At 37.3% G+C, this 72,089-nt stretch overlaps 4 protein-coding genes across 13 annotated transcripts; 2 read left to right on the forward strand and 2 right to left on the reverse strand.

Annotated features, from left to right (window-relative positions):
- Positions 1-2,411: 2,411 nt before the first annotated feature.
- On the reverse strand, positions 2,412-10,276 carry LOC131928102 (uncharacterized). 5 transcript variants are annotated; one of them, XM_059284024.1, is made up of 3 exons: positions 10,077-10,213; positions 8,344-8,413; positions 2,412-3,616 (listed from the first exon to the last, which is right to left on the reverse strand). In XM_059284024.1, the coding sequence occupies exons 2-3, from the start codon at positions 8,359-8,361 to the stop codon at positions 3,029-3,031; spliced, it is 606 nt and encodes a 201-aa protein (XP_059140007.1). In that variant the 5' UTR covers positions 8,362-8,413; positions 10,077-10,213; the 3' UTR covers positions 2,412-3,028. The 5 variants fall into 5 exon arrangements, with proteins under 5 accessions (XP_059140007.1, XP_059140004.1, XP_059140003.1 ...); XM_059284021.1 differs by lacking the exon at positions 2,412-3,616 and adding an exon at positions 4,370-5,128 and having other exon boundaries at positions 10,198-10,276; XM_059284020.1 differs by lacking the exon at positions 2,412-3,616 and adding an exon at positions 4,370-5,128.
- Positions 10,277-14,141: 3,865 nt separating this feature from the next.
- On the reverse strand, positions 14,142-23,087 carry LOC131928104 (uncharacterized). 6 transcript variants are annotated; one of them, XM_059284026.1, is made up of 4 exons: positions 23,031-23,087; positions 18,187-18,243; positions 16,872-16,949; positions 15,111-16,326 (listed from the first exon to the last, which is right to left on the reverse strand). In XM_059284026.1, the coding sequence occupies exons 2-4, from the start codon at positions 18,202-18,204 to the stop codon at positions 15,742-15,744; spliced, it is 681 nt and encodes a 226-aa protein (XP_059140009.1). In that variant the 5' UTR covers positions 18,205-18,243; positions 23,031-23,087; the 3' UTR covers positions 15,111-15,741. The 6 variants fall into 6 exon arrangements, with proteins under 6 accessions (XP_059140013.1, XP_059140014.1, XP_059140012.1 ...); XM_059284025.1 differs by lacking the exon at positions 23,031-23,087 and adding an exon at positions 20,681-20,848; XM_059284030.1 differs by lacking the exons at positions 15,111-16,326; positions 16,872-16,949 and adding an exon at positions 14,142-14,937 and having other exon boundaries at positions 23,031-23,076.
- A 3,283-nt stretch (positions 23,088-26,370) lies between these two features.
- LOC131928110 (uncharacterized) lies at positions 26,371-30,311 on the forward strand. Its single transcript, XM_059284037.1, has 4 exons — positions 26,371-26,851; positions 27,904-27,968; positions 28,836-28,973; positions 29,944-30,311. Exons 1-4 carry the CDS (start codon positions 26,634-26,636, stop codon positions 30,192-30,194), a joined length of 672 nt encoding a protein of 223 aa, XP_059140020.1. The 5' UTR covers positions 26,371-26,633; the 3' UTR covers positions 30,195-30,311.
- A 661-nt stretch (positions 30,312-30,972) lies between these two features.
- Positions 30,973-34,587, forward strand: LOC131928100 (splicing factor 3A subunit 2-like). The gene is made up of 2 exons (XM_059284018.1): positions 30,973-31,038; positions 33,328-34,587. Exons 1-2 carry the CDS (start codon positions 30,973-30,975, stop codon positions 34,585-34,587), a joined length of 1,326 nt encoding a protein of 441 aa, XP_059140001.1.
- The last annotated feature ends 37,502 nt before the right edge of the window (positions 34,588-72,089 follow it).

Here is a 72,089-nt window from a genome sequence, read left to right on the forward strand (position 1 = left end):
GTCGGGGACGGAAAGTGGCGCTCTTGTGAACCCGATTGCAAAATCGCAGGGGTACCACGTAAGGTCCCTAGCACGGTTTAATCATCGTGTGTCGTGTGCTGCATTAACAATATTGAAGGGTGCTCCTTAAAACTAACGTAGGCGTGTAGTGCTCGAGGGATGGCGCCAAATTGCACCCTGCAAAGACGCCGGATGACGCGCCTGATTCGATTTAGTGAGCGACTATAGCAACCCATTGTATCGAAAATGACCGTAGGCGCCATGGTGCTCACCTGGTGCTCACCTGTAAGCCCGGAGCGCCAAATGCGCCGGAGGGTGCGCCTGATTCGATTAAGTCAACGATTACTGTTGCCCATCGTGTCTTTAGTGTATAGCCTGTTTTAAAAACGAACGTAGGCGCCATAGTGCTGGCAGGCTATTCGGGTCGCGCAATCGACGAAGTGCCGGCGGCTGCGCCTGTTGCAGTTTTGCCGCTGAATATAGTAGTACCCCTTACCCGCTATGTAGGACGCCAGACTAAAGGGTGCCAAGTGCTAAATACCCGCTCTAGAACTCTGGGCGCCAAACTATGTATTGACGAAAATCGCACCCTCCCGGGCGCTGCCCATAAGAATTTTTTTTTCGCAGAAATCTACTCGGGAGTATTCTCATTTATTCTCAATAGTTCCATGACGATCGGTGTCGATCCGGAATCGACTTTTTTTTTTATAAACCGAATCGCGCCCTTTTTGGCTCTTCTGTCTCAAAAGGTTTCCGACCCCTGGTCTAGGTAGATGTGTGATTCTGATTCTAGATAGTTTTGTCTACATAATGTGCATTTCCTATGAGGGTGGTGTCCTATGTGTGTTGAGTTGTAGATAAGTCTATAGGCAATTTCTCTGGCTTTAGGTGTGATTGTTTGGAGGTAAAGGTTTCTAAAGGTGTCTATTTGTGCATAGTTCCTACACAATTTTATTCTATTGTGTAATGGTGTGGCGAGTTTGGTAAAAAGCTTTTTGAAGATATTTTGTGATTTTTTTGTTTGTAATAGATGTTCGTTGTATTTTAGTACTTGTATGCATTGGGTGTAGAATGTGCTTAGTTTGTATCCTATTGGGTGTGGTGAATTTTTGTTTATTATGCTGAATTTGTTTAATTGTATCCAGTGGCGTAGCCAGGATCGTCTCAAGGGGGGGGGGGGTTCAATTTTTACCCGGGGACAAACTTTCGATTTGCACCCCCCCCCCCTCAAACTTTCGATTTGCACCCCCCCTCATACTTTTTATATATACCGAGGGGTCTATGGGGGGGGGGGTTATGACCCCCCCTAACCCCCCCCCCTGCCTACGCCACTGAATGCCTGGGTGGACTCAAGGACATTCTACTGATTTGAACTCAAGACTCTCGGGTTAGCAGTCCAGCTCTCAACCACTTGGCCATGCCATTCCATGATGAAGTACAATACTAGCCCAATAATTGTAAACAAAAGTATTGGTCAAGCCCTGGCTAAGTTTAGATAGTTGTGGAATTAACCTCATTGGACTTGCCAGGTCCAAGCTGTTCCCATATTCTTTTCTAAATAGCAGCATAGAATCACCAAATCCTGTAAGAAACTGCTACATTTTGTCCGCTTTCCTTGCATTACAATTACTGAAACATATCTTCGAAGTAAAAGACATGTTTTAGATAGCTTTTGAAAATCCGGAATTACATTACCATATTTATCAAAGATGAATGGTAGTATATTGAAAATAAACCTTCCATTATTAACTAACAAAAAAAAAAGAGGATTTAAAGAACAAATTCATCTATCACAAAAAGTGATCAGTAAAAGAGTGTGTTTAAGAAAGTATTTTCATGAATGTTTGAATAGTAGACCTCCATTGTAGGCCTACAGAACCTGAATTTCTATCATACAATCTATGCAACATAACAGCTTTTGATAACATTTCACAATCTCATCAAAGCTAAAACATCACCATTAAAAACATACCAAAAAAAATCTTTTGTCCTTAACAAAAGCCTATGGGTAGGAAAATTTCAATTTTGTATGTGCTCGATATGAAGGCAAAGAATAAAAATAAATGATTGAAATTTCACAATCAGACAATAGTTTTTTTTTTATCTGTAACTGAAAAATCACAATGAGCAGTAATACTAGAAAAAAATTTTTTCATGTCAGTATTAGAATAATGAGCCACTTTTTTGTTTACCATGTAGGTCTACTTTGTGCAGAAAAGTGTGGACCTGTATACATATGTAGACCAGTGTTACAGTTAGAGGCTTATGTTACATGTTACGCTCAGTCAACTAGTATTAGAGGCCTATGTTACAAGTTACACTCAGCAAGTCAAGTTAGAGGCCTATGTTACAAGTTACACTCAGCAAGTCACCACAATGTAACACTAACAAATCAGATTAGGCATTTAGACTTTTGGCTTTTTTAATATAAAAATGTTTGACAATACCAAATAACAGACTGTTAATATCAAATAAATGCAATGTAGGCGTCCACACACAGACACAACAAGCATTAAGTTCTATAGACACACTGAACCAGAACACCCACCACAATACATTCTAACACGCCATTTCTGCAAACTATTCATACTTTCTAATCCACAATACAAATCCAACTTTTATTCCCTAGCAATTTACTTATGGCAGAATATACCATACACTATATTTTGCCAGTGTAGGGGGAAAATGTAAGAAGCGCTAGGCTGGAAATGTTTCTTGTAGTGTCTCTTCCATTCCATCCAGCAGTGATTAAACTTGGTTTTCTCTAACAGACACAATAATAAATAGGCATTGTTGTATTTAGAACAGGTTTGTACAGATTTAGTGTTCAAAACATTGACAAGTTTTTCTTCCCAAGAATTAGTAAAAGAGATCTTTATCAATCTTCATTAATAATCCATAATCTAAACCCAAAGCTTTACTGAAACATACATATTGAGAATTAAATTTCACTAAAATCGATCGTTTTATATTAAATAGTATAGAAATAATATATTACATTTTATAACGCATTGTCAGGTTTACATTTTCATGAAAAATTAAATGAATCAAAATATATATTTTTTTCAGCTGTCTTCATCCACCACCAATGGCCATGAGGAATATTAGAAGGTGGCATATCAAATACATCAAAAAAGGAATACCTTGCCCACAACCAAACGTTGTTATTAAACTTTGATAAGGCCTCTCTCATCTCTACATCTATGAAATCTTCAAAGAGAGCTGTGTGTCTCTCTCTGGTTAGTGGGATCTCTGCAAATGAGGTGAAGAAAATCTCCATTCCAGATAGCATTGTATTAGCTACAATTAGGCAACCTTTTTCAGGTAGGTAACGGTAACTGTGTGTAAGGAATTCAAAGACTACATCCCTCTTATCCAGGAAAGAACCTGCCAGTGACTTGCTTTCTAGGCTAATCTCTGGTGTGGCCAACAAGTAATGTTTCATATCCACTTTAGCTTCCTTGTGTTTTTGTAACAGAAAGTAAGAATCTCCAAAATAGTGAAAAAAGCTTTTCAAATATCCTGCTTGTGTCACCAAACATTTGTCAGAATGTTGAAGGTATCTCCCAGCATGTTGTAGTATTTGTATGTGTTTCATCACCATAGTTTGATTGGCCTATAAAGAAAATTAATTCAATCAACAGATTTGAAGTTAATGCACAAAAGTGTATTGAAATTATGTACAACAGCGAAGTACAAGTTTTGACAAGAGTTTATTAATTAAACTATAGCAAGTGTACAATTAAATAAATGCTTAGGGTAAACAAGGTAGTAAGTAAAGAGGTTCAAGCATAGTTTTTTATAATTGGTATTCAAATTTTATGAAATATCTGAACATCGTAAAGATTTTTTATATCCTTAACATACAGATTAGCATAATGCCAAAACAATTATGAGAGAATTTTTTATTTTAATAGTTAAAAACAACTTTCTAAAATAATGTGTAAATCAATGCATAATATTTACTTTATACTTTATATTAGAAACATTTGTGTGAGTGCACTCAACTACTTCCAAAAGTTTCCTGATCATCAAGTGAACAGTATAGCCATTCATAAAGGAAAGACAGATATACCTAAGGTATACCTAAGTTAGTAACTTAGAGTAGTTTTTATATAAACAGATTGAAAAGAGTTGTTTTTTTTTAATAAAATAAAATTTTAAAATTATATATTTTTATAGTTATCATGAAACTAGAAAAATATTTTGCCCTTAATGATTATATCAAATACATTTAAACTTTAAATGAGCATTTCAAATAAAACAGTCTTAATTAAGCAATGTTTAATTACATTTTTATATTAATATCCACAGCAACTTACTTGTGCTTATATATTTAAAAATAAAAGTTGTATGTTAACATTGCTAGCTCTAAAACTAATATTTCATAGCAAAGCACATACACAGGACGGTTTTTAAAAAAAATGGAGTAAATGCATGGTGATTCAAATACATTTCTTTTAGCACTGTTTATGTTTTAAAAAGTTGTAAAACAAAATTTACAATGAAACTAAACATTTGATAGACTAAGATGCTAACTGAAAGTTTTTTGTTTGTCCTGGGCTGCCATGCTCCACCACCAGTGACTCTCTGGGATATTAGCAGGGATTTTCTCATCTTCCAGAATTTGATATTTACTAGTCCAAAGCTTGAGTTCCACATCAAACTCTTCTCTGGTAAAAATAAATGGTCTGTAGTTTTCTACCCGAAGATTTTTATACACACCAACACGGCCATGGCACGTAAAAGGTTTGTAAGCAAATGTAGTGAAGAAAAATTCCATGCCAGACCTCAGTCTACATACACTGGATGGTCTTAGCAAATAGCCATAATCTGCCATATTTTCCTGTTGTATCTCCATGAAGAAGATCACAGAACAGAGGTTTTTAAAAAATGTATCAGACACGGCCTTGCTAAGCTTGCTCATTTGTGGTGTTGTTGTCAGGTAACTTTTCACATCAAAGTCAATCCCATGTTCTCTTCTCATACTCATTACAGAATCATTAAAATTTTCAAACAACCTCTCCATAGGAAAGGAATATGGCACATTATTCCTCTCAATGTGGTTGATGTAAAACTTGGCTCTTGATAGTGTCACTGCTATTTGAGACAAGATCTTTGGTGTGTCCTAAAATATTTTAAAACCTCAGATTAAAAAAAAAGTTAAAAATCATTGTGGCTTAAGCTTCTCTTATCAAGAACTTAATTTTAAACAAAGTGCAAAGAATTCACTCTATTATGAGAGACGGGGTGGTCAAGTAGTAGAGCATATGACCACAAACCCAAAAGCCGCAAGTACGAATCTCTAGTTCATGTCAGAAGAACGTCCCTGTGTCCACAACTCACATTAGGGAAAGTAAAGGTGGCTGGGAATAGCGTTAAACATGCTATCCCTTCATTTTCAAAGGTGAGTGCAACAGCATGACCCTACACATAGCCTGACCCATGGACCGTCCGGCTCTAAGGTTGTTTACTTTTTTTCATTGTTATATGTGGGCAGTTGGTCTTAACTTTTTTCATTGTAATATGTGGGCAGTTAGTCTTAACTTTTTTCATTGTAATATGTGGGCAGTTAGTCTTCTGTGTTACTAATGTTGACTTTTGGTTGAGAGAAAATTAGATTTTAGTGGATAAGTGAAGGTTGGGTTATGTGAATGTTCTCATGTTAATTTAGGGTAAATTCTGCTTTTTGAAATGTAATTCCAGACATTTTTCATATTTTTATGGAAACTTTCAATAACAATCAACAAACCAAATGCATGGATGTAAAAAGATATTTTAAAATCAAAATTTTAAAGTTAAATTTATTTAAAAGTTGTAAATATACAACAAATCATTAAAACACACCAAAATTTGATAGACTAAGATGCTAAATGAAAGTTTTTTGTTTGTCCTGGGCTGCCATGCTCCACCACCAGTGACTCTCTGGGATATTAGCAGGGATTTTCTCATCTTCCAGAAGTTGATATTTACTAGTCCAAAGCTTGAGTTCCACATCAAACTCTTTTCTGGTAAAAATAAATGGTCTGTAGTTGTCTACCCGAAGATCTTTATACACAGCAATACGGCCATGGTAAGTATAAGGTTTGTCAGCAAATGTAGTAAAGAAAAATTCCATGCCAGACCTTATATTACAAACACTGGAAGGTCGTAGCAAATAACCGTAATCAGCCATATACTCTGTTTGCCTTCTCATGAAGCGATTCGCTGCAATAAGCTTGCTTAAAAATGTAACAGACACAGTCTTGCTCAGCTTGCTAATTTGCGGAGTTGTCAAATAATTTTTCACATCAAAGTCAATCCCATGTTCTCTTCTCATACTCATTACAGCATCATTGTAAGTTTCAAACAACCTTTCCATAGGAAAAAAGTATGGCACATTATTCCTCTCTGTGTGCTTGATGTAAAACTTACATCTTGATAGTGTTACTGCTATTTGAGACAAGATCTTTTGGGTGTCCTAAAATTTTTATAAAACATTAAATTAAAAAAGATTAAGATATGTACTGGGAAAAAATTCTGGCATAAGCTTCCCCCCTTCCCAAGAACTGAATTTAAAGTTAGTGCAAGAGTACACTAACATGTGGCCAGTTAGTTCATAGTCTCACTCAAGTTGACTTGAGTGAATGGGTGAAAGTTTGACTTGGTGGTTGAGTAAATGTTTGGCTTTAGTTGTTGAGTTAAGGTTTGGGTTTAGTGGTTGAGTTAAGGTTTGGCTTTAGTAGTTAAGGTTTGGCTTTAGTGGTTGAGCGATGGTTTGGTCTTGTGGTTGAGTTATGGTTTGGCTTTAGAGAATTAGTAAAGGTTGGGTTCGCATGGATGTTTTTATGTTATATTCAGGGTAAATTCTACATTTGAAATAATTTTTATGGAAAGTTTTAATAACATTCAATAAACCAAAAGCTTTGAGGAAAAAATTAAAAGTTTCAAGTCAACATTTACTAAAAAGTTGTAAACAAATCGTAACAACACAACCAAACATTTGGATTCATTAAGGTGGTAAATGTACATATGGCTTCTCATCTTCCAGAAATTGATATTTACTTTTAATAGTCATTATGGATAAATTAGGAGGTTACATTTGAGTAGATCATTAGGTAGTAGAAAGTTATACTAGTCTGACTGTTGGATAGTGAAACTGTATAGGATAGTAGCTACCTGTAGACTTAGTGAAATGTCTTTTAAAAACACCTATTTCGGCTGAGCATGGGTCTGACCACACTATAGCTTCAACTGCTGAAAAGACAAACAGGTGAACTCTACTTCACCTGCCCCATGTACTAACAGGCAATTTTATCATTCCCATTTTAAAAAAAAACAAATTGAGAAGGAAAAAAAACAAAGATTTCTATAAAATAATTAAGGCCTGAAATTTATTATTGGAATAGATTCTAGATCTAGATAGACTCTAGATCTAGATAGATCAATCTACAGTCTAAGTCTAGTTTTTCCATAGATCTAGGGTTAGATCTCTAAATCTAGAATCTCTAGATCTAGAATCCAAATAGATAAAGTAAATTTTATAAGTTTAGGCCGAGAAAATTGTATTGTATAGGGCTACATTTAACAGCGTACGTACATCTAAATCAAATTTAAATGAAATAGTTCATTTCTTTATATTCTAAAATCGGAAGATGACGCCATTATTTTTATTTAGTGTACTTTCCTTAGTGTAAACATTTGTTTATTGCGTTCTTGTCACAACTATAAACAATTTTCCAGTTGCATAATTAAAATTGTTCTACATTCGAATATGCCTTTATTTTTATTTTTCTTCTTTAAATAAAATTTTGTTTATACATTTAAAACATCTACCATATTATTTTCAATTGCTGAAGATACTGATATCATAGCCTGTGAAAATATTTTGCGGACACAGAGAGAGAGAGAGAGAGAAAGAGAGAAATTGCGCACATGGATATTAGGATAAGACCATGCAATGCAAGTAAAATCATAGCATGTGGTGTTTACTTTTATGGTTCTAGAATCTATAGGGATGACAGAAGGATGGAAAGACATAAGGAAGTACTGACACACTACCTGGCGGCTTATATTATACTAATTATAGTTATAAATATATATATATATTTAACTATAATATACGCCTAAAATGCCCAGCACTGATTCCATCACTCTAGCACTCAGCATCCTTGATGACTCATCAAACATTTGTGCAACATTGCGACAGATTGTGTTGAAGGAAATACCCTCCAACATTACCATATTAAGCATGAAGAAGTTTGGTATAAATAGGTGAAATATACATTTTTGTCAATCATAAAAATAATTTCACTATAATTAAGCATTCTAAAAAATAAAAAGCTTAGAAACATTTAATGTTACCTTAGCTAAAATGACCATCGTTATTGTAACTGCTAGGGGCTAGTCTGATTTAAATCCTGATGAAAAAAGGCTGAAAAAATGAAACAAAAAACACGAAAAATAAATAAAAACTCAATAACAATGTACGCTGCTTCCAAAACTACATTATTATTAAACTACCTTAATTCAGCCTGCCCAGTTGTGAGATGAATATTGCTTTCAATACTTTAACCCTTTGAACCCACTAGTTTGCTTATTAAGTTTAAGCCCATGCCTCTGCAGACTGATATCTGTCTGAGACACATTAGCCCAGAATGACCAGTTTCTTTTTTAGGTACCTCTAGCATCACCCCCCCCCCCCCACCGGGATAAAATTGAAAAAAGATATAATTTATATAGAAAATATATGCTCTATGCCTATATACTATATAAAGCTCTAGACTCTAGAGTCCTAATTGGTAAAACTCCATTTTAGTGTATTTTATTGCCGCTTCACCTCCAGTTGAGTGTATTTATTATAAACACAACCGAAGCACACTATTTAGCTCCAAAAACGCGTCACGTGACCAAAAGCGCGCGATTGGTTGGTTTTCGTAACGTATTCTTTAAATAAAACAAAAATAATCATGAAACGAAAACTGACGCGACAGTGATTTCAGTGAGAGTGAATGACAGTGAACGTGGATGATGAAACTACTTCAAACATAATCTAGGGTAATCTATCATTTTGGGTATGTAAAAGGGTTCGGCGTGGTCGAGTCGGTAAAGCTCATGGTTGCTAAACCGAAAAGTCTCGAGTTCGAACCCTTGGGCAGATGAGGCTCGTTAGCTGGGGACAGCCACTCTTCTAGGAGAGACAACTCCAAAATTAAACAACTGCTGCCTTGTAGATTGTTCTTGGTTGGACAAAGGCTATGGAAGCAAATCCAAAAAGAAAAGCAGGCTGAAATCGGAGTCAATGGCCTCAATGGCGCATAACCAGTTGACACGTAACGCTTAATTGTGTTGGAGGCGTGGTCGAGTCGGCAAAAAGCTCATGGTTGATAAATTCGAACAGTCTCGAGTTCAACCCCACTGGCAGATAAATCTCGATCCCCTTCAACACTAATAATTAAGAACGAAGAAGAAGAAGAAAGAAGGGTATGTAAAATCGCCCGCGGCTATTAATGCACGAAAACGTTACCTCATTGTCAAGGCTTTAATAGAAGTATATTGTGATATGTTTCTGTCAAATATTATAGATAAATGATTGATAAACCTAAATCAATGGCTAAATATATCAATATACTATTACTATAGACCAGAAATTAACTTTAAACAGCAGTGTCTGCGAGCAAGATTTGCTATATATTATATAAACAGCAGCCATTTGTAAAATAGAGTAGCTTCCCCCTGAATCTCGCGCTATAAGTTTATAAAAATAAAACTTAAACAAGATGGCGCTATAGTAAATGAGCATGGTTGCATCTGTTAGAAATAGCGCTAGTCTTCATTTATTACTGAAAAGTTTTAATTCAACTGTTTAAAAACAGGTAGATCTACATAAATGAAAGAAGGAAACATTTTTGAATTTTTTAAAACATAAATCCTCATCAACATGTGAAATAATTATTAAAATTTAAGGAGTCACCTGTTTTTCACATTACAAGTCGCAGGCGATTTTACTACGTAGTTAGGCTACCCAAAACCGTAAAAACGATAGAGATTACCAAATCTATTCTAAATTAAATTCTAAACTTTAAAAAGTTTTTCACCTTTCAAGCCAATTTGAAACGTTTATTTAATCTAGATTAGATCTAATCTAGACCTTAGAAATGATACGCAAACTTTAAGTTCAACATGAGGAGGAGAAGATTAAAAATCCTCTTTACTTACAACTTCAAGCGCGTAAAAGAAGTAAAACAAGGGAAGTAGAACTCTTGACCTCGATCTAGAGTCTAGATCTAGAATCTAGATTCTAAATGTTTACTTTAAAATAAGTAGATCTACAACGATCCAAACTTTTATCATCCATTTTACTGTTTAAAATTAGTCATGCGTAGTTATGGGCAAATAATAAATAATTAATATTGTAGATCTAGAAAATCTAGTAGTTAAGCATTGTGCACACAAATTTAACACTTTTGATCCATTTAGGATGGACTATCCTATACATATTTACTAAATAGATAGATCTTGAAGATCTTACTAATTCACGGATTTAAGTCTAGGCTAGCCAGTGTTTCTTCCAGACTTTTTTCTCCGGGGGGGGGGGGGGGCACTTGAAATTTTCGGGGGGGGGGGGGGCGGTAAACTTTCTTCGGGGGGGGGGGGGGGCGGACACTGTTAAAAGTACATATTTTCTATATAAATTATATAAATTTCATTTCGTTCGGGGGGGGGGGGGGGGGGGCGGTAAAAAATTTCGGGGGGGGGGGGGGAGCCCCCCCGAAGAGATGCCTGGAAAAAACTCTGTAGGCTAGGGCTTTATACATTTTAATAATTTTCAGAAACAGTTGATTGACTGAATCTATATGGGTGCAGTTTATGCGAGTGCTAAAATACAGAGGAGTAAAAGTATTATAAACACACACATCTTAAAGACCCCGAACTCACATTACACAGTGGCAGAAACTGATTTTTTTTAAAAATCACCCATTCCCCACTCTTTATTTCAGGCATGTGTCCGCCCCCTGACACGCAATATTTAATAGTGTTTGAGGAAATCCTCTTCAAACTATTTCAGTTACGAAGTAGAATATAAAGCGGTTCTGGGTACAATCCCTATTAAATACCGCCAAAATTAACATCTTCTCAAGCAGTGTTTCTTCCCGACATTTTTTCGGGATTGGGGCGGGGAGGGAGGGCGGGCACTGACATTTTTGGGGTGGGAGGAGGGGGTGACAAACTTAAATTTCCGAGGGGGTGGGGGAGCGGACTGGTTGACATGTATATTTTACATATAAATTCTATTTCGTTCGGAGGGTGGGGGGGGGGGGGGGGGGAGGCGGTAGAAGTGCTTCAAGGAGGTGGTGGGGTGCGAAAAGTAATCGACTAAAAGGTCTTTTTGACAAGTTTGTTACTTGACTGTAAACTCTAAAAATGGTTAATAACCTACATTGGATAGCGCAATCAATCTGTATTCATAGATCTAAAGATGATCAACTAATTGCAACAGGGCGCTCTGTGTGTAAACAGAGTTTCTTCCAGGCATCTCTTCGGGGGGTCGAAGCCCCCCCGAAAAATTTTTACCGCCCCCCCCCCCGAACGAAATGAAATATATAAAATTTATATAGAAAATATATACTTTTAACAGTGTCCGCCCCCCCCCCCCCGAAGAAAGTCTATCCCCCCCCCCCGAAGATTTCAAGTGCCCCCCGGAGAAAAAAGTCTGGAAGAAACACTGTTCGGAGGGGGGGGGGGGGCGAAGCCCCCCGAAAAAATTCTACCGCCCCCCGAACGAAATGAAACTTATATAATTTATATAGAAAATATATACTTTTAACAGTGTCCGCCCCCCCCCCCCCCAGAAGAAAGTCTATCCCCCCCCCCCGGAGAAAAAAGTCTGGAAGAAACACTGTGTGTAAACTGCCTAGCTTTGCTTAGGTTTTAAAATTAAGAAATTGAGAATTTGAGTGAATATTAAATTAACTTTTGCAACTGATTTTTACAATTTCATTACAATACATAACTTAATTTATAACGATATGTTTTTCAAAGAATGCTATATTTTGTAATTTTTGGTTTCTTCTATAAATAAACCGGGAGTGATCTCCCCTAAACTTTCTCGAATATTCTTACATAACTCGGAATATAGACATGATTTTTAATTACTTAAACTTTTAAAAATAGAATAGAATCTCGTAGAAAAAAGAATTGCGCCAAATCAAAATGTGCATAATAGTGCGCAATATTATTAGTACTCTATAAATTTTGCATGCGTTTTTTTACGAATCGGAAATAGCGTAAATTAGTACTTCCGGTCAACGGAAATTACTCAAAATTTGACGGAAGGTAGAAATTTACATCTTTTACTTACATGTGAAATTTCATTTATCTATCTGAAATAGTACTCAAGTTATAGGCATTTGAAAAATTCAAAGTAGAAAAAGTACCACTTTCGGTTATTGGAAATCGCTCAAAAGTTGATACGGATCTACGATTTTGATAAAATACTTATATATGAAATTTCATCAACCTAGCTGTAACGGTACTCAAGTAATCGTGTTTACACAGAGACACACACAGACATACGGACAAGATTGAAAAATTATGTTTTTCCGTATTAGTGAGGTGTAAAACGGCGAGATTTGTAAAAAGCTCTAATATTTTTTTGCACGATTACAATACTTTCTCTATACTTCGTACATATGTCACCAGGCGCCGACCCTAGGGGCGCCAAAATGGGTTGTAAACTCGAACTTTCAAACTGGTTTGGCGTCAGGTTAGTTCATTGAACCAATTGCGTCCTACATTAAATAGTTAATCAGTTTAATAATGTAGACGCCATTGGAGTAGGTCTGAGTCAAAGCCTGATGTTATAAATAGTTAAACTTCATCTCTCTTTATTTCTTTATAAAAAGGTTATGGAAGTTTTTTGAAGGTATTTTTCTGAAAACGTTTACCGGACGAATGCGAAATGATACCAACAACCATAGCTCTTCTATTATATAGGCCACATGCTGCCCATTATGCTGTTCAGTACATGCTTTGGTTGGGTGACGCTTACCTTGTCATGTTAAAATAAATAGCATGTAATTGAGTTAGTTCGAAGTGAGTTTTCATACAACAAGCCCAAAGCACTAATTAAGGCTGTCGCAAGAGATGTAGTAACATGTCAATGAATTTTAGTTTTTTCTGGTTGCGCTTTTTTCCGTTGCGCATCTTTCTGGAAACCGCCCAAACGTCACTACTGCCAGGGTCTCAATTTATCCAACTGTTATAGTAGCATGCAATATCCATTGTGTATGGCGCTCTTTAAAATGAACGTAGGAGCCCACAGGGCCATACACTCGTTGCAGGACGCCCTTGACTCTAATTGGTTATTAATATTAGTAGCCTACTGTGTCCTTAGTAAGTGGTGATTTTTTAAATGTATATAGTGGCCATAGTGGTCAAGTTAATACAACTAGTTTTTTTTTATTGGTTTCTGTTTTGCACAAATAACATTATATGGACGTCTACTAATTATACTTGTAGCAGTAGTGACACATTTAAAAACTAGTTTTCACAATGCTGGTTGTTAACTTATTCCTTCCATAATCACATGTTGTATCATACTTTGTACTCTTGTTCAACCCTAATAACATGTATTTTACTCTTATTCTACCCTAATCACATGTTGTATTTTACTCTTATTCTACCCTATTCACGTTGTATTTTACTCTTATTCTACCCTAATCACATGTAGTATTTTACTCTTATTCTACCCTAATCACATGTTGTATTTTACTCTCATTCTACCCTAATCACATGTAGTATTTTACTCTTATTCTACCCTAATCACATGTAGTATTTTACTCTTATTCTACCCTAATCACATGTTGTATTTTACTCTTATTCTACCTTAATCACATGTAGTATTTTACTCTTATTCTACCCTAATCACATGATGTATTTTACTCTTATTCAACCCTAATGACAAGTTGTATTGTAATGTACTCTTATTCTATCTTAATCACTTGTATTTTACTTCTACTCTTTACCACAACTATTTTGACATAAGAATAACTTTAAAATACCATCTTGTAACAAACCAGTACAGATGTAACCCACAACGTAAACAACTTGCTTTATCATTGACAATGACATTTTATTTTTACTTAAGTTGTAAGTGCAATATATAAAAATTATGTTATTCATTTTAATTTTAACCTAAAAAAAAATATTCAAACCTACCAATATCCATTTCATTGAAATATTTGGAAATAAATGTTAATAAGTTAACAATTTTAGCACTAATCATTCTGTTGGTTATACATGCACACTTTAATTAAGTCAATATATATTATAAATATATGAAATAAAAATCTCACAGCATCATTTTTAGAAAACTTAAGATATAAACAGCTTGTCATGTTTTTTCTGGGCAGTCAATGCCCACCACCAATGACTCTCTGGGATGTTAGTAGGGATGATTTCATCTTCTTTGAATTGGTAGTATTGGGTCCAATGCCTAAGGGCTTCATCAAATTCTTGAAGTAGTTCACTACATGGAGCAACACAATTTTTTAACAAGACATTGTCACGTTTTGTTACTGGAATCTCAGCAAATGAAGTGAAGAAAAATTCCATGCCTGACCTGACTCTACAGACATTGGATGGTCTCAGGAAATAGCCAAATCCACCTAAATACAGGATATGAAACTGCATAGTGTAGGTGACAGGCTGGAGGTTATCAATATATTTGTTGGCTATTGTCCTGCTGAGTCTCAACATTTCAGGTGTTGCGGTCATGTATTCTGTCAGATTAAAATCATTGCTATGTTCCTTCCTAACATGCAGTATGGAATCCGTAAGGTTGGCATAGAACAGTTCTACAGGCAATGAACTTGCTTCCTTGTTCTTGGCTAAACCAATGTATCTCTTGGCCCTTCTAAGTAGTGATGCTGCTTTATTCATAAGAATTACTGTGTCCTAGAATAATAAAAAAACTTTAACTAGGTAATTAGAGAAACTAAATTAATAATAAAAAAAATGGATGTGTTATCTGCTTATGTTGAATTTGTTTCATGTTACTTAACAAGGAGTAACGTTCAACTTTACCACACTGGCTCCACTAAAACTAATTCTACTAAAACAGACATGGACTAAATTGCCAAATGATGTTTTTTTGATCCGCAAGGATGTGAAACGTCAAAATATCTATTTGGATTTTATGCACAATTATAATGCAGCCTTTATGTTCCGTATATGATACAGTATAAAACTGTCAGAATATTTGTTAATATTCTGTAGCCGTAGCCCACATGTTCCAAACAATTAGCATATGAGGTCATCACAAGAAGAGCAAAGAGAAACTGGACCTAAACAATAGGCTTAGATTTATATGGAGTATACTTAGTGTCAACCCATGCAGTCTACATTGGAAAAAAATGTGAAGTAAAACCACTAAAAATAAACTTTTGGTTAGTCGGGAAATGTGGACATTGTGGAGGAGTTAAACTTCCAAAATGAAATTCCAGACTTTTTTGGTCTGAAATTCACTTTTCAAAATTCCAGACTTTATCCAGACTGCCACGGAATTCTGTTTATTTAACTACAGAAAACATCATTTGAATCAATTTTTTCATCATCATCACCCAATAGCATGTGCAGGCATACCAGGCAAACTGAACTTGAGCTTCTGGTCTACAAAATCTACCTAAGACTTTAGTTATTTCAACAATTTTCTTTATTACTCAACTTTACAGGTGCCATTCATGTGTAGGCCTATTTGAATTAATAATCAAAAGTTTTAAGATCTATTTTTTTCTCAGCAGTCTTATACCACCACCAATGGCTCTGAGGAACATTAGAAGGTAGCACCTCAGTTGAATGAAACAAGAAAAAGCTTGTCCACAACTCAGCTCTTTCATTAAATTTTGACAAAGCATCTCTCATCTCCACATCAATGAAATCCTTAAATTGTCCATTATGCCCTTCTCTAGATAATGGGATCTCTGCAAATGAGGTGAAGAAAATCTCCCTTCCAGATAGCACTGTATTAAATACTACAGGATTGGTGTAATCGTGTAGATAACAACTACTTTTTGTAAGGAATTTACAGACCAAACCCTTCTTGTCCAGGAAAGAACCTGCCAGTGACTTGCTTTCTAGGCTAATCTCTGGTGTGGCCAACAAGTAATGTTTCATATCCACTTTAGCTTCCTTGTGTTTTTGTAACAGAAAGTAAGAATCTCCAAAATAGTGAAAAAAGTCTTTCAAATGTTCTGTCTGTCTCGCCAAAGATTTGTCAGAATGTTGAAGGTATCTCCCAGCATGTTGTAGTATTTGTATGTATTTCATCACAATGACTTCATTAGTCTAAAAATTAAATATTATGAGATTAGTAATTAATGTGTGAAAGGGTTTTAAGTTTTAACGACAGGTTTATTAAGGATGATGAACATGGAAGACTTGTAAAGTATCAAGTACAATAGTACCTCAACATTTAATGCCCCAACATATAAGATTTTTTAAGATACAAGTCATTGAGCAAGGGATAATTTGTTTTGCAATACTAGTGAAATTTGATAGAGTCAGTAAAAGCTAATGGTTGCTAAACCGAAAAGTCTCGAGTTCGAACCCTCGGGCAGATGAGGCTTATTAGCTGGGGACAGCCACTCTTCTAGGAGAGACAACTCCAAAATCAAACAACTGCTGCCTTGTAGTTTGTTCTTGGTTGGGCAAAAGCTATGGAAGCAAATTCAAAAAGAAAAGCAGCACGAAATCGGAGTCAATGGCCTCAATGGCACATTACCTGTTGACACGTATCCTTAATTGTGTTGGAGGGGGATTCCTTCCAACACTAAAATTAAGAACGAAGAAGAAGAAGAAATACAAGGTTTCAGTTGGTGGAAAAGAAATACCCTAAAAAGTTTGCAACTGGTCGAGCATCTGAACCTGAGCTTTGTATTTACACTAAACAAACTCATTTCCGCAACATTCTGAAAGGGGAAAAAAAAACCCAGTAAGTTTAATTATGTTTAAAGAATTCAGAGCTGGTGCAACCACTAAGAAGAGGTAGGCAGTCACCATAGATGGGTTACACTAAATTAAGCATGAAGTTGTGTGGTCGAGTGGAAATGTGGGTGAATGCTGTGCTGGAAGTTGCTGGTTCGATTCCATCAGATGTCTTGTCTTTTGACACTAAGTTTATGCCCCCTATTATCAAAATTTTATTTTTTACTGTTGTTCATGGATGGGTTCCGTTTGTTAATTTTTTAATCGTTTGTAGCGTGATTAATGGCACATTTATACCTATTTCTGTATCAAATTAAAGCAATATCTCTGAAAGGTTTAATTTTAAATGTTCCACCCAATTTGAGCCTCTAAATTATTCTGAATAATTTAGATCTAAGTATTAATAACAGTATTTGGATCATGCCAGGCTATATAACTAATATAAGAAACAGTCCTAAAGAACATGCTCTGTATTCTCCCGGGCCATGCCACATGGGCAAGTTTTGCCTTAATCAACTTTTAGTTTTTTATGCATGTGTTGTTTTAGTCTGTTGTGGCCTGTTCTGAGTCTGAAGATTATGTGTTGTTGTGCAGATAAATATAGTGGAGCATACAATTTCATACAAGGTTTAAAGAATCTAAAAATATAATGTGAAAATGTTACTGTAATCAGGGATGTGCTCAGACCTTGAAAAGAATTTGATTTTGTTTTGGACTGGACTTATTGTTTTGTGAGAGTTAAAAATAAAGCAGTCACACAATTATTGTATTAATTAATAGGTTGATATAGCTAATAATTTAAATAACGAAATTTATGCGACTCTAAAAAAAAAAGAAGTCCTATCGAACTGAGATTTGGTTTGCTGGGCTTTGACTACACATGCTTTGATGATGGGTTGTGACCATAGGTGGTTAGTCCACGGTGGGGTTCGATCCAAGGTTCTTTGTCCATACATGGTAAAGAGCATTTTTGTATATTTTTTAAATTTAGTTACATAGGCCTATATGGCTAGTATTTTAAATAATTTTTTTTTACCCAATTAGGCCTAGAGAATTGATTTCCTATATTTAATTTAGCAATACGAAAACTAAACAGAGCTTAAAAAGCTGCTCTAGTCAAGTAAGAGGTTCCAGATACAACTTATGCTACTGGGAGGTTTTAAAAATAAATGTATTATTTTTAACTCAGTCTAAAAGTAAAAGTTGTAAATCCATTGTTACCTTAGCTAAGATGACCATTGTAGCCGCAGATGTTTTCTAAATTCTGATGAAAGCAGGCTGAAATAAGAAAAAAATACTGATTAAAGACAGATTACATAGGCACATAATAAAACTCATCATTTAGCCTACTGCCTTCACTTAGCCCTGCTCAGTTGTGACTGGTATGTTAAATGTTTCTTAGAATGTAAATTAAATTGATTGTTATTGTAATGTGTAAGGAGTCTTAGTCTACTCTTAACTAAATAAAAATTATATACATAGAATTAGAATTTCTAATATATAATTAATTAATTATATATATACTATATATATAGGGCCTATAGAGTTCTTTCATATGACGTCACGTCCGTTCGTGATACCTACGCCCGCCGCCACAGTGGTGTACACAAGACGTAAACACAATCAGCTGTTCGCCAGCGCTGGACGTGTTCACCAGCGCTGGACGTGTTCACCGTATGTAAAGAACCGCACCCGCGGAAAAGGAAAAATACGTTAAAAAACTTGAACTCTTAGGAATTGAAGATCCTTATACTGTTATTGACAGTTTCGTATAAATAAATATGTGGACAAAATTTCTAAATAAAAATACTGTTAGTAATACTGTTTGCGTTTAGAGTTAAAGTAGCCGAATCTGATCAAATGCAGTTCTCGATACTTTGTTTCATGTAAGGACAGTAAAATAATAAACTTCATTTTAATTATAAAAGATAACTATTAATAAAACAAATATGCTCGACCTTCACAAATACTAATAGTAAAAGACAAAGTCAAAAGTAATAGGCTAATAAGAATAATAAGATCTAATAGTAGGCCTAATACCTGGCTCCGCTGGGTAGACATAGAATCTAGAATCTACTTCTTTACTTAAATTTAATTACTTTAGATCTACATTCGATTCAAAATACACCCATAATAAATCAAAAGTAGTCATAATAGGCCTAATAAAGCATTTAATTGTCTCTAAGATCTAAAATCTCGCTCTATTATCTAATCATTTTTTTAGCAAACGAAATTTTCTGAAATTGAAATAGATTAGGCCTATATGACTAGACTTAGATCTAGAATCTGCTACTTAAATTAAATTGTAAAAACTTTATACAAGCATGTAGTTGATATTATTGTAGTAGAAGGCTTTAATAAATTACTAAGGCCTACCTACTTTGTTGTCTTTTACAGCAATATGTATCTGATACTGGACTGAGTTTAATTAAATTCAAATTCATATCTAGTAATTGGTCTACTAAGTTTTTGTAGCCTAGTAGTACAATCTAGATCATACCAGCCAACAACAAATAACCACATTATTATTATTTGGTTAATGATTAGGCTACATTTTTTTTTTAAATCCACTGTTTATAAAAGAAACAAATCAAGCTAGAAACATTATAAGTGAGATGGTTTAGAATAATAACAATGGACCCAGTCTACAATTGATACAATTGCAGGTCTACATAGGGCCTACAGTCTAGTAGTTTACAGTAGGCACCTAGTGTGTAGCTAGTATACTAGTGTGTAGCTGTCCAGAGTTAAGATTCTTAATGCCTTAATGCTTTCCCCTGATAAGCCATGTGTGCTATAAATGACATAACATGACACCGAGGTGAGAAGTGTTGAGGGGAGAGCAGTGGGACTTTCCCCTTTGTTCTCCCTGCTGGGCCCTGAGGGTCAAAATTATATAAGAAATACTATCTCTGTGGGGCTGGGTATCACGGAGGTGAGACATTTTCAGGGGAGGGCAGGGCAGACTCCTCTTTGGTTTTATTGTGGGCTAGATACAGGTGGGGGCAGCCATTATGAGATTACTTCCCTGCTGGATTATAAGGGTCTTAAATTGTATAACATGCTATCCAGATTGGTTATTACCCGTGGATTATATTAGCCGTTGTAGTGTGGGTTTTGTAGGAGTTAAGTGGTCTCACGTTTGCTACAGTAGATAACCTCTTACTGCATTTGATCAGCTTCGTCTACTTAAACTCTAAACGCAAACGGTATTACTAACAGTATTTTTATTTAGAAATTTCGGCCACATATTTATATTATCCACGAAACTGTCAATAACTGTATAAGGATCTTCAATTCCTAAGAGTTCAAGTTTTTTAACATATTTTTCCGCGGGCGCGATTCTTTACATACGGTGAACACGTCCAGCACTGGCGAACAGCTGATTGTGTTTACGTCTGATGTACACCACTGTGGCGGCGGGCGTAGGTATCACGTGATTTAGGTCACGTGTTTGCAAGGACTCTATAGAATATTATAGATTCTTCTACTGTCTACATCTAAAATAATCTAATATTCTAAATTAAATTAAAATTATTAGTTAGTAGTTAGAAATCTAGATCTAGAACTAAGAATCTGGTAAGTAGTGTAGTAACTAGATCTAGAGTCGAATCTAGACTCTAAGTACATTGTACAAGTAATTCAGTAGGTAGGGTAGGCCTATAAAAAAATCCTATAGATCTAGCTACTAAGCTACTCTAGCTAGAACTAGAACCTGTGAGTACTTGACTTGTGACTGATATGGAGTAGACTGAGTGAGACTCTAGAAAGTAGATATCTAGATCGATTCCCTATCTTAGGGCCTAATCACTTAATCTATAATCTTTGTCATACACTTATCAGTATCAGATCAGGTATTAAATAACTTTAAATAAGCGGGAGTGATCTCCCCTTAACTTTCAAGGAATATTTAAAAACTAGGCATGCTGCCCAGCTTCGCTTAGGCTTTCGAAAACACTAGGCATGCTGCCCAGCTTCGCTTAGGCTTTCGAAAACATTGAGAATTTGAATGCTTAATTAATTCGCCCGAGGGTCGGTCTACGACCTCAAGAGTTATGAAGAGGTTCCTCCGTGGACATTTTTTTTTAAATTTATAGCTCGTATAAGGTACCGGTCAGTCGAGGTCAGTTTTGACCCCCTCATCGTAGACTTTTCGGCCAACCGGCCCCCGTGTTCTGTCGCCCCAAGGCAAGGTCCTGCCAAATTTGAAGCGCCTGCGGCGCCGGGAAGTGCCCTATCGGACACCCGACAATCTAGATCTAGATTCCTAAAAGAATTTTTTTTTTAAGTTTAGCCCGAGCATAATTAAAAAAAATACATTAACCAAGTTGACTTGGTGTGTCTCGAACCCGCACCACCTGCGTGGTTTAATGTACACTAACATTTCCGCTATTTAGGCACCTTATAATATACGGAGAATGAAACAGGTATTTTAAAATCTTAACTTACGCGAATATGCCTATTCTTTCAAATTAATTTTTTTATCCCAAATTAGCCAGTTCCAAACAAAGATTTTGTATAAAATAAATAAGTCTTGAAATAGTTTAGTCCTAATATAGAAATTTATTTTTGGAATTGATTTTAGAGAAGTTAGAGTCTAAATCTAGATCTTAGCGTCTACGTCTAGATCTAGTTATTGCGTAGATTTAGATTTAGATTTAGTCTAGATCTAGAATCTCTAGATCTAGAATCCAAATACATAAAATAAATTTTATGAGTTTAGGCCGGAAAAATTGTATTGTATACATTTCATAGTGTACGTAGATCTAAATCAAATTTGAATGAAATAGTTCATTTCTTTTTATTCTAAACACGGCAGATGACGTCATTAGTTAATGTATAAGCAATAGTGACGTCACAGTTTTATGCGTTCTTTTTCACATCCATTAATGCTTTTCCGGTTGCATAAATAATACTGTTTCTCTACATTCGAATACGCCTTAAATTTTTATTTTTCTTCTTTAAATAAAATTGTGGTTATACATTTAAAACATCTAACATATTATTTTCAACAAAAGTCCGTATAAAGTTCTCCATATATCGCTGCCGTTTCTGACGTGATGTCCGGCGAAAATATTTTGCGGACAGACAGAGAGAGAGAGAGAGGTGCGAACGTGGGGTTTTATAGATTTAGATTGAGAATTTGAAAGCTTCATTAATTCGCCCGAGGGTCGGTCTACGACCTCAGGAGTTATGAAGAGGTTCCTACGTGGACATTTTTTTCCGATTTATAGCTCATATAAGGCGCCGGTCAGTCGAGGTCAGTTTTGACCCCCTCACCGTAGACTTTTTGGCCAACCGGTCCCCGTGTTCTGTCGCCCCAAGGCAAGATCCTGCCAAATTTGAAGCGCCGGGCACCCGACAACTTTGCTTTATATATTATAGAGATTAGCAAATTGCATAGGTAAACACAGATTTCAATAAAGTAATTAAGGCCTGAAATAATTTAGTATAGAAATGTTTTATTTTAACAGATTCTAGATCTGGGTAGGCTCTACATCTAGTTTTTCCGTAGATCTAGATCATCTAGATCTAGATCTAGAATCTCTAGATCTAGAATCCTAATAGAATTTTTTTAAAGTTTAGCCCGAGCAAAATTGTATTGTATAAGTTTTATAGCGTACGTAGATTTAAATCAAATTTGAATGAAATAGTTCATTTCTTTTTATTCTAAACACGGCAGATGACGTCATTAGTTATTGTATAAACATTAGTGACGTCACTGTTTTATGCATTCTTTTTCACAATTATAAACGCTTTTCCTGTTGCATAAAAAAACTGTTTCTCTACATTCGAATACGCCTTTATTTTTTATTTTTCTTCTTTACATAAAATTGTGGTTATACATTTAAAACATCTAACATATTATTTTCAACAAAAGTCCGTATAAAGGTATCCATATATCGCTGCCGATTCTGACGTGATATCTGGCGAAAATATTTTGCGGACAGACAGAGAGAGAGAGAGAGAGAGAGAGAGAGAGAGAGAGAGAGAGAGAGAGAGAGAGAGAGAGAGAGAGAGAAGTGCGCACATGGGGAATTATATATTAGGATAAAGTAACTTACTGTCCCAGCCAGGCCCTGCACTGGCCTTTGTGAAAACGTATCTGCAAAAGGATCGTGATTTGTGTGCCTATTACGCAGCAAATACCAAGCGCTGCCCGTAATTTGGATTAATGTTAAACTACAATCACGAACAGAAATAGGAGCAGAAATGCAAACGTAAGCGTAAAACCTAAACAGAAATACAATCAAAATCAGTCATAATTACAAACACACATTTGATTTTTTTTCTATGTAACTTTAAATTTAGTTTATCATCTACATACAAATAAAAGGAAGTAATTTGCATAACTTTTCAGGTAAAATTGTAACATATGTGAAAGATAATACATTTAGTTTGATTTTGTTCTTCGCACTTGAGGTAAAAAGTTTATTTGCAAAAGAAAAAAAATATTTTGGAAATAATAATTATAAATGTCAAGTTTTCTAGGCAAAGATTCTTGACAATGTCATCTTGAGTTGGCCTGTGGTGGAGGTTGCATGTTGTACCGACTCATAATATGTGACTCACTGACTTGTAAGATGCAGAATAAAATTGTATAATATCTTATCACCCAAAAGTCTAGATTTCGAATTCCGGGCTGGGATCCATGGTACGTCTCCAGGTCACCTAGCTCAGGTGGGTACCTGACTCACGTTAAAGAAAGTAAAGGCAGCTGGGTGTAGTTCTCACCTTCATATGCTGGATTTAAAAATTCTGTAACAGGAGAACTCTACTTCATCTTTCTCATAGACCGCCAGGTTTTAAAGATCAATCCGCCCTCCCTCTACCCCACCCCTCTCCCAGAAAAAAATTCATAAAAGCTTACCTTTCAAAATAGGTTTACTATATTTAAAAAAAAATACACTAAATGCGGCACTCTAGGTCTACTCAGGGGCGTAGCGGGGGGGGGGGGGGGGGCGGGGGGGTCCCCGCACCGGGTGACACCATTTAGGGGGGTGACACCAAGGCATAAAATAGCAAAATATAGAGAAAAACTTGAGGGGCGGGTGCAAATCGAAAGTTTGAGGGGGGGGGGGGTGCAAATCGAAAACTTGAGGGGGGGGTGCTAATCGAAAGTTTGAGGGGGTGGGGTGCAAATCGAAAACTTAAAAGTTTGTCCCCGGGAAGGGTCGCTCGCAACGCCTCTGGGGGGTGACACCATTAAGTGCCGCACCGGGTGAAACCCGACCTCGCTACGCCACTGGGTCTACTAGCCTATAATTATAATCTAGACTTAATGCCACATTGTAGATTTACTACATGTTAAAGTAATGTTCGTGATTTAATTATTTTTTTGGGATTATCTTCGATTATTTTATCAGCTAATGTCACTAATTTTCTATGCCACAAAGTCAACAACGTGATTGTCGTATTATCGGTGATACATTGATTTTCTTCTTTTTGCCAAAGATTCGCACACGAAACACACAGATCGTCATAAAAAGTAGTCGTAAAAAAATGGCAACAGAAAAAATAGTGAATAAAGTGGAGTTAGCTTCGACAGTGACTTTACTCGTTTCCCAAACAAACCTCAAGAAATCGATTCTAACCTAACATCGAAATCCAATCTATGTCAACTGGTTCGCCAAAACAGTATCGATATTTGTAATATCAGGTTTCCATGCTTGATTGATTGTACACACACCCCTTAGGCCGTGACTAGAGATGTGAATTAACATTCACCCAGCAACCTCAGGCCTTACCATCAGGTGAACGGTCTGCCCAGTTTTAAAAAGGTACAAAGAACAAACAAATAATCCTAACTTATCTAGAACAATCTTAAAAAGCAAGTTAAGGGCTTACAGTGTGCTACAAAAGCAAAGTCACTGTAATAGGCTAAGTGTTAAGTAAAAAATATATTTTCCGAAACTTTTAAAGTAACTAAAAATGAATTATCTCGAGCTGAAAAAAAACCATTTGAAAATCAATTACAATCTATGGGGCTATTTGTACTTCGTGATAAAAGTACACTTTTGGACCCGCATATCGCTTTTTAGCTTCTATAGTAATCTATAGCTTGGGCGTATAATGAGAAAGTGTGTATTGGACCCACATATCACTTTTTTAGCTTCTATATTCTAATCTATAGCTTGGGCATATAAAGAGATAGTGTGGCCAGAATAATATTCAGTTTTTTCAGACAAATAAAATGACACTAAGATTTGTTCTAAAAACTCCACATATTCGAAAAAAATGTAACAGATCGTTTTATGCTGTAATTACAAATTTGATACCTATAGCATTAAAAAATAAATCGGATATTTTATTTTTTTCCAACGACACGTAATCTTTAAAATTCATTCTTTATAAGTTTGCCTTATATAGCTTTCTTTTTAATATGAATACCCTAGTGCTAAAAGTACTGAGGTCACACTTTTGTGAAAATCAAAGCAACGCTCGTACTCTTTTAGTATAATCGAGCCAAAGGGAATGACCGAGTTGACGAGAGTTCTTCCGTTATTTTGTTGACATAGATAAAAATCACGTGTTTTTTTTAACGTTTTGCATCAACAGCAGGAAAAAAAAATCAGGCCTGAAAAGAATTATTGAAATTTGATATTTTAAAATCAATGTTACGAAAGTTGCAAATCCAGAGAACGTGAACATATTTTTATTTTGAAGGCTACATTTCAATTTATTTTCATCAAACCTAAATTATAAAGTTAAGTTTTACTTTCGCAAGACAAATATTGATTGGCTGTACAGGAACTCCGTGATTGATATTCTGTAAAGTAATTTGTTGCCAAAACTTTGCCGATAAAGTTTTTTTTTTTAAAAATGATTGTTTTTTCTAACCACATAACAAAGTTCTGCCATTTTTGTTTACATTTTTGTGTGTGGCTTTTTTAGACAAAAAATTGTTTAATTACCAAAAATACTAAAAAAACATTAAATTATACATCCAATCATTATACTGAAGTCCAACAAAAATCAAACAGTCAGATTTTTATAGCCTTATTTATTTTAACAACATGGTCTGATTAAAAAAAAAAATTAAGGGGCTTTTCAAATAATGTCGCGACTGTTCTAGGCCATGTCCATTTAATTAAATGCGTGAACTTTTGTTTTCTCAAAATATTTATTTTTCGACTAAAGTAATTTAAGCACTTAGATCTCGAAATTAGTCATAATTAACGTAATCGCATAACTTATATGCTGTTATGTTAAAATAGATTATAATAACAACAAAAATGGTTGCATGTTGGCTTTCATCATGGTATTAATATATAAATAAAAATCGAAATATTAATAATACGTTGTATGTCAGCGAACCTAACCTATTGGACGAGGGGAGTAGGCCTACACAAATCAACCATTGAGCCAGCGCTCGATGGAGTCGCCCAAACATCGATTGAAACAATATTTGTTTCGGCTCGTGAAAGAAAAAACCTGGCACGCACTTGTACAAAAGTCTGGCACAACATTGCAAACTGCGCTAAGTGATAATGTGTGTTTCACTTTCATTGCCGGTAAATATATTAAGATCTAAAGAGGAATATACTTTTGGATATTGGTAGATTTATTAGTAAAAGAAGAAATAGATATATGTATTAAGAATTTTGAGGTGTTTTTGGCATTTGAATTACTGGGCTTAGCTGAAACGGTTGCTGGTGTGAATAAAAATGTATTCGTCATGTGAGAGTGCTGTGTTGTTGTTACTGGGGACATTGGCCGTATTTCTGGTGTCCAGAAGTGGTGGTCAGTTGTACGTGCTAGATGATCAGCTCAGGAATAATTCCCAGGCGTTGGAGAAATGCGTGCAGTTGGGGTTTGATGGTCTGGCGATTGTGGACTCGAACCAGACCACAACAACAGCCCTGAAGCTGATTAAGACACCCGGGCAAGTATTTACAGGCTATACAATCTTCTTTGTCGCTTATTGATGTTGAAATAAGATTGAAGTTTATAATTTAGAATGTTTTCTTAATTTATTATAAATCTGTTTTCTGAATTGATTTCAATTTAGAGGCAAGTTTTGCAAGTTTTAAAATTTGGTTTCCGTTAGAAATCCGTTTTTTTATTTTATTAGAAATCGTTTTTTTGAATAGTAGATACTTTCACCTTTAACGTCATATTTTTTTCCCATTTAATTTAAAGTCAGTTACTTTTTTTCTCATTTCTAGTTCGGGTTTTTAGATTAGCAGATAGATCTATATTTCAAAATTATTATTTTTCAAAATAAAAATTGTTTTCATCTTTTAGTTTTCCCAGGTTTAATTTAAAACTTTATCCCAATCGTGACATGTTTTTTTTAAGGTCGTAGTACAAACATTTTAAAAACAAACATAAAACTCGTATCCTGGATGTAAAAAGTGAAATTAAGACGACATTGCTCGTGTTAAATAAAGACATCTCTAGATTCTACTTCTAATGTCTAATAATAAAAATTATCAAAATACTAAAGGCATATATCAGTTATTAGGTACACAATACATGTTATTGAAAAAGTAAATTGGTAGTAAGTTTTGCGAAATTTTTGTGGACGTCCACATATGGGGGATGGGGGGTGGGGGTGGAGTTCGTCGAACAATAATTTAGTTGATTTTTACTTTATATGAAAAAAAAAATAGTTTTTAATTTAAACGTAAATAGCTTTTCTAGTCTCCAAGTAACATTGTTTTCCATTTAAAAGAAAAATAATTTTGGGACTGTTCTCTTATTTCTTCAACTTAAACGTGTTTTTCTTTTTTTTTTGTTTCCATTGCATTATGCTTTTAAAAATAATTTAAAATTTTTAAAAACTATGTTGTTTCCTTCTTATTTCTTACATTTGTATTTATTTTAATCGTTTTAAATGTAATTTTAGCTTTAACTTTTTATAACTTAAAACAAATTTGAGTTGAGCCAGCTCTATGGTTCCATGATTAAAGGTTCGAATCCCTTTGTTTTCAGTGCCCAGCAGTACTGGGTTGGTATGCACTACTCGGAGAGCCAAAGCATGCACATGTGGGACACAGGTACAACTGTTCGAGTTTTTTTCCCCACCAGTTTTATTACGGCAAATTTTTAAAGTATGAAATGTACACATAGAATTCGTCCATATTTCAAATACTTTACGCCCAAATTTTAATTTTCTTTTAAAAACTATCAACAATAACAAAAATAAAAAAAAAAGGAAAAAAAAAGAAAAAAAAACAGCACAAAAAAAAACAACAAACACAAACAAACAAAACAAGACGATAACAAAACAAAACAAAAAACAAACAAACAAAACCAGACAATAACAAAACAAAACAACAGCAGCAGCAAAAAAGAATAACCATTTATGGTTTTAATTGTTTCTAACAAAGATGTAACAAACGATTTCCTCACTTAAACGATGTAATAACAGTCCTTCATTCTAAAAATACGTTTTTTTTTAGTGACAAAGTATTTCGTCGCCTTTGTGTGTGTGTGTGTGTGGGGGGGGGGGGTGGGGGTGGGGGTGGGGGGGGGGAAGGTGGAGGTGACTATTAGAAATAGAAATTTCCTTTGTTACTTGTTCTACCTAAACGTTAAGTAATTTACGTTAGGTGTGTGAGCGTGTGTGTGTGTGGGGGGGGGGGGGGGATAATTTACATAAAAGTGTGTGATGTAATATTAGCATTAATCTGAAGTTTTTTCTTATATTTTTGGTAGAAATAGCAGGTTTTAGCAAACATCACTTTTTCAACTTGACTTTTTGCTTTCGCCTCCCATCGATTAGTTGCACTGTAGAATATTAGCCACAAAATAAGATCCCTTACAGTTTATCTCTAGTTAAACATAGTCTTAGCCTAAGCGTTAAACTATTTTCTATCTTCACTGTGCGCATATTTTATGCTGGTCTGGGTGCTCTCTTCCAGGTATACCTGTCTCCTGGGCTCTATGGGCCAGCGATGAGCCGGACAATTTGCCAACGGACAAGTGTGTCCGTTTTCGGACAACGCAGTTGTTGGGGACTTTCAGTTGTTCCTCACAGTTCATGGCCATGTGCGGGATGTGTGAGTGGCCCATTTTTCCCCCTCAATTTGTGTGTGTCACGTTTTTACTTTCTTGTAGACATGATATAGATAGAGTATTGTAATCTTGCACACAAATTAAATGAAGTTATGACAGTTTTCGCCTGTTTAACATCCCCATTTCATCGTATACCGAATATAAAGGATGCAATGTAATCATGGAGAAATCTAAATTGAGCAAATTTTTACTTTTACAACCTTCCAGAGCTGAAAAACCATGTTTTGCCATCCTGTCCGTTTGTGTTCATAAGCTAAACACGAGAACACAAGTACCGTTTCCATAAGGTTGACAAGATTCAATATATAAAACTATATCGAATTTTAGTTTTCCATCAACTTTTGAGCGATTTCCGATAATCGGAAGTGGTACTTACTCTACTTTATTTTTTACCAAAGCCTGTAACTATCTTTAACTTTAAGTTTGAATAACTTTATTTAGACCCTTAAAAATTAATAAAGAAAATTTAAACATCCATTTTCCGATTTTTGCCTTAAACTTTCTGTCTAAAACTATAACGTCAGTAAAATATGTGGCTTTTTATGACAACCTCTTTGCCGTGCTGTCGATAAATTGCGGGAGTCGTTTTTCATTTTTCTTTATTTTCCTTTCTGACCTGTGGTATTGCCTTTTCGGGTCAAAGAAATTTATGCATGGTATTATAATCTTTTTTTTTTTGTTTTCCTAATAATTTTACTTTACATTGATTTCCTATTTACTAAAGTAATTAAGATTAAATTTTATTATCAAGTAGCTTTCGATTTTGTATTCTACTTCAATTACTTAAGTAACCAGGTGAAATAATATTTAGGTTTTAAATGAAGAATGTGTTACTTTTAATTTAAAAAAAAATGTTTAGAAAAATCTGTTTTTGTGTTCTTGTATGAATAGACACGTGGTTACATTAAAAAAAAATGTTTAGAAAAATCTGTTTTTGTGTTCTTGTATGAATAGACACGTGGTTACAGTTCCAAGTCCGCTTCACCCACGGCAAGGCCCCCACCCCCGGGGCTCCCTCTCTCTGGTCCGGCACCGCCAGGTCCCTGGTGGAGTGCGTGACCAGGTGTACGAAGGACATCCGGTGCCAGCACTGCGCGTACGACAACCGGACTCTCCGGTGCCTCACCCTGCCCGGCAGTTTTGACGTGGTCACTGGCACTGTGACGTCAGAGACTGGACTCATTGGCACAAAGAACACCGTCTGAAGTGAGCTGGAGCTAAACAATCCATTTCACCTGGAATAACATTGCTAGAAACTAACTCAAATATTGAGAGCAAACACGTTTTGTACTGGATACATTCTTAACTAATTAATTTAACATTCATTAATTAATTTTAAAAAATAATGAAATGTATAATTTGAAGCCATTTATTTGCATTTGTTTTATATAATTGTAATGGCTTTAATAAATACAGTTTTGTAACTTGTAGTTCTTTAACATTTACTTGCATGAAAGTTCATCACGAAGTTGTGTGCTAGGGAGTACAGAACAGTGCGTTGTGACAGATTGGGGGGACGAGGACGGGACAGAACAGGGCATATTGACAGATGGTGAGTACAGAACAGGGCATAGTGACAGATGGTGAGGACATAACAGGGCATAGTGACAGATGGTGAGGACAGAACAGGGCATAATGACAGATGGTGAGGACAGAACAGGGCATAGTGACAGATGGTGAGTACAGAACAGGGCATAGTGACAGATGGTGAGTACAGAACAGGGCATAGTGACAGATGGTGAGTACAGAACAGGGCATAGTGACAGATGGTGAGTACAGAACAGGGCATAGTGACAGATGGTGAGTACAGAACAGGGCATAGTGACAGATGGTGAGTACAGAACAGGGCATAGTGACAGATGGTGAGTACAGAACAGGGCATAGTGACATATGGGGAGTACAGAACAGGGCATAGTGACATATGGGGAGGACAGAACAGGGCATAGTGACATATGAGGAGGACAGAACAGGGCATAGTGACATATGAGGAGGACAGAACAGGGCAGAGTGACATATGAGGAGGACATAACAGGGCATAGTGACAGATGGGTAAAACAGAACAGGGCATAGTGACAGATGGGTAAAACAGAACAGGGCATAGTGACAGATGGGTAAAACAGAACAGGGCATAGTGACATATGGGGGAAAAGAACTCAGCATGGGGAAAAATTTTAATGGCGTCAGCTTCCGGGGTTCTGATTAAAACATCGTATAGGATTTGGTCTCCGTCAATAAATAATACAAGTTTAATGGCCATGGATTATCTCCTTTATTGGGTCGTGCCATTTTGTTCAATGCGTTGACGAGGATACAATATTGTGTATATTAGATCAATATGTTGGCTAAAACAATGTTAGAGACACCTTGTTAGAGGGATGTATTGGGTCTGTTGTTGTAGTGATGTAATGGGTCTGTTGTTGTAGGGATGTATTGGGCCTGTTGTTGTAGTGATGTAATGGGCCTGTTGTTGTAGTGATATATTGGGTCTGTTGTTGTAGTGATATATTGGGCCTGTTGTTGTAGTGATGTAATGGGTCTGTTGTTGTAGGGATGTATTGGGTCTGTTGTTGTAGTGATGTAATGGGTCTGTTGTTGTAGGAATGTATTGGGTCTGTTGTTGTAGTGATGTATTGGGTCTGTTGTTGTAGTGATGTATTGGGGCTCTTATTGTAGGAATGTAATGGGCCATTGATGTAGTGATGTAATGGGGCTGCTAGCCTGAAGGTATTGAGTTCGGATCTAGACGTCCCTGAGCCGACCCAGCTCTCATGGGTACCTGACTCACATTGCGGAGAGTAAAAGCGGCTGGGCACAGTGCAGACCACCTATTCTTATGGCGAGGTCAAGACACGTATGAAATTTATTACATCTGCACTATAGATCGATAAGTATGAATGGGGAGTCGTGAAAAAATATTTAAGTTTAAGAAAATATTTTCAAGTTTTTAAAACATTGAGTTTTACACCTATTATACTTAATCTACTCGAAACCCACACACCAAATCGACAGACTGATCGTCATTAATTAGTTGTCTTTCATTTGTTATTGAGGTATGTTTTAAATAACTAATTTACTATCTAATTAAATAGAACAAAAACGAGATATTCTTGTATTGTCATCGAAGATTCACCACTGCTCAGCGAGTAGTAGGTAAAAAGTATGTGACACGATTATATTTTTACCACAAAACAAGAGACAGCCAAACGTACATTGCGACTGGAGAACAACTTGCAGTATCAAACACCATTTGTGCCACAGTGAAGACGCCAATAGAAAATATAAGTGACATGGCTCTACACTTCAGTTGATTGTCACGCTTGATTGGCGCTTGAGTCAGTATCGATTCAACGGACGGGAAATTGAGATCTGTGGTGTGGCGATAACCATCTCATGCATGGGTGCAACATTGGCGATTACCATACCAACTCATTAATGCAGAGGCGTAGCGACGATTCCCGGCGCCCAGGGACAAATTTTCAATTTGCACCCCACCCCCTCAAACTTTTGATTTGCAAACCGCCCCTCAAACTTTTGATTTGCACCCCCCCAACTGTTTATAAGGCAAAAATGCAGCTAAAATGACATTTTAATTTATTTTCCAACCCATTTCTAAGGTCGGCGCCCGAGGACATATGTACCTCCCTGCCCCCCCCCCCCCCCCCCCCCCCATCGCTAACTGCTTGCCACATTGGCGATAAACATCTCATTAATGGTTGCCATATTGATAATTTAATATGCTAAGTACAGGAGGAAGGGTTCATCATGGTTTATATAGTTACACTTTTGCATACAAAAAAAGTAATATGACAAACTAAATTTTAACCTTCATTTCCCGTTTTTTTGAAAACTTTTTTTGTAAATTGTGATAGAAATTAATTAAAATACTCGACCCTGACCGTAAAGTAAAAAAAAAAAAGTTTCCCTTTCAAACCTGACGGTCTATGGGGTAAGTGAAGTAGAGTTCACTTGTTTCTGTGTCCTCGGCATATGAAGAGATAGTGTGGTCAGCACTATGCCCAGCCGCATTTACTCTCCCTAACGTGAGTTAGGTACCCATCAGAGTTGGGTGGACTCAGGGACGGTCTACTGACTTGAACCCGGATTCGCTCTCTACAGCTAGACCACTCCGTCCCATGTCCCTGACCGTGACCAGACAATATTTCAGAAAGATATCGATGTTCAAGAAAATTGGGGATGGGGAGAGGGGGGGGGTTGTAGACTGAGGTGTGACGTCATTTGAAGGGGGGGGGGGATCAGGATTTTTGTGACGTTGTGTGCAAGGTATCTAAAGAGTCTGAGTTTTGAAAGTAACGGCTGCACCTCATCTCCAGCCTTTAGGGTGCACATGACCTACAGGCCCTAGGTGCACCTGAACTCCACCCTCTAGGCGCACCAGACCTCCACCCTCTAGGTGCACCAGACCTCCACACTCTAAGTGCACCAGACCTCCACCCTCTAGGTGCACCAGACCTCCACCCTCTATGTGCACCAAACCTCCGCCCTCTAGGTGCACCATACTTCCTACTATTTGGTGCACCAGACTTCAACCATCTAGATGCACCAGACCTCCACCCTCAAGGTGCACCAGACCTCCACCCTCTAGGTGCACCAGACCTCCACCCTCAAGGTGCACCAGACCTCCACCCTATAGGTGCACCAGACCTCCACCCTGTAGGTGCACCAGACCTCCACCCTCTAGGTGCACCAGACCTCCACCCTCAAGGTGCACCAGACCTCCACCCTATAGGTGCACCAGACCTCCACCCTCTAGGTGCACCAGACCTCCACCCTCAAGGTGCACCAGACCTCCACCCTATAGGTGCACCAGACCTCCACACTCTAAGTGCACCAGACCTCCACCCTCTAGGTGCACCAGACCTCCACCCTCTATGTGCACCAAACCTCCGCCCTCTAGGTGCACCATACTTCCTACTATTTGGTGCACCAGACTTCAACCATCTAGATGCACCAGACCTCCACCCTCTAGGTGCACCAGACCTCCACCCTCAAGGTGCACCAGAACTCCACCCTATAGGTGCACCAGACCTCCACCCTCAAGGTGCACCAGAACTCCACCCTATAGGTGCACCAGACCTCCACCCTCTAGGTGCACCAGACCTCCACCCTCAAGGTGCACCAGACCTATACCCTCTAGGTGCACCAGACCTCCATCCTCTAGGTGCACCAGACCTATACCCTCTAGGTGCACCAGACCTATACCCTCTAGGTGCACCAGACCTCCATCCTCTAGGTGCACCAGACCTCCACCCTGTAGGTGCACCAGACCTCCACCCTCTAGGTGCACCAGACCTCCATCCTCTAGGTGCACCAGACCTATACCCTCTAGGTGCACCAGACCTCCACCCTATAGGTGCACCAGACCTCCACCCTCTAGGTGCACCAGACCTCCACCCTCTAGGTGCACCAGACCTCAACCCTCAAGATGCACCAGACCTCCACCCTGTAAGTGCACCAGACTTTCTACCAATAGGTGCACCAGACCCCCACCCTTTAGGTGCACTAGACCTACACACTCTAGGTGCACCAGATCTCCACCCGCAAGGTGCACCTGACCACAATTTTCTAAGTACATTTTAACTCCCCATCAAGATTAACATAACCCCATCCACAATTATAACGCTGACCTCATTGAAAATGTAACGCGTCGTGCAATTTAATCCTGTCCTTTATTAGTCTTTCATTTTTAAACACAGAATTCAACATTGTTACACCCAATCTATCACCGATAGATCTATCTGATACGAAAAAAATCAATATTGGTTTAACGTCACTAATACCTCAGTCCTAGCGTCCAATATTTCCAACACAATTAGCAAGGTCATAGTTAGATATTAATGAAACTAAACTGTTAACTTTTGTATGATAGTATTTTAGTAACGCGAAGAAAACAGCTTCGGTGGTTCAAGAAATTAAATTTATTCTATTGACTTGACATTGTCCTAGTATTCTTCCAGCCAAGTTTGTGTGTGTTCAGCGTTCACGGTTGTGTAAATATGGTTTGTTTACAAAAAGAAACGACTGAAAATACAATGTAATGTATTGGGGAAATTGATGTGGGTCTTGATCGTTGAAACACAATGAGATGTTTGTGTGTGTTTGAGTTAGTGCGTGTGTGTATGTGTGTATGTGTGCGTATGTTAGAGACGATTTAATTTTTTCTCTTCATTTTTATTTTTGCCCTTTGCATTATATCTTAGGTTTGGGCGTATTGTTTGGGTTATTTATCTGGTCAGATGTTTTATAAGTAGAATGTTTATAAAGAAGTCAACTTATAGGGAAAGAAACAATTTCGTATATAACATAAGGCCTTGTTTGGAGGTTCATGTTTTAGAATTCTGTTTACATTTTGTAAACACGTTAAAACCTGACCAATGGCGTACGCAGTAGGGGAGAAGCGGTAGGCCACACCTCCCTCAGTAGCAATTTTCTGCAAAGTGGCGTCTGTTTGGAAACTTATTTAACTAAAAGTTTTGAACAACGTTATTTGTCAGGATTTATTTTTCGGTTGGCACATGTACGCAAATCACTTCCTTACATGATTCTTTTCATGCAGCAATTAAGCGTGTAATACTAGATTAGTGTTAAATCGTGACACCTTGTAGTGTTGAAACAACTTCCACATATTTTTTTCGGTGACAGTAAAGCAAAATCTGGCCAAATTAAAAAAAAATATAGTAGCTGAAACTAAAATAGCAAGGTATTTCTCTGTGTAGATTCAACTATCGAGATTAGCTGAATTGATCAATTTTCTTTGTTAGTCCGATATGTTATAGAACATGCAGACACCATCGAAAGATTTATTCTATTTTGCAAACTTCTACAACATACACACAAACATATATATTAAGAGACGTTTCCAGGTTTTCGATGTAGGGGAGCGAAAAGAGTATATATATATATATATATATATATATATATATATATATATATATATATATATATATATATATATATATATATATATATATATATATATATATATATATATATATATATATATATATATTTATATATATATATACACATATACCATGAGTTACATTTTTAAAAACTCTTTTTGTTCCCCTTACACCGAAAACCTTCAAACGCCTCTGAACCTACCATTTATTGTGAACTGGCACACCAACCTACCACTTGAAACTTCAATTTAGCATTGACCGCCCCAGCAGATCTAATCATACATTATAATGTGAACACAATGTACTCAGACCCACTACAAGAAGCAAAATATTGGTATTTGAAGTACTAGCAAAGTGCATATGGCGGTATCGATGTCTACTAAATCGTGTCAGGGATTCGAATCAATCGCGATATGTGTCGTAACGATCAGCACTTATTTGGTTTTAGCTGGTCCAATATTTGCTCTTTTTTCTACTGCCATCCTTTATGTAAATGGCCAAATAGACGTAAAACAGTTAAGGGAAAATGTGACACACAAGCCTCAGCTTTAGGAGGAAGCTGGTAGCCATGTATATATATATATATATATATATATATATATATATATATATATATATATATATATATATATATATATATATATATATATATATATATATATATATATATATATATATCGAAGTGGACGTGTTCTGCAGAATTTTAAAAATTCTGCAGATTTTGAAGCCCTCCACAATTATGGACGTGGCAAACATACATGGACATCTTACAAATAGATGACCGTTCTACAAATACATGGACGTCTTACATTGAGTTGTGTAACTACCAAAGCCACTCGGTCGTAGTGTTTACACTCCCGATATAATATATGAAATGAGATGCGAATAGGTTTTATGTAGATTATGTGTGACCAATCCTTACTCTGTCTCTAAAAGGACTATATTCTGTACCTGTGGCTAGCTTTGGCGTTAAAATAAAACATAATGTCTGATGGTGCATACACATTAATGAACGAGATGAATTTTAAAATAGAGCAGTCAAATTAGTTGTCATTTTTTTGGAGGAAATTATATAAACCCGTCCAATTTGTTGCAACAAAATCAATAAAGGCATACATCTAACTTTTTCTTTACCACACATGTTCTAGTCACGTACTTGCGATGGGAAACCAACATTTTTTAAAACAAGGGAAGCAACACGGTGTTTTAACCTCATTTGGAAATACGAAATTGTTTCCCTTATTCCGTATTTTGCTGCTGAGGATTTAACCACTGGTCAAATTTTACAATTTAAAATCGTTGTTTGTTGACAAAAGTTTGTATGAGCGAACACACAATTTAACAAACCTCTGTCCTCCCACCTCTGCCCCCCCCTCCCTGATTGATTGCAACTAACGTTTCAAGCGTTGTAAACCTTCAGTTTCCGTCCGAGAACTCGTGATGAGGTTTCCTGTTGCCAAGCAGATGAAGTAGAGCAGGTATATTGGGCTAATTTATAAAAAAAAAACTTTACTTTTCTAATTGCTCTACAGAAAAGTATCTCGTAATTTTATTAAGCCTTAATAAAATATTTAAGTGAGTGCTTAAAAACGTTCTCAGACGATGTATTCGTCGGGAAAGATCTGCAACAAGCTCTAAAAATCCGGTACACTACAAATCCTTGTACAAATTGATGTACACATTGTTGTACAAATCGTTCTACTAATTGTTATACAAATTGTTGTACAATTGTTGCACCTGCTGAGGGTTGAGTGTGTGAATCGTGTAGAGGTGATTAGCCAGATCTGCAAATGGGTTAATCTATGGGTTTAATTAGTGTGGATGGATGGTTATGAGTTTTGGGTTAATGACGGTTTGGTCACCATTTCTCTGGAGAAATAGCCACAGAATCATTCTATTGTTTGGGACCTATTGTCAGTGGCTCAGTGGCACAATACATCTCAACTACTTAAACAACACTAGTTCGGAAACTTGGAACATCTACTCATACAAGAGAAACTTGGAACATCTACTTCACATCATGCAAGAGAAACTTGGAACATCTACTTCACATCATACAAGAGAAACTTGAAACATCTACTTCACATCATACAAGAGAAACTTGGACCTAAATGCTAAAAATTGAATTTAAAAAGCGGGAGTGATTTCCCCTAAACTTTCTTGTATATTCTAAAATAACAGTGGTGGGTGGCACTTCCAGTGTTTTAGAAATGTTTATTTTTAAAAATTATATTTAATATTTAATTTAAAAAAAAAGAAATTTCGCCGAAAAAGAAATTGCGTACGTAATGATCACAATTGAGTATAATAGAGAGGGATAGTGGGACTTTCTAAAGAAACATTAAAAGTTGACAATGCTGAAAACGGCGAAAACTTGTAAAATTTAATTTTACATTTCTGCACGATTACAATAAATTCTCTATACTCTGTATCCATACAAAAAGTAAAAATACAAAACAAAACTACCGAGTTTATGATTTCAATCAATGGAAAAAAAATAGATCAAAATAAATCTGTATATTTTACAATATTCCTACTTGACATAAAATCTAATGACATAAATATCCTGTTACAAATTTCAACATTCCTATTTTTAGATTACACTCGATGACCCCAGTTAATTAACCTCCATCGTTTCCTCCGCTTTCAACAAAAACCTCCAGAAATTGATGTGGCAAACGAGGCAACAAAATACCCAGACAGTGGGAAATAGAACTCAGTCTGCTATGTATGTATAAATGATTTCTGTTTAGAACTTAAGAAATGAAATTTTCCTTCACGCAGGAACCCCCGCTGGAGATAAATGATATATTTTCTAAGAGCCTTACACGAGAATTTTTCTGTCCATTGATAGGGACCCTATCCAAACTTGCTCAGGAGATTCTCCGCCCCCACCCCCTCCCGAGCTCACAAAGACGCATAGAAAATCTGCTAGAGGGGAAAAGTCTAATTACAAATCGTACAAACGTCTGTATGATACAACGTGTCCTAGCTGGAAGTGAGGGTTCCTAAATAATAATCCGGCGTCCTTGTTAGAAACACGGTCTAGATTAATAGGTAAAACCTGAAGGCAAGGTTAGATCAATCAATGACGTCAGCAATTAATGACGTCAGAACTCTTTACAAACGTTTCCGGTTGAAACAGAAAGCCGCCATTTTGTTTTGGACAGGCCTGCATGGCTAGAGAAGACGACTGCGTGGAGGACATTGATTGGGCAACGATTTCCAGTAAGTTCCAAATGAAAGGCGAGGTGGGTACGCCAAAGCGGAAAATAACAAGTTTCTTTCTGCCGAGACTTGGGTTGCTAATGGCAAAACTCCCCCCCCCCCCTTTATTTAATTGCACAGTGGCAAATCTTTCTATAATATATTTGGGATGGAAATCTTTCCCTTATAAACTTGTCTTAGGCAAAACTTTCCCCTTTATATAATTGCTACTAGCGAAACTTTATATAATGTATTTGCAATCGAAAATATTTCCCTTATATACTTGCCTTTGGCAAAACTTCCCGATTATGTAACTGCAAGAAGGCAAATTTTTCTCTCATGTAATCGTAATTGGCAAAACTTTCAATTAAGTAATTGTATGTGACGAAAATTACCCTTATGAAATATCGCATACACAACTAGGTTTTTATAAAATGAAAATAGTGCTATCCGTCTTTAGGGCCTTCAAAATACAGACTCTTGTCTAAAACACAATCGAAAAAAATTAGTCTTGAAATTCACTTTGAAAGAAAAAAAAAGTGTAACCTTGTCGTCAAGGTTCTTTCTATTATGTAATACCCTTTGGAAGTTACATCTACTTTCTATTTAATGGCGTGGAGTCTTGTGGTCGAGAAGCAGAGCTACCGCTACAATCAGGGTTCTATCAGGGTTCAAACCCGGTTCAAATCCAATTTTCGATGTTCGTGATTTGACCTCGTCTATGTCTTATGACACTGAGTCCACTCAGCGTTAATAGGTACCTGTCGAGTTCCTCTGTCTGATATAATAATACAGGACAATACAACTGACTTGACAATCAGTGGCGTAGCTAGGGGAGGGATGGTTGGGCTGAAGAATCGGGCGCCGAACCCTCAAGGGCCGCCAAAAAGGGTAGAAAAATTAATTTAAAAGCTTATTTTATGCTGAAGTATTGAATTATATACAAAGCTGGAGGTACGAAAATAAAGGACTACAAAGTTTTACACACTTTTTAAACTGTTTCCTTTAACATTTTTGTGGCTCCGAAATAAAAATGGGGGGGGGGGGGGGGGGTGCGGTTTTTCACAGGCAGGAATAACTATATATAGAAACGGGAGGGGCTCAAAATGGATAGTCCTCCACGGTCGCCTGAATAGGTCGCTACGCCTCTGTTGACAATACTAATGCTGATACTAAATGAACATAAACCGTTTAATACAAGAGATAGATAATACCAAAAATATGACACAACAATACTTAACACCACAGCACACCCGTCCACAACACGTCCTCTCGCTGTCCACACACCCTAGCACACGCTCTGTCACCCGTCAACTGACACACCTCACGTGAACACTTCTCATTCTATGTAAACACGCTCAACCAAGGGCGACAACTATAAACAAGAGAGTACCTGTCGTTTGAGCACAGAACACACTCACAATCAGGGGAAGCTATATGTAAGGGACGTAACAGTACGCCAGGGGCGGAACTACAGTGCCGCCAGACCCCGCAATGCGGGGGGGCCCACACCATTTAGGGGCCCACGGCCGACCATAAAAAGAATTGTTATAGTTTTTAAAAAAATGTTCTTGCATTTTTGACTTAATGTTTGTTTTGTAAAAAAGATGGCCGTAGCTGCGGTTGGGTTATCTTTATTCTATAGACACTACCCCACGCTCAATTTTCCTTCGTTTTTAAACCACTGTGAAAGCCGAGTCCTCTTTCTCCTACAATGAAACTTATCAAAGATAAGCAAACGTTCAAACCACTTCCATGACTTATTTCCCTTTTTTAAATAGTCAAATAGTGATGCTCATCAGCCTCTTTTTAATAGATTTGTACTAAACAAATTAAAAAGCAATTACTTCTCTTTATTATTATTTGTTTATAAATTATTTACTAAAGAATGACACTGTATAAAAAGAAAATGTATTTAAAATTAATAAAATAAATACAAAAAAACATAAAAATAAACATGACACGAGACACCATTATTTACAGAAAGCTTTCATGTTTTATATTCTTTTGACCGATATGTGGTTGACAGTCATACGGCAGAGATAATATAAAACTGATTTTCACAAAACAGACTAATGCACTTACACTCATGACATGATGTTGTAATTTGTTTTAATTAAAAAAAAACCCGCGTATATCTCATAACACGAACAGGCCAGCATGAATAAGTATCCTATGTTCGTATGTTGAGTTTGAGTATATATATATATATATATATATATATATATATATATATATATATATATATATATATATATATATATTTATATGGGGGGGGCCTAAAAAATTTTTTTGCTGGGTGGCCCCTTTTTTCTAGTTCCGCCACTGCAGTACGCATCAACAATTTGTATGTCTTTGAATGTGTATGTCTTTGAGTCCACACAGCTCTGAATGGCATACTATATGGGTCAGGTAAGGGTTATAGTTACTAAACAAATGGACGGGTTGTATTTTATTTGAGCTTGTTTAACTTTTTTTTAAAACCAATAATTTTATTAATTAAAGTAAAGTTCCCTTTTCAAACCTGACGGTCGATGGGGCAAGTGAAGTAGAGTTCACTTGTTTCTGTGACCTCGGCGTATGAGGAGATAGTGTGGTCAATGCCCAGCCGCCTTTGCTTTCCCTAACGTAAGTTAGGTACCTATCAGAGTTGGGTGGACTCAGGGACGGTCTACTCCAGTGGTTCCCAACCTTTTTCGAGTGGCGACCCCCTTTTATAAAAATTAAGTGACCCGCGACTCCCATAGAATTAAAAAGCCGAAATTAGTATGGAAATTAATAAGCACTAAAATAAGATTTTCTAGTAGACTTTCAATATGAACTACTCTTGATAACTGTTTTAATACCATGAGTAAAATTGCATACTATTCACTAAACATTCGAGGTTAATTTGTTTTTTAAAGTATTTTTTTTTTGTTAACGCCAACCTATGTCATTATCATTATCTTAATTTTGTTTTTAATCGAAAAATAGTGTTCAAAATAAAATTATATTCTCGAAAAGTCAATCAATTTTACGTTTGGATATAAATGGTTAATACTACACCAAAATTGTGTCTGAAGTTTTTCATCTTACGCGGAATCATTCTACAAATCAAAGAATTCATCTTGTAATTCATCGGGAATGCTGGCAACATCAAGTGAAGAAGAGAATGGGTAATGCGTCAATGCAGATTCTTTTTTTTTCAGCTAAGAGAAATAGCGCTGCAGTTCGTTTTCAATAGATTCAAGATGCCCAGAAATTTCTTCTTTCAAAATTTTAATTATCTCACAATTAGATTCATCTACCACACTGCAGAGTTTCTCAAATTTACAATATTTCCAAGATTTATTTTCTTCGCCGATTTTGCAGCTTTGATAAAAATGCCCCGAGATTATCATTGAAAGTGATAATATTCGTTCATTTTCCCTGAAGCTTCAGGTTATGCTTATGTTGATGTTCGAACACATCTGCTAGGTATGATACTCTCTCCAACCACTCTGTGTCGTTTTAAGTATACCAAAAGGTCTTGTTTCCTATGCATTTCCAAGAACAATTTGATTTCAGATTTCAATTCAAAAACACGACTCACAACAATTCGTTTGACAGCCAGCGCACTGTAGTGTAGAAGAGCAGAACCTCGTGATCTTTATTCAGGTCTTTGCTCAGTTCTTTGAAGGCTCCAGATTTTATATAATTTACGACTTATACTAGCAATGGAGTCTTGATGGCGATTGGTGAGGGCAGTGGGTTAGGGAGCTTTTCTGCTTTCTGAAAGCCCGATTTTGACCTAAACATAGATGGTGCACCATCCGTACAAACCCTCACAGCCGTTTTAACCCATTTTAATCATCCAACTTTAAAAAAAAAACGTATTTATTTTCTCCATGCTATCTTCACAAAAGAGCAATTCTTCTTTGCTATCATCTGAATAAATATAGACAAAGACCAGCAACTGCGAACACGAACTCACGTCTGTTGATTTATCAACTTGAAAAGCAAACAATGGTGAAAGCTTAATTTCAATAAAAATGTGTTATTTAACATCTACAGACATGTAAGAATTAACTTCACCATCTTCAACATGCAGCGTTTGGTGAGATTTTCTCCTATTGTGTTTTTTTTTTGCTTGGCATTTTCTGTCGCGACTTCATTTGATGCTTGCACTAATGCTGAGTTTCCTTGGTGAAAACTTCCTGTTCGATCACGTCTCTGACGTTTGCAACTAGCTTCATACCGACGAAAGAACTCCATATCTTTTTTGGTGTGTTTCGAATGACTCGTGTCAAATGACGTTTTAGCTTTGACGATTTCATAGACTCGTGACTGAGAACAACTTTGTACAGTACGCTTTGCTTCTTCTCTATTCCCTTTCCAGTGCAGAGTTTCTTCCAGGCATCTCTTCGGGGGGGCGAAGCCCCCCCGAAAATTTTTTACCGCCCCCCCCCCCCGAACGAAATGAAATTTATATAATTTATATAGAAAATATATACTTTTAACAGTGTCCGCCCCCCCGAAGAAAGTTTACCGCCCCCCCGAAGATTTCAAGTGCCCCCCCGGAGAAAAAAGTCTGGAAGAAACACTGTTCCAGTGATGTTAGTAAAGCCGAATTTCAAAAATTCTTCTAAATATTTATGTTTTGTTTCAAATTACTAAGGTTTAGTATACCAGTTGGCGACCCCCCAGAAAGCCCTTCGCGACCCCCAGGGGGGTCGCGACCCCCAGGTTGGGAACCCGTGGTCTACTCGAACTCGAGGCTTACGGGTTAGCAGTCCAGCTCTCTATCGCTAGACCACTCCGTCCCCTAATTTTATTTATTAAATGGACAATATTTAGACAGTTATAACATCAAGCTCCACGAAATCAATGACATTCACACACCTACTCTAATTGACTTCACCCAATCAATCTAACAAAATCTGTTTTAGCCAATGAATCTCTTGACAACTAAGTGAAGAATAACATGTGCAAATATGAAATCTGCAAATGACCTTTCAGGACTTATGCCTGTAAATTCTGATTTGTTTTGAGGGTTAAACTGCAGCTTTAAAAAAAACCTCCTAAAAAATAATCCAATTGCAGAATATATCGAAATCGATAAGAGTTAAATGGAAAGACACAAATCATGGTAAAGTAAATGAAACTGAAATTAAGCTATGTGTCATTTTAAAATTTTCATGGGGAGAGAAATTGTTTTCAAATGCCTTTTTATTTCTTTGATACTTACTTTCATTAGCAATACATAACAAAAGAATTTAAAATGATTTGTATGTTAAATGTAAAAAAATAAAAATAAAATAAAAGGAAATTAGAAGGAAAAAAAACCAATTGAACTTCAAAGGTGGACTTTGATAACAAAACAATATCAAATTATTTCCCTTTAAAATGATTATTGTTGAATAGCCGATTTTCTTTAAATTTAGCCTTTAATTCCACAGACACCAACTAGTTAGTTGCTCTTTAAATTTATCCTTTTATTTCACAGACACCAACTAGTTAATTGCTCTTTAAATTTAGCCTTTTATTGCAAAGACACCAACTAGTTAGTTGCTCTTTAAATTTAGCCTTTTATACCACAGACACCAACTAGTTGGTAGCTCTTTAAATTTAGCCTTTTATACCACAGACACCAACTAGTTGGTAGCTCTTTAAATTTAGCCTTTTATTCCACAGACACCAACTAGTTAGTTGCTCTTTAAATTTAGCCTTTTATACCACAGACACCAACTAGTTGGTAGCTCTTTAAATTTAGCCTTTTATACCACAGACACCAACTAGTTGGTAGCTCTTTAAATTTAGCCTTTTATTCCACAGACACCAACTAGTTAGTTGCTCTTTAAATTTATTTATTCCACAGACACCAACTAGTTAGTTGCTCTTTAAATGTATCCTTTTATTTCACAGACACCAACTAGTTAGTTGCTCTTTAAATTTAGCCTTTTATTCCACAGACACCAACTAGTTAGTTGCTCTTTAAATTTAGCCTTTTATTCCACAGACACCAACTAGTCAGTAGCTCTTTAAATTTAGCCTTTTATTCCACAGACACCAACTAGTTAGTTGCTCTTTAAATTTAGCCTTTTATTCCACAGACACCAACTAGTTAGTTGCTCTTTAAATTTAGACTTTTATACCACAGACACCAACTAGTTAGTTGCTCTTTAAATTTAGCCTTTTATTCCACAGACACCAACTAGTTAGTTGCTCTTTAAATTTAGCCTTTTATTCCACAGACACCAACTAGTTAGTTGTTCTTTAAATTTAGCCTTTTATTCTACAGACACCAACTAGTTAGTTGTTCTTTAAATTTAGCCTTATATTCCACAGACACCAACTAGTCAGTTGCTCTTTAAATTTAGCCTTATATTCCACAGACACCAACTAGTTAGTTGCTCTTTAAATTTAGCCTTTTATTCCTCAGACACCAACTAGTTAGTTGCTCTTTAAATTTAGCCTTTTATTCCACAGACACCAACTAGTTAGTTGCTCTTTAAATTTAGCCTTTTATTCCACATACACCAACTAGTTAGTTGCTCTTTAAAATTTAGCCTTTTATTCCACAGACACGAACTAGTTAGTTGCTCTTTAAATTTAGCCTTTTATTCCACAGACACCAACTAGTTAGTTGCTCTTTAAATTTAGCCTTGTATTCCACAGACACCAACTAGTTAGTTGCTCTTTAAATTTATTTATTCCACAGACACCAACTAGTTAGTTGCTCTTTAAATTTAGCCTTTTATTCCACAGACACCAACTAGTTAGTTGCTCTTTAAATTTATTTATTCCACAGACACCAACTAGTTAGTTGCTCTTTAAATTTATTTATTCCACAGACATCAACTAGTTAGTTGCTCTTTAAATTTATTTATTCCACAGACACCAACTAGTTAGTTGCTCTTTAAATTTATTTATTCCACAGAAACCAACTAGTTAGTTGCTCTTTAAATTTATTTATTCCACAGACACCAACTAGTTAGTTGCTCTTTAAATTTATTTATTCCACAGACACCAACTAGTTAGTTGCTCTTTAAATTTAGCCTTTTATTCCACAGACACCAACTAGTTAGTTGCTCTTTAAATTTAGCCTTGTATTCCACAGACACCAAGTAGTTAGTTGCTCTTTAAATTTAGCCTTTTATTCCACAGACACCAACTAGTTAGTTGCTCTTTAAATTTAGCCTTTTATTCCACAGACACCAACTAGTTAGTTGCTCTTTAAATTTATTTATTCCACAGACACCAACTAATTAGTTGCTCTTTAAATTTAGCCTTTTATTCCACAGACACCAACTAGTTAGTTGCTCTTTAAATTTAGCCTTATATTCCACAGACACCAACTAGTTAGTTGCTCTTTAAATTTAGCCTTATATTCCACAGACACCAACTAGTTAGTTGCTCTTTAAATTTAGCCTTTTATTCCACAGACACCAACTAGTTAGTTGCTCTTTAAATGTAGCCTTTTATTCCACAGACACCAACTAGTTAGTTGCTCTTTAAATTTAGCCTTTTATTCAACAGACACCAACTAGTTAGTTGCTCTTTAAATTTAGCCTTTAATTCCACAGACACCAACTAGTTAGTTGCTCTTTAAATTTAGCCTTTTATACCACAGACACCAACTAGTTGGTAGCTCTTTAAATTTAGCCTTTTATTCCACAGACACCAACTAGTTAGTTGCTCTTTAAATTTAGCCTTATATTCCACAGACACCAACTAGTTAGTTGCTCTTTAAATTTAGCCTTATATTCCACAGACACCAACTAGTTAGTTGCTCTTTAAATTTAGCCTTATATTCCACAGACACCAACTAGTTAGTTGCTCTTTAAATTTAGCCTTTTATTCCACAGACACCAACTAGTTAGTTGCTCTTTAAATTTAGCCTTTTATTCCACAGACACCAACTAGTTAGTTGCTCTTTAAATTTAGCCTTTTATTCCACAGACACCAACTAGTTAGTTGCTCTTTAAATTTATTTATTCCACAGACACAAACTAGTTAGTTGCTCTTTAAATTTAGCCTTTTATTCCACAGACACCAACTAGTTAGTTGCTCTTTAAATGTAGCCTTTAATTCCACAGACACCAACTAGTTAGCTGCTCTTTAAATGTAGCCTTTTATTCCACAGACACCAACTAGTTAATTGCTCTTAAAGTTTAGCCTTTAATTCCACAGACACCAACTAGTTAGTTGCTCTTTAAATTTAGCCTTTAATTCTACAGACACCAACTAGTTAGTTGCTCTTTAAATTTAGCCTTTTATTCCTCAGACACCAACTAGTTAGTTGCCCCACCAAATCAAAGAACCATTTGTTTTCCCGACACCAATTTTTCTCGCCCTGATAAGAAAATCTCGCGTTTTCACGTTCGCCTCTCAGAAACAGCTCGATCATTCTCATCGCCTCTCACCCCATCTTCATCACCCCCCCCACACCCCCTACCCCAAAGCACCAAATAGCATGGGAAATCAAGCCGTCCACGCTATGTATGTATACGACGCTTGCGGGGATCTTAAAAAACATGTCTGCTGGCTGGCATCTATAGGGTTAATTTCCGGTCTTGGGACCGCCATCTTGGCTGCCGACTGTTTGTCTTGGCCGAGCGGTCGCTTCTTGGGTCACGTGAGCGATTAGTATCGATACGTGATTTGTGGTGCATCTTGTCTGCCCGGGCGAACGTTGCTCACAATACTTGATTGTCATTTGCTTCTCATTCGTCATCATTCGTCTCCCTTTGTGCCTTGTTGGGATTATCTGCCCTTGAATTTACGTCAACAAAATATGCTGTAATTAGCTATTACTGTTCTAAATTAATTCGGGATAAACTGGTTTATAGATATAAGAATACAAATACTTTAAAAAGTGTACTTATTGTGTAAGGAGTAAACAAATAAATAAACTGTTTAAGAAAAACAAAATCGTCTAGAACAGAATATTCTTAGGGATTTATCTGCCCTTGAGTCAATGTAAATAAAATATTTTGTAATTAGTATGCAATAACTACACTGAACTAATTCGTTAATAAACGTTGACTAAAAAGAGTAATTAAAATTCAATACAATGACTAGTTAAATGTTAAAAAAAAATCTAACTTAAAACCTGCGCTAGAAAACCTCATTATGCATCACAGTCAAAGTAAGAAATTTCCTTTCCTTCCCCATTTCATTAATCTCACGGTTTCTTCCTATTTAACGTAATAGACCAATTTGAGCATTTTGAGGAAAAAGTGCTGATTAAACTATCCGGCATGCCGGTCCCGAGATTGAAAGATTTTTCTCAATAGCCGGAATCCGGCACACGGGACCGGAGCACTCCCTCTGCGGACTGATTGTTCTCAATTCCCCGGCTGTCGAATAGATCTTTTGGCATCAAAGATACTGGTTGTTCCCCTTGCATTGGGCCAAGTAGATATCGGCCCTTGCCTATCGGCCCAACACGTTCTGTGTGTTGCGGCCATTGACGTTTGTTTATTAGTTTTCCTTTCAAATTTGGGGCGTAGGACATGGGCAAAAAAACGCAGGAGGGGAAATGGAAGTGGGTTGAAATTAAATAGATTAGTAGGGGTGGGGTGGGTGGGGGGGGGGGGGGGAGAGTTAAATATGGGGTTTTTATTTGGGGTTTTATTTGGGGTTGTAGAAATGGGTGTACGTGAAGTGGATATGGGTTAGGGTTTTTGGAGTAATGGGTTTTTGTTTTGATGATTTCGATGTTAGGATAATGTGTTCGTGTGATTTTGATGCTAGGATACTATGTTGGGGTAAGATTGGTTGGTGATGGTTTTAATGTTAGGATAAGTTTTGGTAAAAATTATTTTTAATACTATGCTGATTTGTTTAGATGATGATAATTTGTTTATTTGATTTGTTTAGATGATGAATTGATATCGGGAATTGTTGTTTAATGAATTGTATTATTTTTATGTTTTTGTAGAATGGCTTGTGGTGTTGAAAGGTACTATGAGAAAGAAAATTGTCATTGTGTATTTTATCTGTGGCTGATGACTACCAATGGTCATTTAATCAAAACCAATCCGGTGTTATTTCGTTGCTTTTAATCCCGTGTGCTGATTACACATATTTTCCTTCAAATTTCATACCACTTTAACAAAAAAATACCCTGCTTACAAGTTACTATATCTGGCCAGTTAAAAGTCAAAAATAGCTCTCTAAACCTACTTCTGATGTAACCACCTATCAAAGTAGAAAAAAACCCATTTCTGTCAATACATTCCTAGCCAACTTCTTACAGAAATTATCTCCCCTTCCCCATTCTAATATCTCGGCCCCTTGTAATCACGACTGGTTCAGTCACTCCCATTTTTCAATCAAGGTTCTAGGTGACCCCTGACCTCACCTCTAGACCCCCACCCCTCATCCTCCCCCCCCCCCCACCACCACACCCAGGCAGGAGTCGGACAGGGAAATCGGAAATATAATCTTAATCAGGACTCTAGTCGATGGGCTTGATCCACTGGGTTGTGATCGCAGTGTTGTAATCATCTTTCTGTACTTGATGGACTGAGCCCAATACACTGTGCCCAATGGACTGTGCCCAATGGACTGTGCCCAATGGACTGTGCCCTATGGACTGTGCCCAATGGACTGTGCCCAATGGACTGTGCCCAATACACTGTGCCCAATGGACTGTGCCCAATGGACTATGCCCAATGGACTGTGCCCAGTGGACTGTGCCCAATGGACTGTGCCCAATGGACTGTGCCCAATGGACTGTGCCCAATGGACTGTGCCTAATGGACTGTGCCCAATGGACTGTGCCCAATGGACTGTGCCCAATGGACTGTGCCCAATGGACTGTGCCCAATGGACTGTGCCTAATGGACTGTGCCCAATGGACTGTGCCCAATGGACTGTGCCCAATGGACTGTGCCTAATGGACTGTGCCCAATGGACTGTGCCCAATGGACTGTGCTGGACTGTGCCCAATGGACTGTGCTTTGTGGATTGTGCTCTGTGGACTGTGCCCAATGGACTGTGCCCAATGGACTGTGCCCAATGGACTGTGCCCAATGGACTGTGCCCAGTGGACTGTGCCCAATGGACTGTGCCCAATGGACTGTGCCCAATGGACAGTGCTCTGTGGACTGTGTCCAATGGACTGTGCCAAATGGACTGTGCCCAATGGACTGTGCCCAATGGACTGTGTCCAATGGACTGTGCTACGTGGACTGTGCCCGATTGACTGTATTTCGTGTTCTGCCGGAATATGTACTTTGAGGGCATGCACAATGAACAATAATTTGTGGACTGTGCCTAATAGACAGTAATTTGTGGACTGTGCCTAATAGACAGTAATTTGTGGACTGTGCCTAATAGACAGTAATTTGTGGACTGTGCCTAATAGACAGTAATTTGTGGACTGTGCCTAATAGACAGTAATTTGTGGACTGTGCCTAATAGACAGTAATTTGTGGACTGTGCCTAATAGACAGTAATTTGTGGACTGTGCCTAATAGACAGTAATTTGTGGACTGTGCCTAATAGACAGTAATTTGTGGACTGTGCCTAATAGACAGTAATTTGTGGACTGTGCCTAATAGACAGTAATTTGTGGACTGTGCCTAATAGACAGTAATTTGTGGACTGTGCCTAATAGACAGTAATTTGTGGACTGTGCCTAATAGACAGTAATTTGTGGACTGTGCCTAATAGACAGTAATTTGTGGACTGTGCCTAATAGACAGTAATTTGTGGACTGTGCCTAATAGACAGTAATTTGTGGACTGTGCCTAATAGACAGTAATTTGTGGACTGTGCCTAATAGACAGTAATTTGTGGACTGTGCCTAATAGACAGTAATTTGTGGACTGTGCCTAATAGACAGTAATTTGTGGACTGTGCCTAATAGACAGTAATTTGTGGACTGTGCCTAATAGACAGTAATTTGTGGACTGTGCCTAATAGACAGTAATTTGTGGACTGTGCCTAATAGACAGTAATTTGTGGACTGTGCCTAATAGACAGTAATTTGTGGACTGTGCCTAATAGACAGTAATTTGTGGACTGTGCCTAATAGACAGTAATTTGTGGACTGTGCCTAATAGACAGTAATTTGTGGACTGTGCCTAATAGACAGTAATTTGTGGACTGTGCCTAATAGACAGTAATTTGTGGACTGTGCCTAATAGACAGTAATTTGTGGACTGTGCCTAATAGACAGTAATTTGTGGGCTGTGCCTAATAGACAGTAATTTGTGGACTGTGCCTAATAGACAGTAATTTGTGGACTGTGCCTAATAGACAGTAATTTGTGGACTGTGCCTAATAGACAGTAATTTGTGGACTGTGCCTAATAGACAGTAATTTGTGGACTGTGCCTAATAGACAGTAATTTGTGGACTGTGCCTAATAGACAGTACTTTGTGGACTGTGCCTAATAGACAGTACTTTGTGGACTGTGCCTAATAGACAGTACTTTGTGGACTGAGGCTAATAGACAGTATTTATGGACTGTGCCCAATAGTGTACTTTGTGGACTGTGTCCGAAAATTGTACTTTGTGGATTGTGCAAACTGAAGAGACAATGTCAATGGCACTTTATTTTGTGGACAGCAGATTATTCTGAATAAAGTTATCCAAATATACTGGACTTGATGTTCTGTACTCAATGAATTTATGCTCACAACACTAACAGCCTGGAGGGATAGCGTGGTCGAGTAGTAGAGTGCTAGACTGCTAACACGAAAGTCTCTAGTTCGAATCAGGGTTGAAACTAATAGAATGTACCTTAGTCCACCCAGCTCTGATGGGTACCTAACTCACGTTAGGAAAAAAAGGCTAAGCATAGTCCTGACCTTATTATCCTCTTGTATGCCGCGGTCATTGAAACAGATTAACTCTTCTTCATCTGCCCCATGTGTCTGGGTCACAAACGGAATAAGATGATGACAAATAAACGGACAATAAAATCTCAGACAAAAAAATTCAGACATCTCGGATAAAATCTCTCACAATATTCATAACCATAAAAAATACAGCCTCGCAAGTGTAGTCTTACAAGTAACCAGCTACCAATTTCTTTATCTAAATCTCGGTGTCTAGTCTGTAGCACGTCCCTGAGCCCACACAGCTTTATTGAGTACCTGCCCCGTTAGTGAAACTAAACTCTAATGAAAATGGTGTTCCTTCATAATTATGTAGAATATAAAACATGTTAACTCTACTTCACCTGTTATATTAATCGTCAGATCTGTGAAAGTAACGTTAGTTTATCTACAGATTGAGCCCAATGTTACTATTAATAGCCATATTTACGGGACTAAACAATTTCGAAAATCGCACTTGTGACATTTATAAGGAGAATCAGATAGTGTTTTTTTTTTTAAATAGCGGGTTGCAAAGTTAATGGGCTACACTTGTTTCCCGGTGTGGCCAGGGAAACGTCCCGTTGTGATGATGAGTGTCGATTTGCCAGGCTGGCCTGATGGTGTTAATAAGTACTTGCAGTAACAAGCCGTATGGTGGGGTGGGGGGAGGGGGGATCAATGGCAAAATGTTTCACACATAGAGGCTAATAGCCGGTGTTTGAATATTTGAGTACCAGGTTATGGTAATGTCTGAAAGTGGTAAGTAGGTGATCACAGGAGAGTGGTAGAATCTCTTATGAATAAATTAAGATACGGTGAATATCTTCACATATTGTGGTGATTAAAACTTTTACGGTAATAGCTAGTATTTGTGAGTATTTTTAATGTCGTTTGCAATCAAGGAAGAAGATAATTCTAACTTGCATAACACAGTATTTTGAGTGCCTTTATGCTTCTAGTCAATGATAGTTTATCTGGCCCTAAAGTCTATCCATCAACCCAAAGCACACGATCCCCACCAACCCCTATCACACGATCCCCATCAACCCCTATCACACGATCCCCACCAACCCCTAGTTCACGACCCCCACCAACCCCTATCACACGATCCCCACCAACCCCTAGCACACGATCCCCACCAACCCCTAGCACACGATCCCCACCAACCCCTAACACACGATCCCCACCAACCCCTAGCACACGATCCCCACCAACCCCTATCACACGATCCCCACCAACCCCTAGCACACGATCCCCACCAACCCCTAGCACACGATCCCCACCAACCCCTAACACACGATCCCCACCAACCCCTAGCACACGATCCCCATCAACCCTTAGCACACGATCCCTACCAATCCTTAGCACACGATCCCCACCAACCCCTAGCACACGATCCCCACCAACCCCTAACACACGATCCCCACCAACCCAAGCACCCCAACCCACCCCCGAAGTCTAAAATCCCACCCCATCAAATAGCTTAACATCCTAACCTATCAACAACGTAGTATTAAACTAAAAACCCCAAAATCAGTCAAACATCAAAATATCGACTTCAACTAATACCAATTATATGATTCCCTTTCGAACCTGACCTCACTGGCCAGGTGAAGTAGAGTTCAACAGTATGCCCAACAGCCTTTACTTTCCCTAACGTGAGCCAGGAACCTATCAGAGCTGGGTGGACTCAGAGACGTTCTACAAATCTAGCCAGGGACCCGAACTGAACATTCGGGTTAGCAGTGGAGCACTACCATTGGACCAAACCGTCCTCAATGCCATTGGTAGTTTTCAATAGTTATCTTTTCCCGTCAGAACCTTGGTTTTGAACTAAATTAATTTGAATTACAAAGATGGTAACTATCTGCTAAGATAATGTTGATGTATATTGACGTTATAATTGAATACCTATCTGAAAACTGTCTTTTAATTGTGAATATTGATAACACATCGAATTTTTGCTATATAGTTGTTTGCTTCGAACTTGGAACTGATCCAATCAAACTGACTATCCTACCAAAACTATCCTACCAACATTATCCTGACAAACCAACCATCCTACCAAATCAACTATCCTACTATCTTAATTATCCTAATTATCCCACCCAACTAACCATCCTACCAACCTACCAAACTAACCATCCCACCCAACTAACCATCTTACCATCCCACCCAACTAACCATCCTACCAACCTACCAAACTAACCATCCCACCCAACTAACCATCTTACCATCCTACCAAACTAACCATATTACCAAATCAACTAACCAAACTAATCTTAATACATCACCATCCTAACCATCCTACCAAACTAAACATCATAGCTTACCATTCTAGTCATCTTCAAAATAAACCATCTTACCATCCTAACCTTCCTACCAAACTAACCATCTTACCAAATCATATGAACAAACTAACCATCTTACCACCCTAACCATCCAACCAAACTAACCAAACGTACCATTACCATCCTAAACCCCAAACGTGCCCTCGCCCAAACTTCGACCATTTCCTTCATTGAACCCGCCTCATTTAAAACTATAGGAAAAGCATTTGACAATATGCTATCTTAAAACCTTAAGGGCTCCCAGACAAACAAAACTAACTTAATATGGCTGGCTGGCACGTCCGCAGAAATTCCATTCCCCGACCCTCGGGTGAATGCCTAATGCAATTTATCCTCCCCGGCCAAGGAGCGATGTGGCTTAACTGGAAGGCAGGCTGACTTAAGGCGTTTTCATTGCGTGGAAGTCGAAACGTTTCTCCAAGCTAGAAGAACTATTACATTATCCCGGGCGGGGCGAACACAGTTTTCGACCCAAGTTTAGAAATTTATCAAAGAAATTAAGATACGCTGTAACCATTTTTTTTCTCGCGCTCTCTTGTGTTCTGTACAAATGTATGGCCCGTTTTTTTTGTCTCCCCCCCCCCAACTCACCCCCCCCCCCACACACACACCAGTTGCTGGTAAGAGGGACGGGGGACATTGGATTATGTGTATTTACACTTGGAACGACGGCTAAGAAAAGGTTGTGGTCGGAGTGTGGTGGTTGTGTCTCTTGGAGAGTCTGAACAAACAGCAACGTTTTCAGAACCAACCCAGTGAGGGATGGGGGGGGGGGGGGTGGGGAGGGAGAGGGGCGTGGCACGTGATTTGGGTTAATTCTATTTATAGTCATGTAGTGTACATTGAAAAAATAACTTTAGTGGACAACCGCGAAGATCTACTAGCTTGGATGTCCCTAACGATAAAATCTCTACAAAAGAACATTAAACTAGATAATCCCTCACAAAATTTGAACAACAAAATAATCAAAACGGAACAATTTCCAATAAATACATAGAAATAATCATCCCATTATAAAAATAATATTTAATAATAATTACACAAAAGTCATTAAATAAAAAAAAATCTGACTCAATAGTCTTTATTTTCTACAAATTAATTAACCTTCACTTATTTTAAAAAATTTCTAAAGTTTCAACAAAATAATCATTAATTCTATCCAAATAATGTTTAGCCATTAAAATATGATCATTGCTAAAAATATCCCATACTCAATATAATAATTTATACCTCACGAAATCATCCTTACTTTGACCTGCATGAATCAAGAAAAGATTTCTCGGCCATTCCATTGGTTGCTTGCATGACTTGATAGACCATTTGGAATCAAGGGCCCAAATACAGAGAATTATGTAGAGCTGTAGTTCGTGGCCCATACTCCAGAAGGACAGAGAACTCTAGAGAGCTGTAGTTCGTGGCCCATACTCCAGAAGGACAGAGAACTCTAGAGAGCTGTAGTTGTAATACGGTTCCATAGTCAGATAATCCTTTTGATGATTAAGCACTGGAAATCCAAGCACAATATCCGAGCATTAAGGTGAGAAGAGCCAGATATTGAGCATTTTCCAGACCCCCCCTCCCTCACTATACACAGCAGATGGACCCAAAGGACAGGACATTATCCGTACAGGGTCGTCAAAATAATGACTAGAACATAACAAAAAGACCAACAATACCACAATGACCAACACATACCACAATGACCAACACACAATGACCAAAACATACCACAATGACCAACACATACCACAATGACCAACACATACCACAATCACCAACACACAATGACCAATACATACCACAATGACCAACACACACCACAATGACCAACACATACCACAATGACCAACACACAATGACCAACACACAATGACCAAAACATACCACAATGACCAACACATGCCATAATGACCAACACATACCACAATGACCAACACATACCACAATGACCAACACATACCACAATGACCAACACATACCACAATGACCAACACATACCACAATGACCAACACACACCACAATGACCAACACATACCACAATGACCAACACATACCACAATGACCAACACACAATGACCAACACACACCACAATGACCAACACACAATGACCTACACTTACCACAATGACCAACACATACCACAATGACCAAAACATACCACGATGACCAACACATACCACAATGACCAACATATACCACAATGACCAACACATACCACAATGACCAACACACAATGACCAATACATACCACAATCACCAACACATACCACAATGACCAACACATACCACAATGACCAACACATACCACAATGACCAACACATACCACAATGACCAACACACAATGACCAACACGTACCATAATGACCAACACATACCACAATGACCAATACATACCACAATGACCAACACATACCACAATGACCAACACATACCACAATGACCAACACACAATGACCAACACATACCATAATGACAAACACATACCACAATGACCAATACATACCACAATGACCAACACATACCACAATTTACCAACACGCACTTGATTATCAATCGACCAAACCCAGAACCGAATCATTAAAACCAAACCGTCTAGACCAGATTTAAAACACTGACCACTAACGGTCACCCTTTAAAGAGTTTAACTTAAAACTAACCAGCAGTATAGAAGAAGTGGGCTCCTGTTTGCTGAAGAATCACGCGACAAGACCTTAATCTCGTTTTCAAGGTGTCACGAGATTTGTCGAGATCTTCCATCTTCAACAACCCCCTCTCCCTCCCCTCCCACGATCTTCTAGTAACTTCCCGAAAAAAAAATTCCCAATCTTTTAATCCTCGTTTAATCCACCCTGCTCTGATCTTCATGCCAGCCTTGATTCAATCCCACTTCTCCTCTAACCCCCCTAATGAAATCTGGCTTTGGTCTCGCCACTGTCTAAGGGAAGCCACCGGTGTTTATTGTTTCTTACTTAATAGGTCAGGGACTAAAAGGGGTGGATCCCGGCCAGGGGATGCAATCCTGGAGACTGAATTAGATTAAAGCGAGGAGTGACCGTTCCTGGATGTCAGCAGATTGCGGGATACGGACCTTAGCGGGAGCGATGGAGGCCCGGATAAACAGGCACCCGAAAATGGGCGTCTAGATTGGAGGCGAAAATCGAATAACGCGGGCCAGTGTTGGGCGAAGGGAAAGGCGGACGGCTTAGAGAACCGGAATAAAATTACATGCAACACTTTGGAAACAAATTTGCCGGTATTTATTATTTTCATCGACACGTTTTTCGGCATCTGTTGCTTTTTAGTAACGTATTTGCCGGTTCTTATTTTTTTTTTCTTTCTTTTTTTTTTCGTAATATTTCCCGGGTTGCATATTTTTTTTTTACAGCAAATTTTCCAGCGTTTGTTGTTTTTGGCATCGAAATAGGGCTTGTCAGTCTCGGCTTCTCTCGCTTAAAGTTTGAAATCTCGCCTGCCAGGGAGAGGTATAAATTTTCAAACTAAATAATAATTTTTTTTAACATGATTTCTATTGATAAAAAAACATGGCGGCTATTTGTTTCTAGGGCTCACTTAAGATTTTAAAAACCAAGGGGACCCAAAATGCAACATTTTTTTTACTAATTATATAATAAAATTAAATCAAGTACAGGTAGGTCTAGACTATTATTTTATTTTTATTCTAATTGATTTTAGGACAACTTGTTACGAATTAGAATAAGTAATAACTAATTACATTTCTTTCAAAAAAATCACAATTTAACTTAAGCTATATTTTTCTTTAAACTAGCCTACATTTTCTAGTCTATCATTATCATTGTTTACGATTTTAAATAGCTTAACAATAGCGGAAGTAATTTTTCTATGTTTTTTAACACGTTTTTCTTAACTCAGCTTCGCGTTTGTTTGTTTGGATGTTTGTTGTTAAAATTGACATCGAAAATTAGCCCACTTCTGATTGCTCTATAGACCTGAAATTTGGCATGCATGCTACTTTCGCCTAACAATTTCAGATGCAATCATAAAAACTAGCAATTAGTGACCGTAATTAGCTTAATTTAATTACGCCCCAAGGACCATAAAATTGAGGACATGATTTCTAAAGATACCGACAAGACTGGAGGCCTATTGACCCAGTAACTTCGGCCCCAATCGATGTGAGCGCGCTGGCCGTGATCGTATAGTGGTTAGTACTTCGCGTTGTGGCCGCGACAACCCAGGTTCGAATCCTGGTCACTCAAGTTTTTAGTCCGTGTATTTATAAACACTTTTTTAAAAACCACGTTTTTCATGTGTAGCAACGGACTAAAAAGGAGAAAATAAAATACTTAAAAAAAACTTTTTAAAAAACCACGTTTTTCTTGTGGACTAAAAAGTAGAAAATAAAATTTTCTTTTGTGCTTCCTCGAGCTGTGCAGGTTCTTGTGATGACTGACAAAAAACGTGGGTCGGGCAGATGGGTCGGGAAATTTGATGGTGAACGTACCCACGTTTTTTGTCAGTCATCACAAGAACCTGCACAGCTCGAGGAAGCACAAAAGAAAATTTTATTTTCTACTTTTTAGTCCACAAGAAAAACGTGGTTTTTTAAAAAGTTTTTTTTAAGTATTTTATTTACTTTCTCGTATATACGTAGTATAGAGAAAGTATTGTAATCGTGCAAAAAAAAAAATCGAGATTTTTACAAATCTCGACGTTTTACACCTCACTGATACGGAAAAACATAATTTTGCAATCTTGTCCGTATGTCTGTGTGTCTGTCTGTGTGTCTGTCTGTCTGTCTGTGTGTCCGTGTGTAAACACGATAACTTGAGTACCGTTACAGCTAGGTTGATGAAATTTCATATATAAGTATTTTATCAAAATCGTAGATCCGTATCAACTTTTGAGCGATTTCCGATAACCGGAAGTGGTACTTTTCCTACTTTGAATTTTTCAAAAGCCTATAACTTGAGTACTATTTCAGATAGATAAATGAAATTTCACATTTAAGTAAAAGATCTAATTTTCTACCTTATGTTAAATTTTGAGTAATTTCCGTTGACTGGAAGTAGTAATTTACGCTACTTCCGATTTCTCAAAAAACTAATGTAAATTTTTAAAGTACTAATAATATTGCGCACTATTATACGCGTTTTTATTTGGCGTTCACTCGGTGTGCAATTAATCTGTCTACGAGATTTTATTCTATTTTTAAAACTTTAAGTATTTAAAATGGATTAAAAATCATGTCTATAGCCCGAATTCCCATCCCCTGTTATTTTATATAAGAATATTCGAGAAAGTTTAGGGGAGATCACTCCCGGTTTATTTATTTTACCGATTTGATAAAAATATTCACATTTAGTTTGAAAAGTACTAGCTGTCATGTGCGAAAACGAGAGAGTAGTGACCTACTTACAAGCCCTCTAGCATATTTTGTATACACCGAAGGCTGGTTTATTGTTTTGTTAAGAATGTTGGCTTCTGGCATTTAACTATCTGTATTGTAGCTATTTAACTTACGAGCTTTGATTTTTGCATTTTTACGTTTAAATGCATTCTACCTAATGAGCTTAGTAAATGGGAATGTGTGATTACAATTTGAAATTTGCGGGTAGGGTAGAGTGGTAGGTGGTTAGCCTTAATTAGTGTGAGAATAGAAGAGGAAGGGGTAGAGTGATTGGTGGGTGGCCTTAATTAGTGTGAGAATAGAAGAGAATGGGGTAGAGTAGTTGGTGTGAGGGAGTATAAAAAAAAAGAGGGGGAGGGTTGGTGGGCGGTTTGTGCGAGAGAATATGAGAGTAAGTGGGTAAGGGTGGAGGGTGGTTGGTGTGAGGGAGTATAAGAAAAAAAAAGTAGATGAATGTAAAGAGTCATTGAGCGTAGCTGAGTCTGAGGGTTTAAAATTTAGGGCGTCCTTTAAAATCTAAGAGCATTATTGCTTTGAACAGATGTTTGTCCTATGTTACGCCCATTATGTTCCTTATGTGTTGTGGCGTTTATATGTTCAGATCTTAAAGGCCAATTACTCCATAAAGCCTAACGGTTGCCTTAAAATAACAAAAAAAAAATTCGTAACAAGAATAAAAATCTCCCCAAGTTGAGATCAATATTTATTGTGCAGTTTGCCCTAATTGCAAGATCGAATATTGCCAATCAATTAGGGTAGAGGGATGATTGTGTGTGGTGGAGGGGAGGGGGGGGGGGGACGGGGTTCGTGTAAACCACGGGGCATGTTTTAATACAAGCCACATCACTTTTTATGTTGGCGTGAAGGGGGAGGCACCCGGGGTGGTGGGGATGGTGGGGGTGGGTGGGGGTGGGGACTTTTAAAGTCTCCAGCATCTGGGGACCCCCGATAAAGTTTTGTCTTTTATGAGCCGCGGCTTTGTTGACGCAAGACGCGGAGTCCGGTGGTGTGACGTCACAAGCTGTGCACACGGAACTGATGACGTCATGACATATGTGCACTGACCGGTTCGTTTAAATACGTTAATCACTCACTCTCTCGCCCTAGTTCTATCTTTCTTTCTACAAACACACACACACACAAACACACACACACATACACACACAAACACACACACACATACACACACACGCACATATATATATATATATATATATATATATATATATATATATATATATATATATATATATATATGTATATATATATATATATATATATATATATATATATGTATATATATATATATATATATATATATATATATATATATATATATATATATATATATATATATATATATATATATATATATATATATATATATATATATATATATATATATATATATATATATATATATATATATATATATATATATATATATATATATATATATATATATACCTGTAAACTGTACATCTCAATACTTGTCATCTAAAAATGTAAACAAAGTATCCGCTCTTCACATACATTTTGATTAGAAATATGTGTTGGGTACTAAGAAAACAGCTTTCCTAACGCAATACATTAGCTAGAGACATTGATTCCCTATCCCCCCCCCCCCCAGAATAAAGGACGCCCACTTCAGCTCAAATCTCCAATTTAAACCCACACCTTCCATCTACCCCCACTAGATCCAAATCTTACCCTCTCAGCCTCTTTACTTTTAGTGAAGATTTTAGTCGATTTACAGACAACGGAAGTTTTAGACATACTAGCTACAAATATTTTCTCCTTCGATACAATACGGGTTGTAAGATTTGGCCTTCTGTCTTGTGTCTGCGTGTTGTGGTTGTCAGAAGGTGGTTGGTACGGTACGGCTTTGATGTCCTACTGACAACCCATAGTATAGTTCAGGGTTCGAGGCCATGCTGGCAGGATATTATATAATCTCTTAATCCTAATAAGTTATTGTTTCATTAAGTTGTATAAAGCATAATTTAAGCACCAAAAAAGTCATGTGATTAAGTTGTTACTAAAAATATTGATCGATAGAACGAACGAACAATTTCCTATTTAGTCAAGAGAAGAAATTTTCTTCAATTTGTTGATTAATTTAGCTCATTATCGAGCTAATTTTATCTTACGAAAAAAAAACCTGCAAGAAAAATAAAAGTTGAGATCGATGAAGCATTATTTATAATCTCTCTGCCAAGTCATCTACGGCAACAGCTTCTCTACGGGGAGGGGAGCGACAAACCAATTAGGTTCATATCGTAATTGGTTTCTAAACTACCTAGCTTCGACAGCAGTGCGCCATTTTGTTTTCGCGCTCAAACCTTAACGATAGCAGCAGAATGGAAGTCATTAAGTTAATGATATAATGAGATGGTTTTTTTTAGAGATTTAATTTTTAAAAATCGGAATTGGAGTGATAAGACTTTGGACTAATTAGCTTAGCTAATTTAGACAATTTGTCGTGGGCGAGTTTGACGCTTAGCTAAGAAGGGAATTTTAGAATAGTTATCTAAGGCATTTAGCCCTAGGTAGCAGGACATTTTATAGAGGTGGGACATTTTTGTTTAGCAAAGTAGGACATTTTATAGAGGTGGGACATATTTGTTTAGCAAAGTAGGACATTTTATAGAGGTGGGACATATTTGTTTAGCAAAGTAGGACATTTTATAGAGGTGGGACATATTTGTTTAGCAAAGTAGGACATTTTATAGAGGTGGGACATATTTGTTTAGCAAAGTAGGACATTTTATAGAGGTGGGACATTTGGTTAAGCAAAGTAGGACATTTTGGTGAGGTGGGACATTTTGGTTTAGCAAAGTAGGACATTTTGGTGAGGTGGGACATTTTGGTTTAGCAAAGTAGGACATTTTGGTGAGGTGGGACATTCGGTTTAGCAAAGTAGGACATTTTGGTGAGGTGGGACATTTTGGTTTAGCAAATTAAGACATGGTGGTGATGTGGGGTATATTGTCTTAACAAGGTAGGTCATTTTAATTAGGTGTCAGCACTATGCCCAGCCGCCTTTACGTTCCCTAACATGAGTTAGGTACCCAGCAGAGCTGGGTGGACAGTTGAGTTCTACGTTCATGAACCCGGATTCGAACTCGAGACTTTAGGTTTAGCAGTCGTGGAATATATTGGCCTAGCAAGTTTTGGCAGGGTGGGATGTATTGGCTTAGTGAAGTAGGACATTCACAAAGTAGGACATCTACAAAGTAGGACATTTTAATTAGTTCGGACATATAAGCCTAGTAAAGTAGGACATTCTCAAAGTAGGACATCTACAAAGTAGGACATTTTAATTAGTTCGGACATATAAGCCTAGTAAAGAAGGAATCCACAAAGTAGGGCATTCACAAAGTAGGACATCCACAAAGTAGGACATTTTAATTAGGTCGGACATATAAGCCTAGTAAAGAAGGAATCCACAAAGTAGGGCATTCACAAAGTAGGACATTTTAATTAGGTCGGACATATTAGCCTAGTAAAGTAGGACATTCACAAAGTAGGACGTCCACCATTCAAGCCAGGGTTGGACTTGATTTGACAGATCTAGATGGAAGTAAGGCAGGAAATTGGGCGGGCCACAGTAGAGCTGGAGCTGATCAACTGCAAGTGAGACAAAGACTGCAGGGTTGACGTGGGCTCAACTAAAGAGAAACGCCTGAAACTCGATCCGCTAGAGAGGTGGGGTTGTGGCCCTTTGCACCCCCGGGGGTGCACGGGCACAAGTCATGTAAGCCAGGTCAGGATGGGACGGCGTGGCCTAGCGGTAGAGAGCTAGACTGCTAACCAGAGAGTCTTGAGTTTGAGTCCGGGGTTCAAATCAGTGGAACTTTCCTGAGTCCTCCCAGCTCTGATGGGTACCTAATTTACTTAAGGGAAACAAAGACGGCTGGGAATTGTGCTGACCCCACTATCCCTTCAGATACAGAGGTCTCTGAAACAGATGAACTCTACTTCATCTGCCCCATGTGTTTAGCGCACGAACGGGAAATGATGATGATGAAGCCGGGTCAGGTAGGACCGTTGACTTGAATCAGTAGGACATTGTCCTACTTCGATTTTTGACCGTTAATCATGCTGAAGAGCGGCGACTTTTTGTTTGAATAATTATCTTGTAATTATTGCAACTAATTAAACGCAGTTATCTTTAATTACCACGTAATTAATAATCACTTATACCTTATATTGAAATGTAATCAATATCTGCGTGGTTTCGAAAAGTTATTTTTATTAAATTAAATCATTACTATAATTAAATCATTAAATAAATTAGCTGTAAGGTTATCTAGTGTTTTAGAGCACTTTCTGTATTCAACAAACATACCACGCGATTAAGTAAACAATGTTTGACTATAGTTCACATATCACTGTTAAACTGAACACACAACACAGATATAAATAACTATACATTACTTAATAATAAAAAATAAATAAAATCGTTACTACATTACAGACAGAAGGATAGTGTGAATGAAGGGAGAGAATTTAGGCAATACTGAGCTAAGGGAAGTAAGAAGGAAAAAAAATGAAGTCTCCACAAGTGGGTGTCGGGCACAAGTCCTCTCAACTAGGGCACTCTATACGTCGTCTGCTCCTGATTTCTAAGATGCCGTGCTTTGATTTTCGGAGCCGTTTCTGTGTGGGAATGGGTTGGGGGAGGGGGGGGGGGTGGGGGGAGAAAGCTAATATGGCAAGTGCTTGATGGTGGCAATGAATAGTCCCTAGTCTGGGACCCCCCCCCCCCTACCTCCTGCCCCCTCCCTCCCTTCTTTTCCACCATATTTTCTTTTTTATTTTAGTTTAATCAAACTGTGTTATAGACCGAGGGCTTACAAAAATCAATTTATATCCGGGGATAGTGAAACGAGTTTCTCCAAACATAGTTTGATCATGTATGGTGCACCGCTTTCGTCATATTTGTCAGTTTTATAAATGTATGAGATACCGTTTTCGTCATGTTCGACCCTTATCGATAATACAAATGTGTATTACACTGTTCTTGATTGTCCCTTCAGTATATGAATGAAGTCTGTAGAAAACAGAAGGATTATCTTACAACTATTGTTATAGGCTACAGATTTAGATGTTTCTAAATAAATTACTTTAACATGTGTAGTATTTCAAAACAGAGAAGTATTTCAATAAATGTTGGTATTTCAATATAGTTGAGTATATGATTATTCCGAGTTTGAGCCCTCACGCCTATTAGGCCCGATAGCTGAAGACAACAACACGTCTTAAAGAGAAAACTTTGAAATTAAACAAGAGTGGAGCCTCTTAGATGATTGGATTACCAATTGTGGTTTCATTTCTGTAGATCTTCGACACTGCTGATGCCGAATTGTGCAGGTAACGCTTTCCCAAAACACCTGCGGCCAAAACACCTGCGGTCAAAACACCTGCGGTCAAAACACCTGCGGTCAAAACTCCGTTGTTGTCACACTATCAGTGGTCAAAACACCTGCGGTCAAAATACCTGCGGTCAAAACACCTGCGGTCAAAACACCTGCGGTCAAAAACCGAGCTAGGTATCTATCAGACCTGGGTGGACACAGTGACGTTTTACTGAATTGGACCCGGATTTGAACTCGAGACTTTCGGGTTAGCAGCCTAGTGCTTTACCGCTCTACACTGCAGTATATCAATAAAGTGTATCTATATAGTGTACTGTTTCAATATAGTACAATAGCGTAGGTTGTCTCTAAACTATTGACGCAATCAACGAAGCGGCCTGTCAACAAGAATGAAACCAGCGGCCAGTCAACAAGAACGAAACCAGGTCTGACCTTAAAATCTGGACCGGAAGTTGACCCGAGAACCGGAAAACAAAGTACCATGCACCAGCCGGACCCGGCTCTGGTATAAAATAGACCGGCATTCTGTTGCCATCCCTGCCGGCGGCCTCACTTAACTGCCCTCAATTTATCCTCCAAAACTCTCCTCAAGGAAACTGCTTTGCATAAAAGGTTTTTTTAGTGAACTTTTTAGTGGTGGTGAGGATGGGAGGGGTGAGGGTGGGAGGGGTAGGGGTGGATGGGAGAAGGGGGTTTAATGGTAGTTTTGTCAATACTTTAATGTGCTAAAGTGGGGGTCTTTAATTCAGGGTGGGGACGAGAGGGCTGGAACAGGGGGGGGGGGAATTGATGTCTCTAGCTAACGTCATGTGTTAGGAAAAACTGTGTCATTCGTTCACTACAAATATTTGTTGTCAATATATGTGGGAGGGGGGGGGGGAATTTTGTTTACGTTTACTGAATAGACATACATTTTTGGACAAGTCACTCTGAGAGAGATTAGTTAGAGGTAAGCCTATGTCGTAATTTGTCCAGAAATGCACAGTTTACAGTTATATATGGTACATAGTTACAGTTTGGATATATATATATATATATATATATATATATATATATATATATATATATATATATATATATATATATATATATATATATGTATATATATATAGCTTATCTATGTATGGGACATAGAGGTAGAAGAAAGAACCCACTCAAAACAGAGTGTCACAAAAGTCACCAAACATATTTCAAAACAAAACGCAATAGCCGAATCTGTTCCACAAAATATCTTCTGCTACAGTTTTTAAATGTCCGTGCAAGTTTCACAGAAAATATTTTATGCAGATTTCTTTCATCGACAAACGTAATCCTATTTCTTCCGAAAAACCTTCGTTAAACTATTTTTCTTTTCTATTTCTTTCTGTTACGTTTTGTACTCGACTAGCCCATACTATAGGAGGGTTGGCAGGAGTTGTCTGTAGGGCAGGACACCAAGAGAGGACAACAGGACTTTATGCGGTGTAGGTTTGGACAGAACAATGGGATAGGACAGTAGGTGAGGACATCAGGACAAGACAGCAGGACAGGGAAACAGGACAGTACAGGAGAGCAGGTGTGGATAGGATGGTGTGTCAGCACAGCTGATTTGATGTGTATGACAGTAGGTTCACACACCCATAGACAATCTCTCTAGCACGCACGCACAAACATGCGCAAACATATATACATATATATATATATATATATATATATATATATATATATATATATATATATATATATATATATATATATATAATAAAACCTATGTATAGACATATATAATCGAGTCGGTAAAGCTCATGGTTGCTAAACCTAAAACACCCGAGTTCGAACCCTCGGGCAGATGAGGCTCGATGATAGCTGGGTACAGCAACTCATCTAGGAGAGACAACTCCAAAATCAAACAACTGCTGCCTTGTAGTTTGTTCTTGGTTGGACAAAGGCTATGGAAACAAATCCAAAAAGAAAAGCAGGCTGAAATTGGAGTCAATGGCCCCAATGTCGCATATTCAGTTGACAAGTATCCTTAATTGTGTTGGAGGGGATCCCTTCCAACACTAAAATTAAGAAAGAAGAAGAAGAAGAAGCAGAAATAGCTTACCTACCATAAGATTATATGTCTATATAACAGTATGTAAGTTGTATATACCTTTGTTAATGCATCTAAACTTTAGCTTTCACCCTTTTTAACAAAAATCAGCAGACTTATGTAGGCATTTAATTTCATTAATGTTATTACATCGATTTGTTTTGGAGATTTTTATTATGTGGGATTAGCATCTTTAAAATATTAGGTCGAATTTTAAAGGATAAAATAAATTAGAATTCCGGGAAAAAAATGAATTCTTTTAAAGAACAGCCACCCCCCCCCATCCTATTTAAAACTAACATTGTATGTATACGTGTATGTGTTCGTATCATTTAATCTTGCAAGGGAAACAACGCGAGCTGAATTAAGATTATGTCCCCTGGTTGCGATTTACATTTTAGTTTGGAGATGTGAGATACTTGATTAAACTGAAAGATAGGTGTTATGTTTATGTAGATCTGCATGTGCAGTGTGTATGATTGTGTGTTTGTGTATTCCTGTTGATGTATATTTGTCGATTGTATATTCTTAGGTATGTTTTTTAGTGTAGAGGATGGGGGGGTTGAGGAGTGGACGAGGGGGGAGGGGAGTTCTGTGCCACTTCCCAGGCTTCCACCTCAGTATACGATTTCAAAATTCTATCTGAGCGTAAAATGATGTTTGCAAGATTTAGTTAACGTACCATGCAAGTTAAAGTTACGGTCGTGGATTAACTAGGCCTACGTAATTACAGTAAGTGTTAGGTTAATTTGGTTAGGATTAAAGCTAGTTTGTATTTTAGCTGATTAGAAAGCTCAGATCGTAAATTTAACTAAAACATTCAATCCAGATGAAATACTATTAGTCTATTACATATGTACACGGATAATCAGATACATGTTTAATAGATAGATCAGAATAGATTTGAACAGACAGCTATATAAGACCTATATTCTAAAATACACTATTCTTTCCTAATGTATATTTAAAAAAATTAAAATAAAAAGTTATTTTTAAAAAATTCAACGATGGCGATTTTGATTAAGAGAAAAAAAATTGAAATTCTGATCAAAATGTTTTTAAAAAAGTGCAAAATGTGAAATAATAATAAAAACAAAATAGGGATAATAAATTATTTTTCACTCTATTTTCAAAAAATTATCGTAAAATAGAAAAAATGTGAAATATACGTTAGATAAAAATAAGGATTAAAGGATTAAATGTTAACACATACACACAAACACTCAAACACACACACACATAAGCGTTTAAGCACACACGCAAACGCACACACGCACGCTCCGACACATACACGCATACGTACACACATACACACCCACATCTACACACACAATCAGGTCATTAAATCACATGAACGACATACCGGACAAGGAAGACTTGATATGCAGATAGAAGGTATCGAACTAAGCCGGTAACGCATGTCCTAATTAGCGTGATGGTTAAGTCTAGTCCTCCAGAGCTGGGGCTCCACGTCCCATTATCCAGACAAGAGGGGTCGGGGGTCAGCCACGTTGTACGTCACAAAGGGATCACACAGCGTAATAGGATTGTCCAGCGTGTCACAGAGACCTTCCACCCCTTTGGAGTGGACCCGTCCTCTGGAGATTTTGACAGATCTTGGCGCGTGGTTGACAGAGAAAGCGCGAGTAATTAAAGTTTGTCCTTGATTGGATGCCGCGGACCACGTTCCAGCAATATGTGACTGATGATTAAATGTTTTTTTTTAATCAGAGCTTAATTTTCTTTCATATTTTTGTCAGAGCTTCATTTATTTTTCATATTTTTATGCGAGCTCAATTTTTATATTTTTTAGAGCTCAATGTATTCATATTTTTGTCACCAATACACCAAACTCTCAGCTCACCCAAACACCAAACATATTCCCAAAGATACCCCTTCCTGCTAAATCGTCCCGATTATTTATACCAAAATAAACATTAGCCAAACCTTTTCGCGGTGTCCAGTCAAAAATCTCCCCCCCTCCTCTTTAGTTACAAAATTTACCCAAACAAATCTTATCCTTAATTTATGTCCACAATTTTTAACACCGCGGCCCCCCCCAAAAAAAAAACCTCTTGCGGTAAAAATTTTGTACGAAAATTATTTGTTTCGGTTTCAATGTCACACGACCCTGTTAATACACCGTTTAGCCTTGATTTACAGATTAGAAAAGACTCATTACGGCTGATTACGCTCACGTTTTTTAATTGCCCCATAGTTTTTTTTTTTCTTTTCACCATCCATTTTTTTTTTAGTCTTAATGGATATCAATAAAACACATGGCGGAAAAAAAAAGGAAACGTCGAAAGCGAAAGCGGAAGTGACGTAGGAAATTTGTGTTGATTGGGGGCCCCTGGATCAAGCGAGTGAAAGATTTCTTTTAATCGCTGGCAAACGCGGGCACGACGGAGGCGGTAATAAAGAAAGTCCCACCGCCAAGGTCGAGGATTATGAGAAAATGAATTTAATCACGTGAAATCAATATAGTTTTTGGTAGCCCGGGAAGGGTTTAGACCAGAGATCCAAGAGAGAGAGAGAGCTTCGTGACTGAGGAAGTGTATATAGGGGAGGTAAGATTTTAAGACGATAAAGGGAGATCACTAAAAGAAATTGGAATATCTTAAATAAAAAAAAAAACGTGTAGGTTTTTTTTTTTTTTTTTTTTTTTTTGGCGTATTAAAAAGTAGTACCTCAACATACATCACAAAGCTATATATTCTTTAAAAAAAAGGAAATAAATATACAAATCGACCAATTATTTAAAAAATCCGTTTCTTCCCTTATTTTTTAAAGTAATCCAACCAGTCTTATTCAGCTTTTACTTTTACTTTTCTAAACACTTTTCAACTGCATACAAACATCTATCGTCGGGCTAAACCATCTCAACAAACACTACATCCTCCTCCTCCCCCATCCAGCCTAGAATAAACTGCAACAACAAAATAAACAGTTCAACTAAATTTTTTCCACCCGAATGACGTCACTACCGGTCTTTGGATGCCTGGAACCCGGATTTACCTCCCGTTTAACCGCGTCCAATCAGCGTCTATTCAGAACCTACCACGTGCCGGCCCCGTTCACGGTGCCAGCCATCGTTATTGACGTCATCGCTTGGACCACCATTAGGCCTGGTGGTTGTATTGAAGTGTGTATGTACCCTCTACACGATTTTTTTTTTAAACAGTCGTGTGATGGGGGTGGGGGGGGGGGGGGCTTGAGATAAAAATAGATCAAACGTAGTTCGAAATACGAAGTTGTTACGTGATTGGTGACTGTTGGTTGAGTTGAGTTTAATCAAGTGTACATAGACATGAGCTAAACTAGAATCTGGTGATGGTAGTGTTTTGGACGTAAGTTTCGGTTTAATGTATTATTTTTGTCTTAGCTAGGGTTTTGGAACTATTTAGCTTGAAACGTAGTGTGCAGTGTTATTTTTTTAGGAAGAATATTAAGTGGTTGTTTTTAAGTCTAAGTTTATCATCGTTATCATCATCATCATGATCATCATCATCATCACCATCACCATCAACATCAACATCAACATCAACATCAACATCAACATCAACATCACATCATCATCATCAACATCAACATCAACATCAACATCAACATCAACATCAACATCAACATCAACATCAACATCAACATCATCACCATCACCATCACCATCAACATCATCATCATCAACAACATTATCATTATCATCATCATCAGCATCATCATCATTATCAATTTGATCATCATCATCATCATCATCATGTGAACATCGCCTAAGTGCCCCTAGTCCCATGTGAACACCGCCTTAACATTCCCTTCTCCAGAATAACAAAAACACCCGAAAGATATCTCATCACGTGATATCATACCCTTCCCCCCATTTCTTTATATTTGTATATAGAACTTTACGACTGGAAAAATTTGGCAGGATTTCATCCCCAATTTATTGGGTGAAAAATGTGTGATTTTATTATGTTTTTCCCCGCTGATATAAAACGAAATACGCATTGATGTGTTTTTGTACGGGAAGCATGGGGGCGTGGCCTTTATTGTCCTCTGGAGGGGGAGTCAAGGGGGAGTCAGGCCCTGCTTTTATAGATGTGTTATTGCCCTTGTCAGGGTGTGCAGTTTGTTAGACGCCATAGTTTTTTTTAGTGTAGAGCTGTGTTTTTGGGGGAAGTGGGATGGTAAAGATGGTTTAAAGGGGAAGATGGTACAGATGGTTTGAAAGGGAGATGATGGTAAAGATGTTTAAAGGGGGAGATGGATGGTAAAGATGGTTTAAAGGGAGAGATGGATGGTAAAGATGGTTTAAAGGGGGAGATGGATGGTAAAGATGGTTTAAAGGGGGAGATGGATGGTAAAGATGGTTTAAAGGGGGAGATGGATGGTAAAGATGGTTTAAAGGGGAGATGGATGGTAAAGATGGTTTAAAAGGGGGAGATGGATGGTAAAGATGGTTTAAAGGGGAGATGGATGGTAAAGATGGTTTAAAGGGGGAGATGGATGGTAAAGATGGTTTAAAGGTGAGATGGATGAAAAAAGATGGTTACTTTTATACTAGAAGCTTTATAGTACTAAGCCCATCTGGCTTGACTTTCTCCAATTAGAGCCAGGTATCCACAACAGCTGAGTAAATCCCGAGTCGCCGATATCTTGAAATCATCAGCTAGTACAACTAGTTCGACCTGAACCAAACAGAAATTTAAACTTAGAAATTGGCCCTTTATACAATTTCTATTGTCAAATTGTAAGGTAAAAATATGTGAAAGTGAATATATATATATATATATATATATATATATATATATATATATATATATATATATATATATATATATATATATATATATATATATATATATATATATATATATATATATATATATATATATATATATATATATATATATATATATATATATGTGTGTGTGTGTGTGTGTGAGTGTGTGTGTGTATATATGTTTAGGTGAACAAGTTAG

The sequence above is a fragment of the Physella acuta genome, unplaced genomic scaffold (genome assembly GCF_028476545.2).
Source record: "Physella acuta isolate Inbredline_101_S28 unplaced genomic scaffold, ASM2847654v3 ptg001463l, whole genome shotgun sequence".
Lineage (NCBI taxonomy): Eukaryota > Metazoa > Mollusca > Gastropoda > Physidae > Physella > Physella acuta.

Bases quoted from the DNA above. Each gene is read 5' to 3' on its own strand.
- LOC131928104 (XM_059284026.1), bottom strand. The intron at 16,327-16,871 runs GTATTTCTTTTC...TTTAATTTTTAG, and splicing joins CCAGTTGCAAACTTTTTAGG to ACTAATGAAGTCATTGTGAT.
- LOC131928110 (XM_059284037.1), top strand. From the start codon at position 26,634: ATGTATTCGTCATGTGAGAGTGCTGTGTTGTTGTTACTGGGGACATTG. The intron at 27,969-28,835 runs GTACAACTGTTC...GCTCTCTTCCAG, and splicing joins CATGCACATGTGGGACACAG to GTATACCTGTCTCCTGGGCT. The intron at 28,974-29,943 runs GTGAGTGGCCCA...TTGTATGAATAG, and splicing joins CATGGCCATGTGCGGGATGT to ACACGTGGTTACAGTTCCAA.
- LOC131928100 (XM_059284018.1), top strand. From the start codon at position 30,973: ATGAGGAGGACAGAACAGGGCAGAGTGACATATGAGGAGGACATAACA. The intron at 31,039-33,327 runs GTAAAACAGAAC...TCCAGCCTTTAG, and splicing joins CAGGGCATAGTGACAGATGG to GGTGCACATGACCTACAGGC.